This window comes from Schistocerca piceifrons, chromosome 5 (assembly GCF_021461385.2).
Source record: "Schistocerca piceifrons isolate TAMUIC-IGC-003096 chromosome 5, iqSchPice1.1, whole genome shotgun sequence".
Taxonomy (NCBI): Eukaryota; Metazoa; Arthropoda; class Insecta; order Orthoptera; family Acrididae; genus Schistocerca; species Schistocerca piceifrons.
Genome location: NC_060142.1, coordinates 531487427 through 531559515, shown reverse-complemented (window position 1 = coordinate 531559515; position 72089 = coordinate 531487427).

The window sequence follows — 72089 nt, the reverse complement described above, 5'->3', positions numbered from 1 at the left end:
GCGGTGTGTATTACAATACACCATCCCATATCGACAGTCTTTCCCATTCATCCACTGGTACGCTGTTGCTTAGTGCTTCCTTAGCAGAACACTGGACATTTACTACTTGTTGCTGTGGAGGGTGGGATGAAATGTAGAGGTCATAGCTTTGACAGTTGTTTGGAAGCATTTCTGAATGATGCAGACTCACTCTATTTCCATATGCTCTGATGCCCTTCACATGTTTCTATTTTTCTCCCACAAGTAAGATAAGAGTACTTCTTTTATTTTCTACCACTTCACACGTGTCATGAACAGCAGCTTTTGGCGATGGTAAACACTGGAACAGTAATCACATACAAAACTCCAAAATGGGGAAACAATGCTCGTGGAAACGAAACTCGGAGACGTCTGCTACCCCGTTGCTGTGGAAGAAGTGATTAACCGTATGGGTCATCACATTTGGATAGCTGTAGGAAACGATCTACAGTGCGCTCTCTCTTCTAGTTTCCATATGTTGAGGTATCTTCCGCATTTTTGTCAATGATAAATACCGCATAAGTTTTTTATTTCTGCTGACCTGTGTGTTACGTGAGCTGCGTAATTAGAACATGTGGTTTTCAGCTCTGAGCACCCAATACTGAAACCTGACACAGACCTTAGTCAAGGTAGGGAAAATGTAGTCATACATTGCTTGGATGTGTTGCAGTCGAAATCAACAATGTATTAAACTGTTTATGAAGAAATACAGGAACCCTCTCTTGTGATTGATAGTCAGCTGGATATGGTCATCCTCCAAAACTTTACGCAGATCTATGCTAGCTACTTCAAGCACTGGCCATGTACCACAGTGGGGCCATACACATACATGTAATATTGTCGAGATAAACACACAGACGGTATTTGTTTATTCCATGCATCTGAAAAGAAAGATGCTGTGGAATCCTACAGGAGGTTCATTACAAGACAGGCTCTCACAATTTGTTTCGTAAACGCCAGTGTGACATAGCTTCACGTTGGTAAAATGGTACTTGCATAGTGTACAAAACAGCAACATTCCCTTCAACTATAGCTTGTTATCGAGCGTAAAAATGATTTTTTCCAACATGTGAACCAATGGCATGAAAGACAATACTGTCCAGCGTTATTTAACATGTCTGAAATGTTTTTAATACACACATGTGGACAGTTTATTTAGATATGCGTATTTGAACACAAGAGACGCTCTTTAAGGTCGTGTAATTTGCACATAAAGCTCAAACAATATAGCTTAACTTAGATGTTTCTTCTTCAGAGTTTAAATTGTCACTTTTCTATACTATAACTGTTCCAAAATAACATTCTGCAGTGATCGGTAATTTTCGTTGGAAAACAGTGGAAGATTTTTCCCAATTTTATGCAGGGTGGAAGTGTGTAGGCCTTTGATCATATTAAGTCGGATGCGGTGCACTTTGCTGGATGTCGCAAAATAATGAAGTGCGAATTGTATCTTGCATACTTACATAGATTTTGTTCATCAAACTAAAAGTGGACTGTGCCTATTTTTTGAGGAAACAGAGCATATATTATCATCGTGATTATGCTCTGCTTTTTAATACACGCTCGGTTAAGGGATGAACTGACGTTAAATAACTGTTCCCCATCGCTAGAGTGGTGACGGTTTGGGGGCTTCCCAGCTGTGCGGTTCCACTAAATTCGCCTTTTGTGTTGGTGAAGGGCAGTCACTTCAAGCAGACGACGAACTCCTGCCACATCCTGGGGCCACAGCTGACGAAGAATCTGCTCTCAGGTAGGACGGAGGTTTTGGTCGTTTTTGGCAGAGGTCTTCCTGTTTCCTGATTAGTGGACGTTTGAAAAAGCGATCTGTATAGTTCTCTCGAATTCCGTTGTTGCTCCAGAGTGGCCGAGTGTTTCTGAGAAACATTTTACAGATTGTGGGAAGTTTTCTTCTTGACTTTACCTGCGATTGATTTCCGCAGGCTGGAGACAGTATATCAATGCCACCAGAAGAATCTCTTTGTGGACCACCAGCAGCATGATAGAGGAGGCTTCTATCCCTACCTAAGGTGAAGAGAGGGGGAGACGGAGGGAGAGAGGGAGGGAGGAAGAGGGGTAGGACTGCGTCCAGGTTGGTTAGTTCATGGGTGCCCATCAAGGAGAAAGCACATTAAACTTCCAACCCCCAGTTGCATTATGACCCATTCATAACGAGTGCTGGTATTTACATGGCAATTTCGATGCGTCATTAGAACAGTGATCCATTTTCCATCAATCGTGGTAATGTGTATTGGCTTAGATTACCTGGGCTGCAAGGTGATAGTCAAGCAGGCGTTCGTAGTGAACTCTGGCTTCATACAGTGATACATGAGGTCCTCAGCTGTGTGCTTATAAGTAATACTTCTCAAACTTCTCTCTGTCCAACACCAGCATCTCATTAGTTTAATGTACCTCCCGACAAAATAATAAATTAGTACCTTGCACCCAAGCCTTCCTCTGCCAGCTTGCAGGTACGGGGTAAGGTTTGAGTGTGTCTGCCACTAGCTTCGAATCGAATTGTGAAACTTTTTCGCAACAGGATAACACCAGTTGTACAGCATCGTCAATTTTTGAGCTATGTTGCGATTTTAGGCAGTATTTATGTAGCTCTATTCATATAGTTCTGTAATGAGGTCGGATCTTTATTACTAATCACGTAATTAGGACGAATCTTCACTTTCCCAACCAAGATAAATAAAATAACCGTCCTCTTCGGCATCTGGGCAGTTCATATGTATTGGATGTGCAGTTCGGCTTTTCATCCAGAAGATGAGCATTAGAGTCCCGTAAAGAGCACAATTATTTTTAATTTCCCGCCTATTCTCGGGAAGGGGGTGGAGTGGGACACAGAAATAACCATCAAAATTAAAAATTCCCACCAATAGGGTAGGTGTTGGAGATGGAGGCGAAGGGGGGAAGGTGTGGGGATCCACGAGCTGGCTGAGAGAAACACCTGACGTCATCTAGCGGTGAGGGGTTCGTTTTGGGCGTGTCTCAGGTTGGGAATTAATTTATCAATTTGATTAATTATGCAATTAAGTTTGATACCATAACTGGGTTCGTACCAACATTACACTATTACTCCCAACATGCTCCCTTAGGCCTCCTCAGTCACCAGTACTGCCCTGAATCGAGCACGTATGGGCCATTATTGGAAAACTCAAACATCATCCACAAATAGCATTTACCGATCATGTAGTGTTCGACCATATGGAACAGGCATGGAAATACATCCCACAACACAGTGACAGCATGTTGGCAAACTTGCTTTAAACATTCTGGCAGTTATCCACGTTGTTCATGTAGTAACGTTTCAAATTTGCAATGGTTTACCTTACAGATCGATAAAGGACCTCACAAGATTTCTAAAAAGGTTCAAAGCAAACATCAAAAGGAGACAAACTACATTGTTATAGGCAGTGGTATAGTTGGTAAAGTGAATTTAACAACGAAGTGTTTGTGATGCAAATAAACTTCCTGACATTCTGATATCAGTACGTAGCCGCAAAATGAAACAGTGATTACATACACATGCCAGAAAGACAAAATGAGATTACATGCAACTATGCCTGTCCTCCTAGTCAGTGAATTTTGCAGGAATGGTAGGAAACACTTGTTCCACTCTAACCAGCCGATGCTGCTAGATATTCTCCTGCTGAGTGTTGAAAACTGATATGATCCGCAAGTGAACTCCGTTCCTGGAAGGTGTTTGTAACCGGAGCGGCGTCGGGGTGAAGTCTCCTGTCGGAGGGAAGTCTAGTACCAGAAAGCTGCTACAACGAGGGCGCCAACACTCGTTGCTGTGCTTCACTAGCTCAGACCCCTTCGAAAAAACTCAATCGCCAATGAGCACAAAGTTCGCTGGGCGCTAGCCAGTAGTGTCATTGTTTGTTAAATTCTCCGGCTCTGCATTGCGTAAAAGTCATCTTCCACTCGTGCGATCTGCTTGCACAATTCCAAGCATCACGGAGAACTAAGCTGACGTCAGAGCCTCGTGACTAATTGGCAATTCACGGCCTTCTCCCAAAACAAAATTTTCGACAGTCGTCAATGACCTCCATTAAACTCTTTTATAACACCAGAGTCGTAGCTTTCGCGACTGTGCTATGGGAAAGCTTTGCTTCATTCTATTTACCTACAGCGAACTTGTCGGCCAACGCACAATGTCTTTCGCCAAAAGCGTACGGCCAGAAAACATACATCGTAAAACGACTGTTATTGTGGGAGACATGCCTCCAAGTCTTTTTTCCTAGCGTATTCTCTGCGTTTTCATGTTCATTGCTTTCCAAATTTCTCGAAAGAAGGCTGGATCATCCGCCAACACTGCGCTCGGGGGACAGTGCAGTTCTAACGAGGGAACCTCCCCATCGCACCCCCCTCAGATTTAGTTATAAGTTGGCACAGTGGATAGGGCTTGAAAAACTGAACACAGATCAATCAAGAAAACAGGAAGATGTGTGGAACTATGAAAAATATAAGCAAACTAGACAAACTGAGTAGTCCACGCGCAACATAGGCAATATCAAGGATAGTGTAGGCACAAGGTCGCTGTGGTCCCGTGGTTAGCGTGAGTAGCTGTCAAACAAGAGGTCCTTGGTTCAAGTCTTCCCTCGAGTGAAAAGTTTAATTTTTATTTTCAGACAATTATCTGTCCGTCATAACTTTTGGCAGTGATTATGACATCCACACGAAAACCTAAATCGGGCAAAGTAGAAAAATCTTTTTACCCATTCGCTAAGTGTACAAGTTAGGTGCGTCGACAACATATTCCTGTCATGTGACGGACATGCCGTCACCAGTACCGTATAGAATATATCATACGTGTTTTCCTGTGGAGGAATCGGTGGACCTATGACCTTGCGATCAAATGTTTTGGATTCCCATTGGAGGGGCACGTCCTTCAGTCTACTAATGACACGGTTTTGCGGTGCGGTCGCAAAACATAGATACTAAACTTATTACAGTGAACAGAGAAGTCAATGAACGAACGGACAGATCATAACTTTGCGAAAATAATGTAAACTTTTCACCCGAGGGAAGACGTGAACCAAGGACCTCTCATTCCGCAGCTACTCGCTCTAGCCACAGGCCACTGCGAGCTTCTGCCTACACTATCCTTGATGTTGCCTATGTTGCGCGTGGACTAGTCAGTTTGTATATTTTGCTTATTTTTTCATAGTTCCACACAACTTCTACCTGTTTCCTTGATTGATCTGTGTTCAGTTTTTCAAGGCCTATCCACTGTGCCAACTTACAACTAAATCTGAGGGGGATGCGATGGGGAGGTTCCCTTGTAAGTTCGTTGGGTGGCCAGAACGGCGTCCGCTGTCGCTCTGCCTGTAAAGTTGTCCCAAGGCTCCACTGGTGGTGGAGGGAGGGGGGGGGGGCGGTGGCGGCAGCACTGTAGTCAGTGCCAGTCACTGGCCCCTCGAGTCCTGTCGTTCGCTATTTACGCCCTCAACTAGTAAAAAAGACCACGTCAATCCTTTATCAGTTAGCAGAGAGAAAAGAGATGAATAAAGATTGACCTAGACAATCGGAGGCCGCGGCATCTGAATCAAAAATGAGTTGATGAACCTACAAATGACTTAAATTGGTGTCAGGCCGGATTTATACATCAGGGAAATGAACTGTCAGGCTGGGAATGGCCCGACGCTTCTCACATTCAACAACGAGAATATGACCCAATCGGAAGCCCGACGGTTGGCCAGATCGTTCAGACTGAAGAAAGATGATCGTATCTGATTCGCCCCAAGTCATAGAACTCAAACATAGAAAAGCACGGATAGATGTGCTGAAAGTATCTGTTATCGTCTGGGAACTCAAAGTTATAATCCTTGAGCATAGGGAAGTGACCTATCTGTAAAATCCAGTAATTGTAGCACAAACATGGCGGATACGCTTTTGTTTTTCCCAAAAAGTTTGGCGTGTGAACATATTCACGGTCTCTTTAATATGCAACTCACCACACTCCCACAATTGTAACTCGCTCACTCACACTGGTCCATCGCTGTAAGTCTCTTGTGGCCATCCACCCCCAATTCACCATTCTCATTCACTCATTGGGCCCAGATAAGTCATTCTCATTAAGGACCTCCCACGTTCACTATCTCCTGTATCAGTCAGTCTCCCTCGTCATGTTCCATTACTCCTGTCTCCACTCACTGTCTCTCCCGTCTCCCGTCTCCCGTCTCCCGTCTCCCGTCTCCCGTCTCCCGTCTCCCGTCTCCCGTCTCCCGTCTCCCGTCTCCCGTCTCCCGTCTCCCGTCTCCCGTCTCCCGTCTCCCGTCTCCCGTCTCCCGTCTCCCGTCTCCCGTCTCCCGTCTCCCGTCTCCCGTCTCCCGTCTCCCGTCTCCCGTCTCCCGTCTCCCGTCTCCCGTCTCCCGTCTCCCGTCTCCCGTCTCCCGTCTCCCGTCTCCCGTCTCCCGTCTCCCGTCTCCCGTCTCCCGTCTCCCGTCTCCCGTCTCCCGTCTCCCGTCTCCCGTCTCCCGTCTCCCGTCTCCCGTCTCCCGTCTCCCGTCTCCCGTCTCCCGTCTCCCGTCTCCCGTCTCCCGTCTCCCGTCTCCCGTCTCCCGTCTCCCGTCTCCCGTCTCCCGTCTCCCGTCTCCCGTCTCCCGTCTCCCGTCTCCCGTCTCCCGTCTCCCGTCTCCCGTCTCCCGTCTCCCGTCTCCCGTCTCCCGTCTCCCGTCTCCCGTCTCCCGTCTCCCGTCTCCCGTCTCCCGTCTCCCGTCTCCCGTCTCCCGTCTCCCGTCTCCCGTCTCCCGTCTCCCGTCTCCCGTCTCCCGTCTCCCGTCTCCCGTCTCCCGTCTCCCGTCTCCCGTCTCCCGTCTCCCGTCTCCCGTCTCCCATTCCCACTGTTCCTGTCTCTTCTGTCACTACTTCCTGTCCCATTGCCACTACCTCCTCCTCTCTCAGTATAAAAATCGCGATTCTGTTTGCAAGCCTAAATTTTTGGGAAGAATTTTAAAGTTGCTGAGGAATGAGGCAGCTGGTACCACAATTTCCAGTCTCTCTTTTAAACAAAAGCGGCATCTTTGTGCTACGCTTTCTGGATTTTACAGATGGGTCACTTCCCTATGCTCAAGGATTATAACTTGGAGTTCTCAGACGATAACTGAGATACTTTCAGCACCTCTCTCCGTGCTACGTCGCTTTATAAACTAAGATTCTGGCTCACACCGGGTTGTACGTGCATATTTCACGTGTACAAGTACAGTTACTTCGGACATCTGTATCTCGGAAACAGATAAAAATATAAAGAAAACAGTCGACATTGTCCCAGATTCGGATCTTCGGTATAAATCGTATAAATTTGTCACTTGCTGTACAAAACCTACTTGGCTTTGATACATAAGTCATGTTTTTTGGCTTAAAACTGGATGATGCTATTTCTAGGTAAGACTAGAGACCGTTAAAAAAGGAGCAATTTACTATGGTCAGGTTCTTAGATGTCCACAGCTAACGGCGAAAATACGCTGAATACCCATAAACTAACCTGTGCCTCCATAAGCCACTTATGGTGCACTGTAGAGCACATATAATGTAAAAAGTACCAACCAATTTTCTCTATTTTCCTAGGCTGGAGGAAGTAAGTAATAATCGAAAGTACCATGGGACAGTTCCAGTAAAACGTTACTTCTGTTGGTACAAAAATTGTCCCAACCACAAAGGCTACCCAAAACACTTCACCCTTCCTTCCTTTCCTTTATAGAACCAGAGGTACGATCCCTGGAAAAATTTTAGGAACATATTGGTAGAGCATGCTGTTGCTTGTGTATCCATTAAGTGTGCCATCAGCCCGTAATACTTCAAAGGTAGAGCGCGGCAATGTTAATCTCTAACAGATAAACAGATGAACGTTGAGTTACATCGCGATCAAAAATAGGTTAGCTTTATATACATACCAGTTCTTAACTCATCTGATAACCTCGTTGCAAAGCATGTAACTCACAACGAGCTCTTCTTTACTCATGATTCCACTGTATCAAACGACAAGCAAGGACATGTAACGCATACAGAAATAATTTACCTTCTGCTCTCATTTGCAATTCACTAGTTGAGACTGTAGACACTTCTGTCAAATTTAAATTACTGTTATTCCTACTTACCTCACATAGTGTCGCTCTATAAGGGGCTGACAAATGAAAAGTGAGGTGGATGGAAAAAGTGAACTGTTCGTAATTTAAAAGGTAACCGCCATAATTGTTTACGTCTATACCACTGCGAGAAAGACAGTCAGTGCCTTCATGGAAGAATGGCTGCAGTTGGCTACGTAACAGTAATTATACACAGGTGTCCAAAGCAAATTGACAGCCAAGAATATCTTTGAGGGCTGCAAAAGTACGAAATCTCGTTGCCGAAAGAGGGATTGTGTAGAGGATATGCAAGGGATTCCCAACGAAACTTCTAGAGGATAGCCGAAAAATTCTTGGCAACATGTGGTCAGGACATGTGTAGGATAATGACTGGTTGTTCATAGCGACATCATAGTATATTCTTACGGATTATTCTCAAGTGCTGTAGGGAATGTAATTTTTTCTGCATCTCAGCCACACAAGGTATGTAACACTCTGAAGTTGAGAAGTTGAGTGCTACGATTTTGTGAAACTGCAAATAGCTAACGAAATGTATTGCCCCAAAATATGTCAGATATGCACTGAAGAGCCAAAGAAACTGGTACACCTGCCTGCTATCGTGTAGGGCCCCAGCGAGCACGAAGTGCCGCAACACGACGTGGTAGTATCGGGTACACAGGGTATAAAATGGCAGCACATGGCGGCGCTGTCATTAGAACTCAGATGATTCAAGTGAAAAAGTTTCAGGCGCGGTTATGGCCGCACGACTGGACTTTAGACTTCCAACGTGGAATGATAGTTGCAGCTAGAGGCATGGGAAATCGTTAAGGAATTCGATACTCAGATGTACATTGTGAAGGAGCGTTACCCCCACTATGGACAACATAGTGATCCAAGGCTCTCACTTAATGACAGAGCAGCGGCGTTTGTGTGGAGTTGTCAGTGCTAACAGTCAAGCACCACTGCGTGAAATAACTGCGGAAAGCGATGTGGGGCGTACGATGAACGTTTCCATGGGGACAGTGCGACGTAACTTGGCGTTAATGGGCTATTGTAGCCGACGACCGGCAGACGGGAGTGCCCGCCTGTAGTGCTCGTCTTGGGCTGGTGACCATGACGGTTGGACCCCAGGCTACTGGAAAACCTTGGCCTGCTGAATAGATTTCGGTAAGAGATGATGGTGGGGTCAGAGTATGGTGCAGAACAAACGAAGCAATGGTCTCAAGTCTTCAACAAGGCACTGTGCAAGCTGGTGGTGGCTACATAAGTGTTCGCTGTGTTTACATGGAATGGACTGTCATCTGGTCCAGCGGAAGCTGTCACTGAAATGGTTTCGTTCAGCTAGCTGGAGACCATTTGCAGTCATTCAATGATGGAATTTATTTGGATGGCAGTACGCCATGTCACCAGGCCTCAATGTCGCGATTCATCTGAAGAACATTCTGGACAAGTGGAGCTAATGATTTGGCCACACAGATCTCCTGACTTGTATCGTATCGAACCTACACGGTACACAATCGAGAAGTCAGTTCGTACATTAAGTCCTGCACCGACAACACTTCAGCAGTTGCGGACGGCTATAGAGGCAGCATGGACTACAGGGACTTCGAACGACTTGAGTCCATGCCACGTAAAGTTACTGCACTACGTAGGGCCAAATGAAGTCAGACAGGGTTTAGGAGGTATCTGATTAGTTTTGTCACCTGAGCGTATGTTGCAGCAGTCAGGGAGAGTTTGAGAGGCTTCTGTAGAATAGACTATCATGGAGAGCTCTGGACTGTAGGCCACAACCACCACAGCAGCAAGTCAAGCTCATAGCAAGTGTTCATAGTGACGTTAGGCACACACAGCACCAGCAAAGCAATACTGCATAATACTTCCCAGGGATTTTTAAATTCCTCTACTGTCTGTTGTCCACTGAGATATGCAAAAGAGATAGAAACCTTCCAGCTCCCCTTCACTTCCTGCAGTCATTCCGCACGTCAGTGTGTCGATGCAGAGCGAAAGGAAAGTGTAATGTGCATCGTCACATTATGAATTCTGAACCATAAAATTAGTGTTAAGTGTTCTACAACCGTCTCTGGGTAACGTGACGACAGATAAATTGTATTACGTCCAGTGGATTGAGAGCAGACGTAATTTCACTCCAGCTGTTTCCTGTGGCTACAGCAAATGCTCTAACTCCTGTAACATTTTTCTACTTTTTGCAGGTTGTCGACAAAGTGATGGATGCGACGGCAATTATTGCGACTGGTGCGTTTCTCGTCAGTATGTTCACCCCTCTGGGTCCAATTATGGCAGCAGCTTCTGGTGCTGCTGCTGTTAGCGGCGCGTACTCTGCACTAACCAGTATTGCGACTCTGGTCGACCGAGGTGTTCGCGGCCAGTCAGTCAATCCTTTCCGTGATACTCAGGTAATGTGTACATCAAATCCTAAGCTTGTCTGTTTTCGGAGGAGAAAAGCCTTGCGATTTTTCTCATACACACACACACCTACATACATACATATGTACGTACGTAAAATTCAGTTGTTGTTACAAGGCGAAACTATTTTCGTCCCCCCCCTCCCCCCACCCCCCCAGGGGGTCCACAACTCTTTTGTGGATACGTGCGTGGCGAGCACGGGGCCCCGAGCTAGTGCAGTTCTCCTTCCTTTCCAGGCTGCCCTACCCCTCTTCCCCATCCCTCCTCGCACCCAATCCTCCCTCCCCCCTCCCTACCCCCTCCTTACCTCCCCTTCACACTCCCTCTTCTTGGGAGTAATGTATCGAGCCTTCATCCAGAGATGGACGTTTGAAAACTCCAGGATCCTGTTTCCTTTGTTTTTCTTCTTCCTCGCACTTTCTTCCTCTATTGGTTTTTCCCTACGTTCACTCTTCTCCTTGCTTTCGTGCCCTGACTTCTCTCTCTGCCTCGTTCTCCTTGTATTCTTTCCTGTGTCTTATTCTCCGCTTCGGCGTTCTCTCTCTCTCTCTCTCTCTCTCTCTCTCTCTCTCTCTCTCTCTCTCTCTCTCTCTCTCTCTCTCCCCCCCCCCCTCACTTCTTGTTCCTCCCTGTGCGTGTCTGAAGGCCGACCCACGCGTTCACACGCGTAGCCGGTAACGCGCAATTCCCCGCCCTGGGGGACAAGTAAGGCATGCACGTACCCCTTGGTAAAGGCCAGGTCCAGGGAGGGGTGATTGCCTGAGCTGCTACCTTTAGAACGTGCCGATTGGTCCCTCCGTCTGTTTCTTTGGAGGTGTGACCTGAGGTATGCACAATCACCTAGGGCGGGAGTGCCGAGCCCCCACAAGGAAGGAGCTCGCCATCGGAGCCGCTGGCAATCATGGGGATTCGTGTGCACTGGATTTCTTTTTCCCTGTCTTCTGCGTAAAAAAGAGCTAGATAAAACTCGTGTTTCGAAAATTCTACCACCAGTACCGAAGTTTCTTGTTGTCACAAGATCTGACGGTCACTATTTCTCAATAGTCAACCCTCTCGTCATTCAGAAGGGTGTAGATGCGATTGCAGGACCAGTGAAATCTTGTACTCGGTTGCGCAACGGTACCTTGCTGTTGGAGACAGAGTGGTTCCCAGGCCCAAAATTACTTAAAGCCACTCACACCCATTTCCTGTATGGGTGGAGGCCCACCGCACCTTGAATTCGTCGAGTGGCGTGGTGTATACCAGGTCACTCGACGGACTAACGGATGAGGAGATACTGTCTTTCCTCTCTGGTTCAGGGAGTGACGGCCGTCCATCGGGTCATGAAAAGGGTCGACAAGGACCTCATACCGACCTGAACCATATTCCTGACATTTGACAATGTGCAACTGCCTTCACGAATTAAAGCGGGTTAAGAGATCATTTCTGTTCGGCCCATCCCTACAAGGTGTTACCAATGTCAGCGGTTTAACCATACACGGCAGTCTTGTTAAAGTGCAGCTAAATGCGTTACCTGTTGCAGGGACTCCCATGAGGGTGACTGTCCACCTGTCCCCTCGTTGGATTAACTGCATGGGCGACCATGCTGCCACTTCTCGCGACTGCCCCGTCTACAAAGATGAGAAAAGTATACAGTAAATCCGAATGAAAGAGGTGTCGACCTCGGCTGCTCGCAAAGTATTCAATAGCAGAAAGCCCACTGTGCTTCCGGCAGGTCAATACAGTACCGTTCACGCCTCTCCTCGGCCTACCAGGGAGGTAGCTACACAGACATGCGATCTAATATTTAGCGATTCGGTCGTCAGATCGGCGAGTGCTAAGATCGCCCGATCAACGTCTCCTCTTCCTCCCACCAACCCTAAGGCTCAAACATCATCTGCTACTGTTAAGACGAGGACCTCTAAGTCAGATGCTCGGACCTTCAAAAAGAACAGACACCCGAAGATACCTTGTGTACATAAACTTCAGCCATCAACTGTTACTTCGACAAAACGTAATTCATCAAAAAAGGCTCCTAGAAAGAAGAGTTCTCCATCTCCGCCGAGGCGCGTTTCTTGTCCTGCGCCACCCAGCGGTTGCCGTCCCCGGCCATCTTCAGTTAAGCCAGGCCGCAACGCTGGTAGTCGATCATCTGGCCTTCCACCGGCGGAGGAAGCTGCCCCTCCTGACCAACTCGGGAAGGTGGCAGATGGAACTGTTGAGTTGATGGGCCATTACTCACCACCTATAGATTGCAGCAGCTGTGCTCCCTCCAAGCCAGGCCCTCAGCGGCCATCGAGGTGACCCTTTCTTGTTTCTTTTTTTCTTTTCGTTTTCATAATGTCACTTCTTCAATGGAATATTTGCGACATTCGGTCCAACCGAGAGGAACTAAAATTGCTCCTTCGAATGCACTGCCCACTTGTTGTAGGTCTCCAAGAAACGAAGTTACGCCCATGCGATCGTATTGACATGGCACTCAGTACCTCTGTGCGTTTTGACCTACCACCTGTGACAGGTATTTCGGCTCATGGAGGGTCATGTTGCTGGTTCGGGATGATGTCTACCACGATCCAATCACATTGCACACAGATCTACAGGCAGTTGCCGTCCGAATTACTCTCCCCACTTTCACATTTTCCATTTGTACTGTTTACACTCCATCGTCTGCCTTTACTAGCGCAGACATGATACAACTGATTGCTCAGCTTCCTACACCATTTTTGTTGATTGGACACTTTAATGCCCACCATCCCCTTTGGGGATCTCCAGCATCCTGCCCGAGAGGCTGCTCCTTGGCAGACCTTTTGAACCACCTCAATCTAGGCTGTTTAAATACTGGTGCACCTATCTTCCTTTCGGACGCAACGCATACCTATTCCCACTTGCACCTCTCAATATCCACTATCCAACTTGCACATCCCTTCGAGTGGTATGCTCCGTCTGACACATACTCGAGCGGCCATTTCCCCTGCGTAATCCATCTCCTGCATCACAGCCCTTCTCCACGTTCCACTAGCTGGAACAGCTCCAAAGCCGACTGGGGGCTTTTCACTTTCCTGGCGATCTTCCATGATCAAATCTTCTCCAGCTGTGATAGTCAGGTCGCATACCTCACGGACGTTATTCTCACTGCTTCTGAATATTCCATCCCTCGTACTTCCTCTTCTCCACGTCGAGTTCCAGTCTCCTGGTGGACTACAGCATGCAGCGATGCTCTTCGTGCTCGGCGACGTGCTTTACGAAACTTACAACGCCACCCTACGATGGCGAACTATCATTTACAGACGGCTCCGTGCATAATGTCGTGTTATCACAGAAAGCAAACACGCTTGCTGGGTGGCTTCCACCAGCTCATTCAACAGTTTGACTCCTTCAGTTGTCTGGGGTGGCCTGCACCGGCTATCTGTCACCAAGGTCCACTCCCCGATTTCTGGCCCGACTGTAGCGAATGAAGTCCTTGTGGAACCTGAGGATGTCTCAAATGCCTTCGACCGCTTTTTCGCTGAGGTTTCGAGCTCTATTACCACCCTGTCTTCCTCCCCCGAAAACAAGCAGAGGAGCCGCGGACACCTTCTTTCCAGTCTTCGAATCGTGAAAGTTACAATGCCATCTTCACCGTGCGGGAACTCGAAAGTGCACTCGCTCGGTCCCGATCCTCTGCTCCGGGGCCCGATGGTATCCATATTCAGATACTGAAGAACCTTTCTCCTGCAGGTAAAGGCTTTCTTCTTCGCGCCTATAATCGCATCTGGACTGAAGGTCACATTCCCACACACACTGACGTGAAGCAATTGTTGTTCCCATACACAAACCAGGAAAGGACAAACACCTTCCTTCCAGTTATTGCCCATCTCCCTTACCAGCTGCGTCTGCAAGATGATGAAGCGCATGGTAAATTCTCGATTGGTTTGGCTCCTTGAATCTCGACGCTGCCTCACCAATGTCCAATATGGCTTTCGTAGGCGCCACTCTGCTGTAGACAACCTAGTTACCCCGTCGACCTTCAGTATGAACAACTTTTTGCGTAAGCGCCAGACGGTGGCTGTGTTCTTTGATTTGGAGAAGGCTTACGACACCTGTTGGAGGGTGGGCATTCTCAGCACCATGCACACTTGGGGCCCTCGCGGTCGCCTCCCTCTTTTTATTAATGCATTTTTAATGGATCGATGTTCAGGGTACGTGTGGGTTCTGGTTTGTCCGATGCCTTTCGCCATGAAAATAGGATGCCCCAGGGCTCTGTTTTGAGCTTGGCCCTTTTTGCAATAGCTATCAATCCAACAATGGATTGCCTTCCATCTGATGTTTCAGACTCCTTTTTCGTGGACGACTTTACGATCTACTACAGCGCTCAGCGAACATGTCTCCTGGAGCGCTGTCTTCAGCGTTGTCTGGACCGTCTATATTCCTGGAGTGTCGCTAATGGTTTCCGTTTTTCTGGTGAGAAAACGGTCTGTGCGAGCTTCTGGCGTTACAATTTCTTCCATCATCCATACATTTCGGTCCAGTTGCTCTCCCATTCGTGGAAACAACAATTTTTAGGTAATCTATTTGCCAGAAAACTTTGCTGGTCTCCACATGTCTTTGTCTGCTCGTTGTACCCATTCCCTAAATGTCGTCGGTGTTCTCAGCGGTACGTCATGGGGAGCAGATCGAATGGTCCTGCTAGGCTTATATCGGTCCGTCGTCCAATCAAAGCTGAATTATGGGAACTTCGTCTACTCTTCTGTCCGGCCGTCCATTTTACCCCGTTTAAACTCTATCCACCATCAGAGGTTACGTCTGGCGACTGGAGCGTTCTACACCAGCCATGGTGAGTCTGTATGCCGAAGCTGCCGCATTACTGCTAAAATACCTGCGCGATATTTTGCTTTGTCGGTACGCCTGCCGATTGGTGGCAATACCTGACCACCCGTCATATTTCTCCTTTTTTGACGACTCTCTCGACCGCCGACACGGGCTGTATGTTTCTGCCCTGTTACCTCCTGGAGTTTGCTTTCGTCGCCTGCTTCAGCAACTTGATTTTACCCTCCCTACGACTTGTCGAGTGGGTGAGAGCCCGACGCCATCTTGGCTCCAGGCTCAGGTTACCTTACACTCGGCTCGCTCCCAAAGGAGAGGACCGCGGTTGCGATATACCGCTCGAGGTTTGTCGAACTTCGTTCGAGGCTCGCTAATAACGTCTTTATTTACACTGCTGGCGTCGGATGTGCCTTTGTCGTTGGTGATGGTACCTTTCAATACCGGCTTCTTGACCAGTGTTCAAGCTTCACGGCAGAGCTTTATGCTCTCTATCAGGGTGTTCAGTATATCCGCCGCCATCGTCATTCTCCCTAAGCCATCTGCTCTGATTCTTCGAGCGCCATTCAATCTCCGTGACCCATATTCGAACCACCTTCTCGTACAACGAATTCACTGGTCCCTTCAGTCACTAGCTGATACGGGCACTCGTGTCTTTTTTTGTGGATTCCTGGCCACGTTGGTGTGCCTGGGAACGAAGCAGCTGATGCTGCAGCCAAGGCTGCTGTGCTGCCTCGGACAGCTTCCTTTTGTGTCCCATCAACTGATGTTAGTGGGGTTCTTAGTCAGCGCATTTCATCGTTGTGGCCTGAGGCTTGGTCCTCTCTCCATGAAAATAAGCTTATGGCCATCAAACCGATCCCGATGGCTTGGACGACCTCCTCACCCACTTCCTGGCGAGAGATCATTTGGGCATTGTCGGTTTAGCCACCACTACTTGTTGTCCGGTGACCCCACCCCAGTGTCCCTGTGGTCATCCATTGATGGTGTGCCATGTTTTATTGTCCTGTCCCCGTTTTCTCCACTCTCGTGTTGTCTTGTCTGCCGTCTACCTTACAGGATTTTTCAGCTGATGACGCTCAAGCAGCTGCTCGTGTCCTTAGTTTTATTACATTGACGGACTTGTTGGCCCCTCCCCCTGGGGTCCACAACTCTTTCGTGGATACGTGTGTGGCGAGCACGGGGCCCCAAGCTATTGTAGCCTTCTTCCTCTCCAGGGCTGCATTTCCTTCCCTTTCCCCTCCTTGCTCTTTTCTCGTCGCCCTCTCCTCTCCCTCTGTTGGTGTCCTTGCTTAAGTTGGCCCCTGTTATCCTCCTGGTTCTGTTGGTTTTACAATCCGGCTTTGTTGCGTAATTGTCTCCTCGTTTTGGCATTCCTCGGTCCCCCTCTGGGGTTTGACCTCCATTACAAAATTTCTCCTCCGTAGTGTGAGCCATTTGGGGAAGAGCACCTTACCTAGTGTCTCCGACTTGCGCCCTCCTAGTACATTCCACCTTTTCTTTCACATCGTTGTCTGATGCTAGGGTGCATAGCCAGCATGGTAGCCAGCCCGTGTGGTGGGGTCGCTATGTACCCTTTTTGTTGAGCCCCTTGAACACACAAGGATCACACTTCTGATACCTGAACTGTGACCACCTCATGCATGCCTTGGAGTGGTTGCTCGTCATCCTGGAACATCGGAACTCCCGGCAATGGCAGCCGTGCCAGATAGCCCTTGCTGTGGCTGGGTGGCCCCTGTGAGGAGAGCCCCTGATCAGAGTGGGTGGTGTCAGGGCGGACGCGATGCAAATGAAACACATACGGGTCCAGAACTCTGGCCATTCTTCTGCGGCAGTCTCTGTGTGGAACTGATTCTTCAAGCGCTTCTCCTCTTGCCCCTATGGCCTTCCCTTCCATGGCTACCCCCTGGGAAGAGGGTCAGTCCTGTCGGCTAGGGGCGAAACCTTTCCCCCGTTATCTAGTTTGCACCAGGACTGATGGAGATACTTTCACCAATATCAAACCTTTATTCTTTGTGGAACACATTGAAGACAAGTTTGGCGAAGTGGACTCTCTGAGCAAGATGTGGTCAGGTTTGTTGCTGATAAAAACTGCTTCAGCTGCCCAAATTGCGGCCCTTCGTGCCTGTACCCATCTTGGCACAATTCCTGTGTCCATTACCCCCACCAGTCTCTAAATATGGTACAAGGTGTGATTTTTCACAGGGACCTCATCCTTCAAACTGATGAACTTTGGGACAATCTCGGACGGCGGGGTGTTCACTTTATTTGGCGAGTCCAGAAGGGTCCTAAAGACAATCGCATTGATACTGGTGCCTTTATCCTCGCCTTTGAAGGGGATACCCTCCCTGAGAAAGTCAAGATTATGGTTTATCGATGTGATGTGAAGCCATACATCCCACCTCCTATGCGGTGTTTTAAGTGCTTCCGTTTCGGACACATGTCTTGCCTCTGTTCACAGGCCCCTCTCTGTGGTGACTGTGGATGTCCACTCCATGAGGGGAGTCCCTATGTTCCCCCTCCTGTGGTAGTCATTCTCCACATTCACCAGATTGCCCAGTATATAAGAAGGAAAAGAAGATACAGGAGTATAAGTCCCTCGATCGTTTAACCTACACAGAGGCCTGTAAGAAATATACACGTCTTCACCCTGTGTCCATGACATCTAGTTACGCCTTGGTTACATCTTCACCCATTCCTCCCCCTTCCTTACCCCCATCCCGGACCCCTCTTTTCCCTCCCCTCCCCTGCGGCTCCCACAACTTCACCTTTGGGCGCTGCTCCCCCTCGCCAGCCGGGGAAGTGTCGCACTCCTTCGGCTTCTGCCGGTTAAGGGCGCCTCTCCCGGGATGCCCCTTCCCGGCCCCTTCCCGGGATGCCCCTTCCCGGGATGCCCCTTCCCGGGATGCCCCTTCCCGGGATGCCCCTTCCCGGGATGCCCCTTCCCGGGATGCCCCTTCCCGGGATGCCCCTTCCCGGGATGCCCCTTCCCGGCCCCTTCCCGGCCCCTTCCCGGCCCCTTCCCGGCCCCTTCCCGGCCCCTTCCCGGCCCCTTCCCGGCCCCTTCCCGGCCCCTTCCCGGCCCCTTCCCGGCCCCTTCCCGGCCCCTTCCCGGCCCCTTCCCGGCCCCTTCCCGGCCCCTTCCCGGCCCCTTCCCGGCCCCTTCCCGGCCCCTTCCCGGCCCCTTCCCGGCCCCTTCCCGGCCCCTTCCCGGCCCCTTCCCGGCCCCTTCCCGGCCCCTTCCCGGCCCCTTCCCGGCCCCTTCCCGGCCCCTTCCCGGCCCCTTCCCGGCCCCTTCCCGGCCCCTTCCCGGCCCCTTCCCGGCCCCTTCCCGGCCCCTTCCCGGCCCCTTCCCGGCCCCTTCCCGGCCCCTTCCCGGCCCCTTCCCGGCCCCTTCCCGGCCCCTTCCCGGCCCCTTCCCGGCCCCTTCCCGGCCCCTTCCCGGCCCCTTCCCGGCCCCTTCCCGGCCCCTTCCCGGCCCCTTCCCGGCCCCTTCCCGGCCCCTTCCCGGCCCCTTCCCGGCCCCTTCCCGGCCCCTTCCCGGCCCCTTCCCGGCCCCTTCCCGGCCCCTTCCCGGCCCCTTCCCGGCCCCTTCCCGGCCCCTTCCCGGCCCCTTCCCGGCCCCTTCCCGGCCCCTTCCCGGCCCCTTCCCGGCCCCTTCCCGGCCCCTTCCCGGCCCCTTCCCGGCCCCTTCCCGGCCCCTTCCCGGCCCCTTCCCGGCCCCTTCCCGGCCCCTTCCCGGCCCCTTCCCGGCCCCTTCCCGGCCCCTTCCCGGCCCCTTCCCGGCCCCTTCCCGGCCCCTTCCCGGCCCCTTCCCGGCCCCTTCCCGGCCCCTTCCCGGCCCCTTCCCGGCCCCTTCCCGGCCCCTTCCCGGCCCCTTCCCGGCCCCTTCCCGGCCCCTTCCCGGCCCCTTCCCGGCCCCTTCCCGGCCCCTTCCCGGCCCCTTCCCGGCCCCTTCCATGCCAAAAGTCTGCTGCCGCGCGACGACCACGAGAGCCGCGGTCTGTCGGCCTCCAGGTCGCCCAGTCTTTCTGTTCCTGATCTTGCTGCAGCTGGCTCTTTTATGCCACACAACCCTCCTCGATCTCAGCCTGAAAAGAAGAAGAAACATAAGTCCCGGGACAAAGAGCCTCTGGTGTCACCGGAGGTCCCTTCCCCGACTACGCAACCGAATACTGACCTGTCGTACGTGGATGTCACACCCTCCTTCCCCCCTGCGGGTCCGGGGTAAGAATAGGCCCGAGGTATTCCTACCTGTCGTAAGAGGCGACTATAAGGAGTTTCAACCGTTTCGGCCTTCCATGTGATGGTCCCCCTTGGGGTTTGACCTCCATTTTTCAAAATTCTACAGAAGTACGAGCCTTTTGGGGAAGGACGCCTTACGTGGTGTACCACTGGTCCTCAGTGCACTAAGACCTTGGCACTCAGCATTGTACTGGCGTTGTAACCATACCTACTATTCCTCACATTGGGCCTAAATGCCTGATGGGTTGTACAAGTTACACCCATAGTGCATCCCCATCTGCACCTACGATCATGGACTTTCCATGGCACCAGAAATCCAGCACGGTAGCGAGCCCGTTGTGGTGGGGTCGTCATGTACCCTCTAGGTTGTAGCCCCTGACAACACAGGGATAATACTGCCGATACCTGAGCTGCACCCTCCCCACGTCGGCCAAGGAGTAGATGCCCGTCTCCTTGGGGCATCAGGACTCCCGGCAATGGTCATCCTGCCAGGTGGACCTTACTGAGGCTGGATGGCGCCTGTGGGGAGAGCTCCTGGTCGGAGTGGGTGGTATCGGGGCGGACGTTTCGCAGATGAAACGTCAACATGTATCAGGTCGCTCTGCGGCCGAGTCTTTCAAAAAGAAAATTACTGCCTCTGGTTCTGGTTCTCCTGCCCTTTCCCCCTTGGCCACTCCCTGGGAGGAGGGACAGGCCCGCCGGCTTGGGGCGAAGTACTTCCTCCGCTATTTGGTCTGTTCTCGAACCGATGGGGGGGGGACGTTCGCCACCTCCAAGCCCATGTTATTCGTTCAGCACATTGAGGACATCTTCGGGGAAATCGAGGCTCTCAGTAAGATGCGTTCGGGGTCCGTTCTTATAAAGACCACCTCCGCCACACAGTCGGCGGCGCTCCAGGCGTGCGACCGCCTAGGGGACATCCCAGTATCCATTGTCCCACATCTGGCACTAAATAGGACGCAGGGGGTAATTTTTCATTGGGACCTCCTGCTGCAATCTGATCAGGAGCTCAGGGCCAACCTGGAGCGCCGAGGCGTGCATTTCGTCGGGCGAGTCAAGTGCAGCCCCGAAGACCGTCGCATCGACACCGGGGCCTTTATCCTCGCCTTCGAGGGGGACGTTCTCCCGAAGACGGTAACGGTGATGTGCTACCGGTGCGACGTGCGACCTTACGTCCCGCCTCCTGTGCGCTGTTTTCGGTGTTTGCGCTTTGGGCACATGTCGTCATGGTGTGAGGCTGAGCCACTTTGTGGCGATTGCGGCCGTCCTCTTCATGAGGAACATACATGCACCCCACCACCTCGGTGCATTAATTGTCCTGGCATCCACTCGCCTAGATCCTCAGACTGCCCCCAATATCAGAAGGAGAAGCAGATACAAGAACTCAAAACTTGGGATTGGCTCTCTTATTCTGAGGCCAGGAAGAAGTATGACCGCCTCTATCCTGTGCCGTTGACCACTTCGTTTGCCTCAGTTGTGTCCACTCCTTCCGCAGTATCCTCACCCCTATCCTGTCCCCCCTCTGCCTCCTTCCCCCATCTGGGGTCTCTGCCTCCGCCTCCCAAATCCTCCTCCCCCATGGCCCCCACCCCCTCTGCCCCAGGGGCCACCCTCCTCCTCCTCCTCCTCCTCCTCCTCCTCCTCCTCCTCCTCCTCCTCCCCTCTTCTCAGGCGTCCATCGGCGAAACGTTCTGGACCCCGGCATCCGAGGTCCGGCGTTCCAAAACGGACCCCGCGCGTGAGGACCTTCTTCGGGTCCAGCCCACCATCCCTGTACCTCCTTGGACTTCCAAGAAGGCCTCCAACAAAAATTCTATATCCCCCTCTCCACCCCGGCGCTTTTTGTCACACTCCATTCGTGAGTCGCTGCTCCCGGCCGTCTTCAGTTTCGCTGGGATGCTCTGCTGCCAGGCGCTCAGCTGGCCTCTCGTCGGAAAATGATGCTGCCCCTCCTTGACAACCAGGGACAGCGGCTGCAGCTGGCGACGACTCGATGGAACCGGATCCGCCTCCCGCCGGTTGTAGCGTTGTTCCCATGCAACCTGGCCTTCTGCGGCCGTCGAAGTGACCAGCGCTTCCCCCGTCTCGTTCCCCCTTTTGACTAGCGATGGCCTTGTTACATTGGAACATAAGAGGTATTCGATCTAATTGGGAGGAATTAAAACTGCTCCTCCGCCTGCACTGTCCGCTCGTCCTTGGTCTCCAGGAAACCAAGTTGCGCCCGACTGACCGTATTGCCTTTCCCCACTACACCTCGAAGTGGTCTGACCTCACTCCTGTGGATGGTATCCCAGCTCATGGTGGAGTCATGTTGCTCGTTCGGGATGATGTCTATTACCATCCCATCCCATTGACCACCCCACTCCAAGCAATAGCTGTCTGTATTACTCTTCCTGCTTTTACTCTTTCAGTTTGTACCATCTACACTCCATCATCTGCTGTTAGTCAGGCTGACATGATGCGCCTGAACGTTCAGCTTCCTCCGCCGTTTTTATTGTTTGGCGACTTCAATGCCCATCATCCTCTTTGGGGCTCCCCTGCATCCTGTCAAAGAGGCTCACTCTTGGCGGATGTCTTCAACCATCTCAATCTTGTCTGCCTCAATACTGGCGCCCTAACTTTCCTCTCGGACTCTACTCATACCTACTCCCACTTGGACCTCTCGATCTGTTCTACCACTCTTGCCCGTCGGTTCGAGTGGTATGTCCTTTCTGACACCTATTCGAGCGAGCACTTCCCCTGTGTCGTTCGTCTCCTGCACCACACCCCATCCCCACGTCCTTCGAGCTGGAACATACCGAAAGCTGACTGGGGACTTTACTCCTCCCTGGCGACCTTTCCGGACCACGATTTTCTCAGCTGTGAGTCAGGTCGAGTACCTCATGGCTGTTATCATCAATGCTGCCGAACGTTCCATTCCTCGTAATACCTCTTCCTCACGTCGCGTTTCCGTCCCCTGGTGGAACGAGGCTTGTAGGGACGCTATCCATGCTCGACGACGTGCTTTACGCACCTTTCGCCGCCATCCTACGTTGGTGAATTGTATTGGATACAAACGACTCCGAGCGCAATGCCGTAGAGTCATCAAAGACAGCAAAATAGCTTGTTGGGCCTCTTTAACCAGCTCCTTTAACAGTTTTACTCCCTCTTCCGTCGTTTGGGGTGGCCTGCGCCGGCTGCCGGGCATTTAGGCCCACTCCTCGGTACCTGGCCTGACGACAGGTAATGAGGTCCTCGTTGATCCTGTGGCTGTCTCCAACGCCTTCGTCCGGTTTTTCGCGGAGGTTTCAAGCTCCGTCCATTACAACCCTGCCTTCCTTCCCAGGAAAGAGGCAGAAGAGGCTCGGCGACCTTCCTTCCATTCGCTGTATCTGGAAACTTATAATGCCCCCTTTACTATGCGGGAACTCGAACGTGCGCTTGCACTATCCCAGTCCTCTGCTCCGGGGCCAGATGCCATTCACGTTCAGATGCTGGCACACCTTTCTCCGGCGCGCAAAAGCTTCCTTCTTCGTACCTACAATCGCATCTGGACTGAAGGTCAGGTCCCCATGCGTTGGCGTGACGCCGTCGTTGTTCCTATACCCAAACCCGGGAGGGATAGACACCTTCTTTCTAGTTACCGCCCCATTTCTCTTACAAGCTGTGTCTGTAAGGTGATGGAGCGCATGGTTCATGCTCGGTTGGTCTGGATTCTTGAATCTCGACGGCTACTTACCAATGTCCAATGCGGCTTTCGTCGCCGCCGCTCCGCTGTTGACCACCTTGTGACCTTGTCGACATTCATCATGAACAACATCTTGCGAAGGCGCCAAACGGTAGCCGTGTTCTTCGACTCGGGGAAGGCTTATGATACCTGTTGGAGAGGAGGTATCCTCCGCACTATGCACAGGTGGGGCCTACGCGGTCGTCTGCCCCTTTTTATTGATTCCTTTCTAACGGATCGAAAGTTTAGGGTACGTGTGGGTTCCGTATTGTCCGACGTCTTCCTCCAGGAGAACGGAGTACCTCAGGGTTCCGTCTTGAGCGTAGCCCTTTTTGCCATCGCGATCAATCCAATTACGGATTGCATTCCACCTAATGTCTCGGGCTCTCTCTTTGTCGATGACTTCGCGATCTACTGCAGTGCCCAGAGAACATGCCTCATGGAGCGCTGCCTTCAGCGTTGTCTAGACAGCCTCTACTCATGGAGTGTGGCAAATGGCTTCCGGTTCTCTGAAGAGAAGACGGTTTGTATCAACTTTTGGCGATATAAAGCGTTCCTTCCGCCATCCTTACATCTCGGTCCCATTGTTCTCCCATTCGTGGAAACGACTAAGTTTCTAGGGCTCACGTTGGACAGGAAACTTTATTGGTCTCCGCACATCTCTTATTTGGCGGCCCATTGTACACGTTCCCTTAATGTCCTCTGTGTTCTTAGTGGTTCATCTTGGGGAGCGGATCGCACTGTCCTGCTTCACTTGTATCGGTCCATAGTCCGATCGAAGCTGGATTATGGGAGCTTCTACTCGTCTGCTCCGCCATCCCTCTTACGCCGTCTCAACTCCATCCACCATCGGGTGTTACGTCTTGCGACCGGAGCCTTCTACACCAGTCCGTCTAGAGTCTTCATGCTGAAGCTGCCAAATTACCATTGACCTACCGGCGCGACGTGTTGCTGTGTCGGTATGCTTGCCGGCTGTTGTCTATGCCCGACCACCCCTCTTACCAGTCCTCCTTCGCCGATTCTCTCAACCGTCAGTATGGGTTGTATGTGTCTGCCCTGCTGCCCCCCTGGAGTCCGCTTTCGTCGCCTGCTTCGACAATTGGATTTTGCCCTCCCTACCACCTTCAGAGAGGGTGAGAGCCCGACACCACCTTGGCTCCAGGCTCCGGTTCATATTTATCTCGACCTCAGCTCACTCCCGAAGGAGGGTACTCCGGCTGCAGTGAATTGCTCACGGTATGTTGAACTTCATGCTCGACTTGCCAGTCACACCTTTATTTACACCAATGGCTCCAAAACTGACGATGGTGTTGGCTGTGCCTTTGTCGTCGGGGCCGCCACCTTTAAATACCGGCTCCTCGACCAATGTTCCAGCTTTACGGCCGAGCTTTTTGCTCTCCATCAGGCCGTTCAGTATGCCCGCCGCCACCGCCATTCATCGTATGTACTCTGCTCTGACTCACTCGGTGCTCTTCAGAGCCTTGGAGCTCCCTATCCGGTCCATCCCTTGGTGCAACGGATACAGCAGTCCCTCCATTCTTTCGCTGATAATGGTTCTCCTGTCAGCTTTCTGTGGGTTCCCGGACATGTAGGAGTGCCTGGGAATGGGGCTGCGGATTCTGCAGCCAAGGCTGCAGTCCTCCTGCCTCGGCCAGCCTCCCGTTGTGTCCCGTCATTTGACGTTCGTGGGGATGTTTGTAAGAGGCTTGTGTCGTTGTGGTGGGATGCTTGGTCATCCCTCCAAGGAAACAAGCTCCGGGCAGTAAAACTGCTTGGACAACCTCCTCCCGACCATCTCGGCGAGAGGAGGTGCTTCTGACCACATTGCGGATTGGGCATTGCCGGTTTAGCCAACGCTACCTGCTCTCTGGTGACCTAGCCCCGCAGTGCCCTTGTGGTCAGGCATCAACAGTGCGCCATGTTTTATTGTCGTGTCCCCGCTTTAGTCAATCTCGTGTTGTCCTGTCCCTGCCATCTACTTTACCGGATGTTTTAGCTGATGACGCCCGAGCAGCTGCTCGTGTTCTGCGTTTTATAACTTTGACTGGCTTGTCCAAAGACATCTAACCTTTTTACTTATTTTATATGCATCTTTGTCAGGTCATTCTGGTGTCCCCCCTCCCCTTTAGTTTTACTAGATTCCATGTGCTCTAACAACAGTGACTGGGCGCTAATGACCTCAGTAGTTGAGTGCCCTTAAACCCCACCAAAAAAGATTCCCGAATGGTCTCTCTGGTTCTCGGTTTTTCTCCGGGAAAGTGGTTTTTATTCTCAGTTTTAAGGTTTTTAATCTCTGTGGTATTGGGGCAGGGCAGTGAGTGTGTGTTTGGGTGTCTAACACTGTAAGCAGTGTTTGGAGATTTCCGATTCAACTCCCTGACCGAAATCCTATTTTCTTCCCCTTTTACTTTGTTTTTACCCTTTTTCTAAGGCTTGGTTAGTCTCCTTTTCCCATACATACTTTCTACATTCTAGCGGTTGTACCTTTTAAATTACAGGTAGTTTTGCCTATGCTGCTTCAGCATAGCGTTGGTTTCGTTCTCTTGCTGACTTCCCACGTTTTGTTTTTACCATTGACGACATGACTGCCCCTTTACGTTTTTAGCCTTTTTCCTTTTATTGTTCTGACTTTCCTGAGATGTCACATTAGCGGAATGGACCACATGTGAAACAAGAGACTGTTGACTGATGCTGTTTGGTCCCTCAAACCTCAAACAACCAACCAACGGACTTGTTCAGAGATCTAACTTTTATTTTGTTTATCCTCGTCTTTGTAAGTACTTTCTGGTGTTGCCTCCTTGCGTTTTTCTACGCTATTAGTGCACTAACGTTTGTGACTGGGTGCTAATGACCTTACTAATTGAGCGCCCTAAACAAAAAACTTTTCTTCAGGCCACAACTGTGACCAGTTTGATTGCCCTGGGAGAAGGTTCATAATACTAGAACACATGAAATATTAGTACCCTTTATTACATTAATCAAACGATTTACTGCACATGGACGCACATTTTTCCACACAAGTACTGGATAATTAGCAACTGTCATGCTCTAACAAAGCATCACTTGATGCACTAACGAGCAAACTGTTCCTTTGCGATAGAATGTCCAATAGTAAGAGCACTTAAAGTTCATCTGAAACCTCATCTGTCGCTGTACTAAACGATGATGCTGAGTGCTCAACCTGAGGTTTCGAACGGGGGATGAACTTGTAACCTTCCCCTTCCTAATTCGCCTACTGGGTTGATTTAACCGACCATGATCACATATGCCTAATGAAATTTTACAGTGAGTAAGGCTACCGTTACCGAAGGAAAATAACACCTGTTGGCTGGAGGAAACTGTAAAACACTCATCTAAAGGAACAGTCTCTTGTAGATTTAAGCTAAATACTGATTTTGAAATGCGTGGAGTATACTGCAATCGCTCACTAACTAGAAAAGGGGGAAAAGGGTACCACGTAATATATATTGCAAAAATCATTGATAAAACAAAGAAAAACTTATCAGCTAAAAGACCGCTACGGCGATGAATCTCCAGAATCTTGAAGGCAATGGCAAAAAAATTTAACCAAATAATCACTGGAATGCCAACACACGGTTGTCACACTTTTCCACAGCATAGCCGTTCACGAGAAAATAAATGAATGAGAGCACTAATTTTGCAGTTACTTGTTCTGAAATACTAAGTACTGAAAGTAAAATTAAAGACTGTAGTTAAATAAATTACCGGCTCAACTTAAATTACTTTATGTAAAAATAATAAATTGCAGTAACCTCAGGGTAAAGTAATGTAAAATTTAGAAAAAGAAAATGAAAACACTTTCGATTATTGAAAGAGCAAATGAAATTGCGAACACTTCATTTTCTCTGAACCTTTAGTTGCTAGTTCCGGTAGTGAAATTGCACTTCAGGTAGCCTCTGTTACGCTGTACAAGAATGAACAGTAACTGTGACAGAAAATGTAGACTGAAACTGGATTTTAAACAATAACTGGCGGTAAATAGTTAATCATTTGTCATATGCTTAGGACACTCGCTGATTGCATGGAAAGGAAAAGGGACCCTGTGTGGTAATAATGCCTGAGGTCAATTACAACAAGGGTGGCCTACAAGTTTAACTATTTATTCACACTTCTTGAAAGGAAGGTTGCTGGGCAAAGCCTCTATATTACTATACTTGCCAGTTAACAGCCTTACGATGTTGCGGCTGTGCGCACGACGAAGAGTGTAGCGACGACAGTGCTGAGCTGCCGTTGTTGGTGCTGTTCGATAAAAAAAAAAAAAAACCCGAGACGTCTCCAGAGTCACGGACAGTTATGGGACAGGCTGCATTTGGAATTGCAGCTTCCTCCATCTTTCCACTCCTACCGTTCTCTCAATATTCGCGGATTAGCAAATCAGACGTCTACATTTGTGCGATCATAGGTGCCCATCGTGTAGGCGGGAGCGCCCAACAAGCACTTCCGCACTCTTTAACTCGAGCTTCTCTGCCCCCTCACTGCTCACAACGCTGAAGACACACTCCATATGCAGAGATAAACAACGACACAGGTACCACCATTTTGTCGTTGGTGTCGATAAATTTCAGTTAAGTTCCCTTGGCTATTACCTAGCAATTTACACTATTTTCTTTACAATTACAATCAATTATATACAGTCAAAAGTATATACACTAGCAAGTAGATTACGTATTATAGTTTCTGTAATACAGCTTGCTGCTACAGAATCAAAAGTACAGTGCAAATTACCAACGGATATCAAACGGCGAAAATTTTTGGGTAGTGAGGAAGGTGTTCTATCTGCATTTTCGGTGTTACAAGCTCTTGAATGCTGAACACTATAGTGACCTCAGTTCAATGGCACTGCAGTTCGTTGTAGGAAGTCGTGGTCTTCTCATGCGCCTCCCATACGTCGCTGCGGATTGAAGCGAGTCCTCGCATATATCTATGGTATCGTTTCGCGTTGATGAATTTGCTGTGACACCCAGATCTCTGGAATATACCACAGATATCACCGCACAAGCATGTCTTGCGCGTAAGGTCAAAAAGTACGGAGTGAGAATTATTGAAAGTTATAAAAAACGTAAGTTACAAACAACGGAGTGTGTATGTAACTACAGGTGTCCGGATTTAGGTTGACACGTTCGATATACCTACCATCATTGACGATGACGTAGGCAGACGAATAGCGAATTTCTGCATGACCTGCTGAAATGTTGGAACATAGATGCTGTCGATGACCTGTTGAATGGCTGTTGTCAGAAAAGCAATGGTTTTGGGTTATTGCTGTACACCTTGTCTTTAATAGAACCTCATAAAGAAAAGTCGCATGTACTCAGATTTGGAGAGTATGTCGACCAATCAAGGCCCATGTCAGTGGCCTCTGGGTACCCTAGAGCCAGAAAGCGATCCCCAAAGAGCTCCTCAAGGACATCACTCTCCTGCTTCGTTGGGTCAAGATCCGTCTTGCATGAACCACTTATTGTCGAAATCAGGGTCACTGTGGACAATGAGGATGAAATCATCTCCCAAAATCTTCACGTACCGTTCGGTAGTCACCACGCCAATATCACTACGATAATTCGTGACTGGATATTGCACACCACACAGTCATTCGTTGAGGGTGAAGAGACCTCTCGATCGCTAAATGTAGATTCTTAGTCTCCCAAATGCACCAATTTTCCTTATTGACGAACCGATCCAAATGAAAGTGGGCTGTGTCACTAAACAAAACCATGCATGCCCATACTAATTTCCATCATTCCCCGCGAGCAACCGTGCAGTTCAAACGTCCTAACTCTAACCGTTCAGAAGTTAAGATTTTATTTCATATAATTCAATAATGAATGCACCTGTGGGCTAGGGGTAGCATCTTTGATTAGTTACCATAAACATGATCTGTTCCGCTTTCGAAACACGCAACCGCTTAAATTTTGATTAATAATCAGCATTGGTGGCCGAACACTTCCAGCATAAGAAGTCACCCTCATTCTGCCAACGGCCTTGTCATAGAGGGAGGAGGAGCGGACAGAGGTTCAGAGCACTCTGACGTTGGGACGGGAAACTGCTCCTAAAGGCGGAAGAATAGGCGGCTTGAGGATGCAGAAGGCAATGGAAATCACTGCATGAAAGACGCAAGAGTATATCCACAGGACATATGGCTTGTAATAGAAAAAAGTGCCATAATGATCTCAATTGGCCAAAGATTACGGAATAGTCACCCATTCGGATCTCCGGGAGGGGATTGCCGAAGGGCAGGTGACCATGAGAAAAAGATTGACCAATCAACGAAAGATTAACGTTGTGCAAGAAGAGGCGTGGAATGTCAGAAGCTTCAATGTCGTAGGGAAGCTAGAAAATCTGAAAAGGTAAATGCAAAGGCTCATAGTAGGGATCAGTGAAGTGAATAGCAAATAAGACGAAGATTTCTGGGCAGATAAGTATAGGTAATATCAACAGTAGCAAAACCTGGTATAACGGAAGTAAGGTTCGTCATGAAGAGAAAGGTAGGGCAGAGAGTGTTACTGCGAATTGCTCAGTGACATCGTTGTTCTTATCAGTATCGACAGCAGACAGACAACGATAGTTCAGGTATAAATTCCGACTTCGCAAACTGAAGATAAAGGGCTAATAAAATTGAGGGTACTGAAGGGTAACACAGTATGTAAAGGGACACGAAGAAATCTAATACTGATGTGGGACTGGAATGTAGTTCTAGGGAAAAGAGTAGAACAAAAATTTACTGGAGAATGTGGGGTTGGGACAAGGAATGAGAGGGGGAAAGACTATTTGATTTCGGTAATAAATTTTAGATAGTAGTAGCGAATACTCTGTTAAAGAATCACCAGAGGAGGTGATATACTTAGGCTAGGTCAGATGTTATGGGAAGATTTCAGTTAATTACATCATAGTTAAACAGATTCGGAATTCAGATACTGGATTGTAAGGCGTACCCAAGAGCAGATACAGACTCAGATCACAATGTAATAGTGATGAAGAGTATGCTGAGATTGAAGAGATTAGACAGGAACAATCAGTACGCAAAGTAATGGAATACGGAAGAATTAAGAAATGTCGACACGCCTGAAGTTCTGTAAGGCTATAGATAGAGCAATAAGGAATAGGAGTAGAATTACAGTTAAAGAGTAATTGATATCTCTTAAAAAGTCAATACCAGAAGTTGGAAGGGAAAACATAGGTGCAAAGAAGGTAACGGTGAAGAAACCGTGGGAAACTGAAGAAATACATCAGCTGATCGATGAAAAGAGAAAGTACAAAAATGATACGGGAAACTCAGGAATACAGAAACACCGTCGCTGAGGAATGAAATAAATAGAAAGTGCGATGAAACTAAGGCAAAATGGCTGTATGAAAAAGTGAAGAAATCGAAAAATAGGTGATTGTAGGAAGGACTTACTCGGCATACAGGAAAGCTAAAACAACCTTTCATGACGTCAAAAGAAAGCAATGGTGGTAACATTAAGAGCGCAACGGGAATTCTACTGTTAGATGCAGAACAGAGAGCTGATAGGTGGAAAGAGTACATTGAAGGCCTCTGGAGGGGACAATTTGTCTGATGTGATGAAAGAAGAAACAAGAGTCGATTTAGAAGAGATAGGGCTCCGGTATTAGAATTATAATTGAAGAGAGCCTTGGGAAGACTAAAAATAAGGACAAGGGATCGAGAACATACCATCAGATTTTCCAAAATCATGGGGGGAAATGGCAACAAAAAGACTCCTCACGATGGTGACAGAATTTGAGTCTGGCGACTTTCGGAAAAATACCCACACAATTACGGAGACTGCAAGAGCTGACAAGTGCGAGAATTATAGCGCAATCAGCTTAACAGCTCATGCATCCAAGTTGCTAACAAGGATAATGTACAGAGGAGTGAGAAAGAAAACTTAGGATGTGCTAAGTGACGACCAGTTTGGTTTTAGAAAAGGTAAAGGCATCCGAGAGGCAATTCTGACGTTGCGGTTGACAGTGAAAGCAAGACTGAAGAAAAATACACTCGTTCATTAGATTAGCCGACCTGGAAAAAGTTTTCGACAATGTAAAATGGCAATACGTTCGAAACTGAGAAAAGTAGGTGTAAGCTACAGATAGAAGGTTGTAATACACAATACGTACAAGACCCAAGAGGGAATAATAAGAGTGGACGATCAAGGACGAAGCGTTTGGCTTAAAAAGGGTGTAAGGCAGGGATACATTCTTTTTCCCCTACTGATCAATCTGTACATGGAAGAAGCAATGATGGAAATAAAAGAAAGGTTGTGGAATGGAATTACAGTTAAAGGTGAAACTATATCGGTAAGATGCGCTTGGTGACGTTGCTTTCCCGAGTGAAATGGCATGAACAGTCTAATGAGTACAGGATATGGATTGAAAGTAAATCGAAGAAACAAGAAAGTAATAAGTATCAGAAATGAGAACAGCGAGAAACTTAACATCAATATTGATGGCCCCAAAGTTGACGAAGTTGAGGGTTTCTGTTACCTAGGCAGTGAAACTTCCTGGCGGATCAAAACTGTGCCGGACAGACTCGAACTCAGGACCTTTACCTTTCGCGCGCAAGTGCTCTACCAACTGAGGTGCCCAAGTAAGACTCACGAACCGTACTCAAAGCTTTAATTCCGCCAGTACTTCGCCTCCTACCTTCCAGACTTCGCAGAAGCCCTCCTGCTTACCTTGCAGAACTAGCACTCCTGGAAGAAAGGATACTGCGGAGACATGGCTTAGCCACAGCGTAGGGGATGTTTCCAGAATGAAATTTTCTCTCTGCAGCGGAGTGTGCGCTGATATAAAACTTCTGCAAGGTATGCAGGAGAGCTTCTGCAAAGTTTGTAAGGTAGGAGTCGAGGTACTGGTGGAATTAACTCAGTGAGGACGGGTCATGAGTCGTGCTTGGGTAGCTCAGTTGCAAGAGCACTTGCCCATGAATAGCAAAGGTCCTGAGTTCGAGTCTCGGTCCGGCACACAGTTTTAATCCGCCAGGAAAAATCAGCGCACACTCCGCTGCAGAGTGAAAATTTCATTCTGACCTAGGCAGTGAAATAACCATTGACGGACGGGGTAAGGATGATACCAAAAGCAGACTAGCACTGGCAAAAAGAGTATTCCTGGCCTGAAGAAATTTACTAATCAAACATAGGCCTTCATTTGAAGAAGAAATTTCTGAGAATGTAAGACTGGCATAAAGCGTTGTATGTTAGTGAAATATTGTCTGTGAAGAGAAGAGAACCGAAGCATTTGAGATGTGGTGCTACAGGCGTATGTTGAAAATTAGGTGGACTGATACGGTAAGGAATGAGGTGGTTCTGCGCAGAATCAAAGAGGAATGGAACATGTGTAACACACTGAAAAAGGGAAGGGACAGAATGATACATCTGTTGAGGTCGTAGGTCGCAAGTGCTACTCAGAGATGAAGAGGTTGGTACAAGAGAGGAATTCGTGGTGGGCCGCATCAAACGAGGCGCATGACAGATAGTCGAAAAAAAAGTTCAGTAATTGTTACCATACTTATGATCAGCACTAGGTCGCAACCGCCCCCCCTCCCTCCCTCCCTCAAATCCTCTGAAAGTTAAACAGATAGTTGAAAGCCAAGTGAAGGTGTTAAGTACTACACGCTATACGCTTTATAGTGGCTAGCTGTGAAATACCTCGTGTTGCAGCTCTTCTTGCTAACCTAATGCAGCTCTTCTTTTTAACCGGTATTCATAACTGCAACTACCTACATCCAGTTAAACCTACTTACTGTAGTCACGTCTTGATCCCCCTCCGAAGCTGTTACCCTGAGACTTCTTTCCAGCACCAAATTAACATATCCTTAATTATGCCCCAGGTTGCGCCCAGACAACCGGTCTTCCATTGAGTCGGGTTTGTTCCATACTGTTTCTCCAGTTCGGTTTAGCGTCTTCGCATTAAAAACTCGATCTATGCATCTAATCTTCAGCAGCCACCACAGGAACACACATCAAAAGCTCCTGGTCTCTTACTGTCTGAATTGTTAACCGTGCCCGTTTCACTCACATTCAAGACTACACTCCAGCAAAATACCAACAAACAATATTACCTGACAGATTGTGTCTTCCAAATCGGGTCTGCGAGGTGGCGCAGTGGTTGTCACACTGGACTCGCATTCGGGAGGACGACAGTTCAATCTCGCGTCTGGCAATCCTGATTCAGGTTTTCCATGAATTCTCTAATCACTCCAGGCAAATGTTGGGATGATTCCTTTGCAATGGCACGGTCGACTTCCTTCCCGGTCCTAATCCGATGAGACTGAGGACTTCGCTGTTTGGTCTCTTTCCCCCAAACAACCCAACCCAAATCGGGTCTCGACTCTGTTACCCTTCACCTTTCGGTGGTTCCAGTTCGAGTTCAGGCTCTGCCAGGAAGTTTCATATCACCACACGCCCCACTGCAAAACGAGTGACATGGATTCGATATAAGCCATAGCAGCAATTATAATTCATACGGAACCTCAGACAGACGTTCACTGTATTACATGCCCTGAACATAATTGCATCGCATCTCGATCACCTTCCTCATGCAGATGGAAGGCGTCTTACACAGTCAGCGCGTCCCTCTCCGTCTACCTCTCGGGGACCGCAATGGGACAGAGATGTCCTCTTATTGTGCTATGGCGTGCCACGACGAGGTTCCTTCAGTTTGTAGAACAGGCCATAATCACACATGCGTATCTAGTGAAACAGTGGGTGTCCCAGTACCTCCCAGCACCACGTACGCAAGAGCTCCTGTACAGGATTCGCTGTGTGGCATCGTGTAATTGTTAAGATGATGGGATGCAGTGCCAGAAGGTTCCATTACTTTCTTCTTATTTCGGGACGAAGGTGATGTCGCAAGAAAATGCAATAGTAGGCTGCAGTGACTGACTGCCTCTGGTACAACGTGATCCAGAATTAGCCGATAGGTACCGTAAGCCGCAATAACAGTCACTGTTACGTGGTGGTCCATGGCAGACGTTCTGCAAGAGAGGAGAATCAGGGCGCTACCATTCATTGGTCGTACGAGTAACGATTAAAGCGCCAATCCAAGTCCAGGTTTCGTTCATGGCGACGATTCTTCCATAAGTCTTTATCCTACTTGCGGTTGCGATTAAGCAGTCCCTCTGCAATTCATCATTCTTGTGGCAGCGACTGAGCAGTTCCTCTGCATATTCATGTCGATAGCGCTGTTGCACCTCGGTCGTTCTATGCAGTACCCAACGTGAGAGGTCGTCATTCTTGCTGTTGGGCGGTCCTTGCGACACACCGACAGAGCTGTACGTTGCCTGCCACCCGCGTTAGGGAAGATAATACAGATGCGGAGTGATTACACACATGTAATACGATGAACGCCTGTCAATGAAGTGTAGCACGAATTGTATCAGTATTGCAATTTTTTATGCAACCCATTTACATTCAATCTTAAATCTTTTTTTAAAAAAAATTCTAGGGGTTTCTTCCATATGCTCTCTGCTTTGGCCGTATCCACTTCCAGTGAACACAGCAATGCTTTGCAGTTAATAAATGTTTACTGGAATTGGATGTAAATCGCATTCTGGGGTACCTCTGGGAGCTGTCAGTAAGCAAAATTCGGCTCCTCGTTGAGATTTCTTCCACCCTGAGGATATGGAACTCGGACATTACAGTAAATCATAGACACGGTGAGTCACGTAAGACGTAACGCCCCATTTCATTCCGTGAATGGTTACACATACCGAAACCCCCCCTGTGGGTCCGGGGTAAGAATAGGCCCGAGGTATTCCTGCCTGTCGTAAGAGGCGACTATAAGGAGTTTCAACTGTTTCGGCCTTCCATGTGATGGTCCCCCTTGGGGTTTGACCTCCATTTTTCAAAATTCTACAGAAGTACGAGCCTTTTGGGGAAGGACGCCTTACGTGGTGTACCACTGGTCCTCAGTGCACTAAGACCTAGGCACTCAGCATTGTAACAGCGTTGTAACCACACCCACTACTCCTCAAATTGGGCCTAAACGCCTGATGGGTTGCACAAGTTATGCCCATAGTGCGTCCCCATCTGCACCTACGTTCATGGACTTTCCATGGCACCTGAAATCCAGCACGGTAGCCATCCCGTTGTGGTGGAGTCATGTACCTTCTAGGATGTAGTCCCCTGACAACACAGGGGTCGCACTGCCGATAACTGAGCTGCACCCTCCCCACATCGGCCACGGAGTAGATGCCTGTCTCCTTGGGGCATCAGGACTCCCGGCAACAGTCATCCTGCCAGGTGGCCCTTGCTGAGGCTGGGTGGCGCCCGTGAGGAGACCCCTGGTCGGAGTGGGTGGTATTGGGGCGGACGTTTCGCAGATGAAACGTCAACACGTATCAGGTCGCTCTGTGGCCAAGTCTTTTAAAAAGAAAGGTACTGTCCCTGGTTATGGTTCTCCTGCCCTTTCCCCCTTGGCCACTCCTTGGGAGGAAGGACAGACCCGCCGGCTTGGGGCGAAGTATTTCCCCCACTATTTAGTCTGTTCTCGGACTAATGGGGGGGATGTTCGCCACCTCCAAGCCCATGTTCTTTGTCCAGCACATTGAGGACATCTTCGGGAAAATAGAGGCTCTCGGTAAAATGCGTTCGGGGTCCGTTCTTATAAAGACTACCTCCGCCACACAGTCGGCGGCGCTCCAGGCGTGCGGCCGACTAGGGGACATCCCAGTGTCTATTGTCCCGCGTCTGGCACTGAACAGGACGCAGGGGGTTATTTTTCATCGGGACCTCCTGCTGCAATCTGATGAGGAGCTCAGGGCCAATCTGGAGCGCCAAGGCGTGCATTTCGTCCGGCGAGTTCAGCATGGCCCTAAAGACCGTCGTATCAACACCGAAGCATTTATCCTCGCCTTCGAGGGGGACGTATTCCCGGAGAAGGTAAAGGTGATGTGCTACTGGTGCGACGTGCGACCTTACGTCCCGCCTCCTGTGCGCTGTTTTCGATGTTTGCACTTTGGACACAAGACGTCACGGTGTGAGGCTGAGCCCCTTTGTGGCGATTGTGGACGTCCTCTTCGTGAGGAACATATATGCACCCCACCACCTCGGTGCGTCAGTTGTCCTGGCAGCCACTCTCCTAGATCTTTAGACTGCCCCTCGTATCAGAAGGAGAAGAAGATTCAAGAATTAAAAACTTCGGATCGTCTCTCTTATTCTGAGACCAGGAAGAAGTATGACCGCCTCCATCCTGTGACGTTGACTACTTCGTTTGCCTCAGTCATGTCCACTCCTTCCACAGTATCCTCACCCATATCCTGTCCCCCCCTCCACCTCCTCACCCCATCTGGGGTCTATGCCTCCGACTCCCAAATCCCTCCCTTCCAAATCCCTCCCTTCCAAATCCTCCTCCCTTGCGGCCCTTGCCCCCTCTGCCCCAGGGGCCACCCCTCCTCCACCTCCCCCTTCGCCGCCTGAGTAGCGATCCTCTTCTCAGGCTTCCATCGGGGAAATGTTCTGGACCCCGGCTTGCGAGGTCCGGCGTTCCAAATCGGACCCCGCGCATTAGGACCTTCTTCGGGTCCACCCCACCATCCCCGTGCCTCATCGAACATCCAAGAAGGCCTCCAATAAGAAGTCTTTATCCCCCTCTCCACCCCGGCGCGTTTCGTCTGATGCTCCATCCGAGAGTCGCTGCTCCCGGCCGTCCTCAGTTTCGCCGGGACGCTCTGCTGCCAGGTGCTCAGCTGGCATCTCGTCGGCGAATGATGCAGCCCCTCCTACGCAACCCGGGAAAGCGGCCGCCGCTGGCGACGACTCGATGGAACAGGATCCGCCTGCCGCCGGTTGTAGCGTTGTTCATTCGAAACCTGGCCCTCCGCGTCCGTCGAGGTGACCAGCTCTTCACCTGTTTCGTTCCCCCTTCTTCTGACTAGCGATGGCTTTGTTACATTGGAACATAAGAGGTATTCGATCTAATCGGGAGGAATTACAACTTCTCCTCCGCCTGCAATGTCCGTTCGTCCTTGGTCTCCAGGAAACCAAGTTGCGCCCAACTGACCGTATTGCTTTTACCCACTATACCTTGGAGCGGTCTGACCTCAACCCTGCGGTCTGTATTCCAGCCCATGGTGGGGTCAAGTTGCTCGTTCGGACGATGTCTATTACCATCCCATCCCATTGACCACCCCACTCCAAGCAATAGCTGTCCGTGTTACTCTTTCTGCCTTTACCTTTTCTGTTTGTACCGTCTACACTCCATCGTCATCCACAGTTAGTCGGGCTGACATGATGCACCTGATTGTTCACCTTCCTCCGCCGTTTTTATTGTTTGGCGACTTCAATGCCCATCATCCCCTTGGGGATTCTCCTGCATCTTGTCAGAGAGGCTCCATCTTGGTGGATGCTTTCAACCATCTCAATCTTGTCTGCCTCAATACTGGCGCCCTAACTTTCCTCTCGGACTCTACTCATACCTACTCCCACTTGGACCTCTCGATCTGTTCTACCACTCTTGCCCGTCAGTTCGAGTGGTATGTCCTTCCTGACACCTATTAGAGCGACCACTTCCCCTGTGTCGTTCGTCTCCTGCACCACAACCCATCCCCATGTCCTTCTAGCTTGAACATGCCGAAAGATGACTGGGGACTTCACTCCTCCCTGGCGACCTTTCCGGACCACGTTTTTCTCAGTTGTGACAGTCAGGTCGAATACCTCACGGCTGTTATCATCAATGCTGCCGAACGTTCCATTCCTCGTACTGCCTCTTCTTCACGTCGCGTTTCCGTCCCCTGGTGGAATAAGGCTTGTCGAGACGCTATCCGTGGTCGACGACGTGCTTTACGCACCTTTTGCCGCCATCCTACGTTGGCGATTTGTATTGGATACAAAAGACTCGCAGTGCAATGCCATAGAGTAATCAAAGACAGCAAAAAAGCTTGTTTGGCCGTTTTCACCAGCTCCTTTAACAGTTTTACTCCCTCTTCCGTCGTTTGGGGTGGCCTGCGCCGGCTGTCTGGCATTAAGGCCTACTCCTCGGTACCTGGCCTGACTTCAGGTGATCAGGTCCTTGTGGACCCAGTGGATGTCTCCAACGCCTTCGGCCGGTTTTTCGCGGAGGTTTCAAGCTCCGCCCATTACCACTCTGCCTTCCATCCCAGGAAAGAGGCAGAAGAGGCTCGGCGACCTTCCTTCCACTCGCTGAATCTGGAAACTTATAATGCCCCCTTTACTATGCAGGAACTCGAACGTGCACTTGCACTGTCCCGGTCCTCTGCTCCGGGGCCAGATGCCATTCACGTTCAGATGCTGGCACACCTTTCTCCGGCAGGCAAAAGCTTCCTTCTTCGTACCTACAATCGCGTCTGGACTGAAGGTAAAGTCCCCATGCGTTGGCGTGACGGCGTCGTTGTTAGTATACCCAAACCCGGGAAGGATACACCCCTTCCTTCTAGTTACTGCCCCATTTCTCTTACAAGCTGTGTGTGTAAGGTGATAAAGCGCATGGTAAACGCTCGGTTAGTTTGGATTCTTGACTCTCGACGGCTACTTACCAATGTTCAATGCGGCTTTCGTCGCCGCCGCTCCGCTGTTGACCACCTTGTGACCTTCACATTCATCATGAACAACTTTTTGCGAAAGCGCCAAACGGTCGCCGTGTTCTTCGATTTGGAGAAGGCTTATGGTACCTGTTGGAGGGGAGGTGTCCTTCGCACTATGCACAGGTGGGGCCTACGCGGTCGCCTGCCCCTTTTTATTGATTCCTTTTTAACGGATCGAAAGTTTAGGGTACGTGTGGGTTCCGTATTGTCCGACGTGTTCCTCCAGGAGAACGGAGTGCCTCAGGGCTCCGTCTTGAGCGTAACCCTTTTTGCCATAGCGATCAATCTAATTATGGATTGCATTCCACCTAATGTCTCAGGCTCTCTTTTTGTCGATGACTTCGCGATCTGCTGCAGTGCCCAGCGAACATGTCTCCTGGAGCGCTGCCTTCAGCGTTGTCTAGACAGCCTATACTCGTGGAGTGTGGCAAATGGCTTCCAGTTCTCTGAAGAGAAGACGGTTTGCATCAACTTCTGGCGATATAAAGCGTTCCTTCCGCCATCCTTACATCTCGGTCCCATTGTTCTCCCATTCGTGGAAACGACTAAGTTTCTAGGGCTCACGTTGGACAGGAAACTTTGTTGGTCTCCGCACATCTCTTATTTGGCGGCCCATTGTACACGTTCCCTTAATGTCCTCTGTGTTCTTAGTGGTCCATCTTGGGGAGCGGATCGCACTGTCCTGCTTCGCTTGTATTGGTCCATAATCCGATCAAAGCTGGATTACGGGAGCCTCGTCTGCTCGGCCGTCCCTCCTACGCCATCTCAACTCCATCCACCATAGGGGGTTACGTCTTGCGACCAGAGCTTTCTACTCTAGTCCTGTCGAGAGTCTTAATGCTGAAGCTGCCGAATCCCCATTGACTTACCGGCGCGACGTACTGCTTTGTCGGTATGCCTGCTGGCTGTTGTCAATGCCCGACCACTCCTCTTATCAGTCCTCCTTCGCCGATTCTCTCAACCGTCAGTATGGGTTGTATGTGTCTGCCCTGCTGCCCCCTGGAGTCCGCTTTCGTCGCCTGCTTCGACAATTGGATTTTGCCCTCCCTACCACCTTCAGAGAGGGTGAGAGCCCGACACCACCTTGGCTCCAGGCTCCGCTTCATGTTTATCTCGACCTCAGCTCGCTCCCGAAGGAGGGTACTCCGGCTGCAGTGTATTGCTCACGGTTTGTCGAACTTCGTGCGCGACTTGGCAGTCACACCTTTATTTACACTGATGGCTCCAAAACTGACGATGGTGTCGGCTGTGCCTTTGTCGTCGGGGCCGTCACATTTAAATACCGGCTCCTCGACCAGTGTTCCAGCTTTACAGCCAAGCTTTTTGCTCTCCATCAGGCCGTTCAGTATGCCCGCCGCCACCGCCATTCATCGTATGTACTCTGCTCTGATTCACTCAGTGCTCTTTAGAGCCTTGGAGGTCCATATCCGGTCGATCCCTTGGTGCAACGGATTCAGCAGTCCCTCCATTCTTTTGCTGAGGGTAGCTCTCCTGTCAGCTTTCTGTGGGTTCCCAGCCATGTAGGAGTGCCTGGGAACGAGGCTGCTGATGCTGCAGCCAAGGCTGCAGTCCTCCTCCTTGGCCAGCCTCCCATTGTGTCCCGTCATCTGACGTTAGTGGGGTTGTTTGTAAGAGGCTTGTGTCCTTGTGGTGGGATACTTGGTCCTCACTTCAAGGAAACAAGCTCCGGGCAGTAAAACCGTTCCCAACTGCTTGGACAACCTCCTCCCGACCATCTCGGCGAGAAGAGGTCCTTCTGACCAGGTTGCGGATTGGGCATTGCCGGTTTAGCCACCGCTACCTGTTCTCCGGTGACCCAGCCCTGCAGTGCCCTTGTGGTCATGCATTAACAGTGTGCCATGTTTTATTGTCGTGTCCCTGTTTTAGTCAATCTCGTGTTGTCCTGTCTCTGCCATCTACTTTACAGGATATTTTAGCGGATGACGCTCGAGCAGCTGCTCGTGTTCTTCGTTTCATTACTTTGACTGGATTGTCCAAAGACATCTAACTCTTTCACTTATTTTATGTGCATCTTTGTAAGACCTTTCTGGTGTCTCCCCCCCACCCCCCCCTTGAGTTTTACTAGATTCTATGTGCTCTAACAATTGTGACTGGGCGCTAATGACCTCAGTAGTTGAGCGCCCTTAAACCCCAAACAAAAAAAAACACATACCGAAATGGGGGTTTCGGCAAATGTTAAAACGTCTAGGAGCATGAATTTTTTGTGTGGGCAATTATTTCAGCACTGATACCAACGGAAACAAAGAAGAAACTTTTATGGAACCGTATACTTTTTATAGCTGCATTCGATAGTTCTCAAGACAATTACGGTGATACAGAGTTCGTTGACGTTGAAAGGTAACGTGAAAAAACTCGAGATATGTCCCAGAATTTGAGAGCATGGCGGCTGGAATCGGCGGAGCTCTCGAGCTACGCTGTCGGATTGTCGACATACTTGCCGGTTCACTTGTCTACACTGCAGACGCTCATATCTGTTTAGACATTCGTTGCATGCATACATGCACACAAACGACGATGAGTTGGATATATACTACATCTATATGGTGAATGTAAAAGAAGCACTGTAAAAACAGTCAGCTGCATAGGACTATCTATCTGGATCGCCAGTGTCCGACGCGTCAGGCAATTGCAGGAATTGTTACGACGTTAGTGCGGACAGGCTGCTTGAACGTCAAAAAGAGTAAAAGAAAGAAGACTGCAACTGACGGAACAGGAAGATGATGTTCTGGCTGCGACGCAAATGAATCCGAGCGGCGATAAGACACACATCGCCAAGAAATGTGTAATCAGCCAGAAGAGTGTCAATCGCATCATGCATCGACAGAATTCCCATCCCTATCCTCTTCCACCACATCAGGCGCTCGACAACTGTGATTTCGAATGTCGTACAGAATTTTGTTGGTATGCGACTAAGACAACCCCACGTTTTTCCAACGTGCGCTCTCTACCGACGAAGTAACGTTTACTAACAATAACGTAAGTTTGCCTAATATGCACTACTGGGCAACCTAAAATACACACTGCATTCATCAGGTTCTACATCAACGGCTGCCCCCCCCCCCCTTGCGGGTCCGGGGGTTAGAATAGGCCCGAGGTATTCCTGCCTGTCGTAAGAGGCGACTAAAAGGAGTCCATCCCCCTCAAGGGGGTAGTTAGTGCCTGCGTCCGGAGATGGACGGTTCCACAACCTATATTTGTGGTCTTTTTGGTTTTTCACTTCTCGTTTCTTCCTTCCTTTGGTTGGTTCCTTTCTTTGTTCTTCTCCATCTCACTGTCTTCCTTACTCTTTCCCTTGCCTCCTTCTCCTTGCCTCCTTCTCCTTGCCTCCTTCTCCTTGCCTCCTTCTCCTTGCCTCCTTCTCCTTGCCTCCTTCTCCTTGCCTCCTTCTCCTTGCCTCCTTCTCCTTGCCTCCTTCTCCTTGCCTCCTTCTCCTTGCCTCCTTCTCCTTGCCTCCTTCTCCTTGCCTCCTTCTCCTTGCCTCCTTCTCCTTGCCTCCTTCTCCTTGCCTCCTCCTCCTTGCCTCCTCCTCCTTGCCTCCTTCTCCTTGCCTCCTTCTCCTTGCCTCCTTCTCCTTGCCTCCTTCTCCTTGCCTCCTTCTCCTTGCCTCCTTCTCCTTGCCTCCTTCTCCTTGCCTCCTTCTCCTTGCCTCCTTCGCCTTGCCTCCTTCGCCTTGCCTCCTTCGCCTTGCCTCCTTCGCCTTGCCTCCTTCGCCTTGCCTCCTTCGCCTTGCCTCCTTCGCCTTGCCTCCTTCGCCTTGCCTCCTTCGCCTTGCCTCCATCTCCTTGCCTCCACCTCGGCGTTTGAGACAGTCTGTCCTCTCTCTCTTCCTTTTCCTCTTCTTCCTTCCTCCCTGTGCGCGCCTGAAGGCCGACCCACGCGTTCGCATGCGTAGCTGGTGACGGGGTAACGCGTAATTCCCCACCTGGGTAGACAAGTAAGGCCCGCACGTACCCCCTGGTAAAGACCAGGCCCCTGGGAGGGGTGATTGCCTGAGCTGATACCTTCTGACCGTGCCGATTGGTCCCTCCGTCTGTTTCTCGGGAGGTGTGACCTGAGGTGTAAACATTCACCTAAGGCGGGAGTGCCCTCTGAGAGGGTCCCCATAAGGAAGGAGCGCGCCATCGGAGACGCTGTCAATCATGGGGGATTCCTCCGCAATGGATTTCTCTTCTTCTCTCTAGACTTCTGCCCACAAACGGAAACTTGACCAGCCACCAGTGACAAAAGTACTACCGCCTGGCTCACAGTTCCTCATAGTTCCTTGATCTGAGGACGGCAAGGATTTTTCCTCTGTCAACCCTTTCGTTATCCAGAAGGGCGTAGATGCCATATCCGGATCTGTCAAGTCGTGTACCAGGTTGCGTAATGGTACCTTGTTACTAGAAACTAAGAGCGCCTTTCAGGCACAGAAACTGCTTCGAACCACACTCCTGTACACGTTCCCTGTCCGGGTGGAGGCTCACCGAACTTTGAATTCGTCTCGTGGTGTGGTCTATACTAGATCACTCGACGGATGACTGACGAGGAGATTCAGTCCTTCCTCGCTGAGCAGGGCGTGACGGCTGTCCATAGGGTCATGAAAAAGGTCAACAATGAGCTTGTACCGACCCGGACACTTTTCTTGACCTTTAATAGTGTTAAGCTGCCATCGCGCATCAAAACGGGCTACGAGGTTATTTCTGTTCGCCCCTATGTCCCGACACCTACGCGCTGCTACCAGTGTCAGCGTTTTAATCACACTCGCCAGTCTTGTTCCAATGCGGCTAAATGAGTCACTTGTGGCAGGGATGCCCATGAGGGTGACTGTCCACCTCCGTTTCCTCGTTTTGTGCACTGTCAGGGTGACCATGCAGCGTCCTCCCGCGAATGTCCCGTCTATTAGGAAGAACGCTGTATCCAAGAAACTCGGGTCAAAGAGAAAGTGTCCACCTCGGCTGCTCGCAAGCTATTAGCTAGTAGGAAGCCCACGCTGCTCCCAGCGGGGAAATACAGTACTGTCCACGCCTCTCCTCGGACTACCAGCGAGGTGGCAATCCAGACATGGGATCTGACCTTCAGCACCACGGTCGTCCGTTCGGCCAGTGCTAAGATCGCGCGGTCGACGTCTCCTCTTCCTCCCATCACCCCACAGACACAAGCCCCTTCATCAGCTTCTGTTAAGACGAAGACCGAGTCAGATGCATGGGCCTTCAAGAAGGAACCGTCCCGCGCAGACTTCCTACATACCTCGACCTCCCAGCCATCGACCAGTACTTCCACCAAATGACCTTCCAAGAAGACTCATAGGAAGCACAGTTCTCCTTCTCTGCCACGGCGCTTTTCTTCTCCTGCGCCATCCAGCGGTTGCCGCCCCAGGCCGTCATCCGTTTCGCCTGGCCGCACCGTTGGTAGCCGAACATCTGGCCGTTCACTGGTGGAGGAAGCTCCCCCTCCCGGCCATCTTACCAAGATGGCCGGTGAACCTATAGAACCAATGAACGATGACTGTCCGCCTACTGATAGCGGCGGCAGTGCTCACTCGAAGCCAGGCCTTCAGTGGCCTTCGAGGTGACCCCTTCTTTCATCTTCATTTTCTTCTTACGATGGCACTTATTCACTGGAATATTCGCAGCATTCGCTCCAACCGAGAGGACTTGAAGTTGCTGCTCCGCTTGCACCGTCCGCTCGTCGTAGCCCTCCAGGAAACTAAGCTACGCCCATGCGATCAAATTGCCTTGGCACACTACACCTCTGTGCGTTTTGACCTACCCCCTGTGGTTGGTATTCCGGCTCATGGAGGGGTTATGTTGCTGGTCCGGGATGATATTTACTACGATCCCATCACGTTGCACACCGGCCTGCAGGCAGTTGCCATCCGAATTACTCTCCCCACTTTTACATTTTCCATTTGTACCGTTTACACTCCATCGTCGTCTGCCGTTACCAGGGCAGACATGATGCAAATTATTGCTCGGCTAATAGCACCATTTTTGTTAACTGGAGACTTCAATGCCCACCATCCCCTTTGGGGCTCTCCAGCATCCTGCCCGAGGGGTTCCCTGTTAGCAGACCTTTTCAACCAGCTCAATCTTGTCTGCTTCAATACTGGCGCTCCTACTTTTCTTTCGGACACATCTCACACCTATTCCCATTTAGACCTCTCAATATGGTCTACCCAACTTGCACGCCGGTTTGAGTGGTATGCACTTGCTGATACATATTCGAGCGACCACTTCCCGTGTGTTATCCATCTCCTGCAGTATACCCCCTCTCCGTGCTCATCTAGTTGGACAATCTCCAAAGCAGACTGGGGGCTATTCTCTTCCAGGGCGACCTTTCAGGATCAAACCTTCACAAGCTGCGATCGTCAGGTCGCACACCTCACGAAAGTCATTCTCACTGCTGCTGAATTTTCCATCCCTCACGGCTACTTCTTCTCCACTTCGCGTACCGGTCCCCTGGTGGACCGCAGCATGTAGAGACGCTTTACGTGCTCGTCGACGTGCTTTACGCACCTTTAAACGCCACCCTACAGTGGCGAATTGTATCAATTGTAAACGATTACGTGCACAGTGTCGTCGTATTATTAAAGAAAGCAAGAAAGCCAGCTGGGCTGCTTTCACAAGCACCTTCAACAGTTTCACTCCTTCTGTTGTCTGGGGTAGCCTGCGCCGGCTATCTGGCACTGAGGTCCACTCACCAGTTTCTGGCTTGACGGTCGCGAATGACGTCCTTGTGGCCCCTGAGGATGTCTCCAATGCCTTCGGCCGCTTTTTTGCAGAGGTTTCGAGCTTCACTCATTATCACCCTGCCTTCCTCCCCCGCAAACAGGCAGAGGAGGCTAGGCCACCTAACTTCCGCTCCTCGAATCGTGAAAGTTATAATGCCCCATTCACCATGTGGGAACTCGGAAACGCACTTTCCCGGTCACGATCCTCCGCTCCAGGGCCAGATTCTATTCGTATTCAGATGCTGAAGAACCTTTCTCTTGCGGGTAAAGGTTTTCTTCTTCGTACTTACAATCGCATCTGGGTTGAGGGACATGTTCCCGCATGCTGGCGCAAGTCTATTGTTGCCCTGATTCCTAAGCCGGGGAAGGACAAGCACTTGCCTTCCATTTATCGACCCATCTCGCTTACCAGCTGTGTCTGTAAAGTGATGGAGTGAATGGTTAACTCCGGTTTCGTTTGGCTGCTCGAGTCTCGACGCCTACTTGCCAATGTACAATGTGGATTTCGTAGGCGCCGCTCTGCTGTTGACCATCTGGTTACCTTGTCGACCTTCGTTATGAATAACTTCTTGCGGAAGCGCCCGACCGCGGCTGTGTTCTTTGATTTGGAGAAGGCTTACGACACCTGTTGGAGGGCGGGCATTCTCCGCACCATGCATACATGGGGCCTTCGCGGTCGCCTCCCTCTTTTTATTCGTTCCTTTTTAATGGATCGACAGTTGAGGGTAAGTTTGGGTTCTGTCCTGTCAGACACCTTTCGCCAGGAGAATGGGGTGCCACAGGGCTCAGTTTTGAGCGTCGCTCTCTTCGCCATAGCGATCAATCCAATAATGGATTGCCTCCCAGCTGATGTATCAGGCTCCCTTTTCGTGGACGATTTTACCATCTATTGCAGCGCGCAGTGTACACGTGTCCTGGAGCGCTGTCTTCAGCGTTCTCTTGACCGTCTTTACTCCTGGAGTGTCGCCAATGGCTTCCGTTTTTCTGCCGAGAAGACGGTCTGTATTAACTTCTGGCGCTACAAAGAGTTTCTCCCACCGTCCTTACGACTCGGTCCCATTGCCCTCCCATTCGTGGAGACAACAAAATTTTTAGGTCTTACGTTTGACAGGAAACTTAGCTGGTCTTCACATGTCATATTTGGCTGCCCGTTGTACCCGTTCTCTAAATGTCCTCCGTGTTCTCAGTGGTATGTCGTAGGGCGCGGATCGAACCGTCCTACTTCGTCTCTATCGGTCGATCGTCCGCTCCAAGTTGGATTATGGGAGCTTCGTGTACTCCTCTGCACGGCCATCCATCTTACGCCGCCTCAACTCCATACAACATCAGGGTTTACGACTTGCGATCGGAGCGTTTTATACTAGTCCCGTCGAGAGTCTTCATGCTGACGCCGGTGAATTGCCACTCACCTACCGGCGCGATATACTGCTTTGTCGGTATGCCTGTCGGCTGCTGTCAATGCCCAACCACCCGTCTTATCGTTCCTTTTTTGACGACTCTCTCGACCGCCAATACAGGTTGTATGTCTCGGCCCTGCTACCCCTGGAGTTCGCTTTCGTCGCCTCCTTCAACACCTTAATTTTTCACTCCCTGCAACCTTTCGAGTGGGCGAGAGCCACACGCCACCTTGGCTCCAGGCTCAGGTTCGCGTTCACCTTGACCTCAGCTCGCTCGCAAAGGAGGTTACCCCCAGTTCGGTCTACCACTCCCGTTTTGTCGAACTTCGTTCGAAGTTCATTAATATGACCTTCATTTATACAGATGGCTCTAAGACCAATGACGGGGTCGGGTGTTCTTTTATTGTCGGGGCACAAAGTTTCAAATACCGGCTCCATGGCCATTGTTCGGTCTTCACAGCTGAGCTCTTTGCCCTCTACCAGGCTGTTCTTTACATCTGTCGCCACCGGCATTCTGCTTATGTCATTTGCTCCGATTCCCTGAGCGCCATCCAGAGCCTCAGTGATCCGTATCCGGTTCACCATTTCGTGCACTAGATCCAACGCTCTCTTCAGCAGCTGGTGGACGTTGGTTCTCCGGTTAGCTTTATGTGGGTTCCTGGCCATGTCGGTATCCTTGGGATCGAAGCTGCAGATACCACGGCCAAGGCTGCGGTCCTCCCGCCTCGGACAGCTTCTTGTTGTGACCCTTCGTCAAATTGTAGCAGGGTCATTTGTCGGCGCATTTTATCGCTGTGGCATGCCGATTGGGCTGCACTTACGGACAACAAGCTTCGGGCCTTGAAACCTCTTCCCGCGGCTTGGACGTCCTCCTCCCGCCCTTCTCGACGGGAGGAGGTCGTTTTGGCCCGGTTACGAATTGGACACTGCCGGTTCAGCCATCGCCATCTGCTGAAGGCTGCGCCGGCGCCGTTCTGCCCATGTGGGCAATTGCTGACGGTCAGCCACATTTTAACGTCCTGTCCGGATTTTAACACACTGCGTCTTGAAATTGGGCTGCCATGTACTATAGATGCCATTTTAGCGGGTGACACACGAGCAGCTGCTCGCGTTCAAGTTTTATCAAGTTGACAAACCTCTCTAAGGACATTTGATTATGCGATTTTTTTCATCCTATGCCTGTCAGTCTGTCTTTTATCGTGTTTTCCCTTTTAGTTGCTGTTTTAAACTTGTGCCTCGCGGTGCCTTCCTAACGTAGTCTGGGCGCTAATGACCATTGAAGTTGTGCGCCCTAAAACCACAAAAAAAATCTACAGCTGTGAGGCGTAGGGGTATGGTGCGGCATTTTAGAAAATTAGATTTTGCGACGTTACTTCATCTCAGGCGTTCTAACTGGATATCAGTACGCAGATTTTGACTGACATCCCGCCGGTTGTTCCAGAAGTGTATCTGGCTGCAACTTTAGGACTGTCGAGCTTACTCGTCCCGCGTTGCAAGGCAAATAGTGAATGAGAATTTTGCTGTGGTTGGATAGGATGAAGTTGTTGCCAAATGTCCTGCGAGGTCCCCTGATTTAACTCCTTTTCATTTCTTCCTTCGGGGAGCACTCACATGCAGACTATGACGTAGCCCAATGTAAGACTAGACAATATGTGTCGTCGAATAGCCGGTGTATGCTCTACCATATCATCCACTGTAATCACGTCCGTTCATCATTCTTTCGAACGGCGATTGCAAATGTGCCTTTTAGTCCATGGTCAACAGGCAGAACCCATGATAAAATGAAGGGTAAAGTTACTTACCTGCTACACAAAAGTGTTACACGATTTTGGTGATTACCAAATCATCGTTAGTAAATTATTCCATTTACGCGCGAAATACCACTGCAATATCAAATAAGTCGACTGCGTGTAATGCACGTACCTGGTAACACTGTCATTACGCGTTCACGTTCAGCATGAAACGACGTTTCGTTAAAAAGATTATTTTGCGGTCTGCAACTGGTCCCCAAACAATTTTTAATACACTGTTTAATTCAGTAAGGCTCGCTCGGTTCCTTTCTCCCTCCGTGACGAGTTACGGCAGGAGCTTCAACGCCTGGAGGATGAGTACATCCTCAGCCCCGTTTCCCGTAGCCGTTGGGCTACCCCCATCGTTGTTTAGAGCAGTGTAGACAGACATTTGTCCCACAGCATGTATGTTACCTCAAAGACGCACACAGCCACGTACAGGAAAAGATAGGCCAAATCTTCCTTCTAACGCTTAAATACTTAATACAGAATTGCTTTCTGCAGCGTATAAGACATCTTCATTTTTGACGAACGACCACTTGATTTCTGTTTCAGCTCACATAAATCTGGGAGGATGCACGAATCTGGAATACTTTTCCTAAGCCCTTTGTGATTCGTTAGATTCTAGTCTCTCTTACTTCCTTATACAAAATTCGTAGGTGAACCTCCATACATGTCGTAAGTTGGTTCAAGGGGAGATAAAGCTTTATTCTCGTAACGCAGGCCTACCTTACGGTGTAAAACTACGCAGCCTGACCGAGACGGCTGCTTAGAAGTGTTTGCACCGCAAATGCCTTTTTTTAATGAAATGTTTCGACGTCAGCTTAAACGCTGGTACAGGCCATCCCCAAAGAGGGGTGATTGCCTGAGCTGCAAGCTTCTCAAATTGCCGATTGGTCCCTCTGTCACATGTTCGGCAGGTGTGAATTGTGGAGTGAGCAATTACCTAATGCGGGTGCGCCCCCCCCCCCCACCCACAGTTGCAACGATTGCGCCATCGGAGATGCTGGAATTCATGGGGGTTTTCTCGCAATGAGTCACTCATCTTCAGTCAAAGACTACAAAACGTAAACGTAATGAGGCTAATAACTGAAAGACCTTTCCTGCTGCACCACGGCTCTTCGTGCTCTCATGTACTGAAGATGGTCAGTCCTTCACAATGGTAAATCCGTTTATTATTGGGAAAGGTGTTGATGCAATTGCTGGCCGTGTGAAATCCTGCTGTCGTTTACGGAAAGGCACTTTGCTTTTGGAGACTACTTCTGATTAGCAAGTAAAACTACTGCTTGCTGCCTCACTTCTCCATGGCTTCCTTGTTTGTGTCGAGGCCTATAGAACTTAGAATTCTTTCCATGGTGTTATGTACACTAGGCTGCCCGACGGTCTAACCGAGGCCGAAATCCAATCTTACCTCTCTGATCAGGGTCACTGCCATCCACCGTCTAATGGAAAAGGGAGATTCCTCCTCAATGCCCATCAGTACTTTCCTCACCTTTCGTAGAGTGGTTCTTCCGTCCTAGATAAAAGCAGACTATGAAATTATCACAGGGTCAGGTGGTACATTCTGAACCCGATGCTCTGCTACCAGTGTCAGCATTTCAACAACGCTAGTTGGCACATAGCAAAATGTGTAACCTGTGGTAGGGATTTGTATGAGGGCAATTGTCTGCCACTTCGACCCTGCTGTATCAACTACAAGGGCGGCCATGCGGCCCCCTCTCGGGATTTTCCCGTATACCTTGATGAGTGGGCTGTCCAAGAGATCAGGGTAAAAGAGAAAGTGCCTTACCCAGTCGCCCGCAAGTTACTGGCTAGTCGAAAACCCTGCGTTCTCCCGTCTGGCACCTGCAGTTCTGCTTTTGTTACCTTCGCTATATGAAGGACATGACCATGCAGTCATGAGACCCCCAATTCAGGACTGAGGTTCTGAAATCGCCCAGTGTCAAGGTAGCATCACCATGTCCCCGTCCACCTGTGCAACACCCCATAAAACTCAAGGGGCGAGGCAGCCAGATACACAACCAGTAGGCTGGAAACGACTCGAGGAGTACTCCCATGAGGAATTACTACGTACCTCCGACCAAACACCACCCGAATCTTACTCTAACCGGAAAGACTCGAAGAAGTCCATCAAAGGCAAATAGCCTTCTCCACCGCAGATGCTCTTAGTGTGTCGCCATGTGGTACCGTAGCCTGGCAGCCTCCGTGACGCTGGTGCGCACCGCCAACCGTTCTTCAGCGTTGGACTCCACAGACCGACTGCACAAGGACGCCCATGCTTCTGTGGACCCCATGGAGCAGGATCCTTCTGCTTCTGTACCCTTTAGTAGCGACTCTCCACAGGCTGTCACTTAGCAACCGCCAAGGTGAGACCTTTACATCTCTTCATCATGACTCTCCTCCAATCGAACTCCCCCCCTGCGGGTCCGGGGATTAGAATAGGCCCGCGGTATTCCTGCCTGTCGTAAGAGGCGACTAAAAGGAGTCCATCCCCCTCACGGGGGTAGTTAGCGCCTGCGTCCGGAGACGGACGGTTCCACGACCTATCATCGTGGTCTTTTTGGGTTTTCACTTCTCGTTTCTTCCTTCCTTTTGTTGGTTCCTTTCTTTGCTCTTCTCCACCTCACTGTCTTCCTTACTCTTACCCTTGACTTCTCCTTGCCTTCTCATTGCCTTTTTCTCCTTGCCTTCTCATTGCCTTTTTCTCCTTGCTTTCTCATTGCCTCCTTCTCCTTGCCTTCTCTGGTCTCCGCCTCGGCGTTTGAGACAGTCTGTCCTCTTTCTCCCTCTTCTTTTTCCTCTTCTTCCTTCCTCCCTGTGCGTGCCTGAAGGCCGACCCACGCGTTCGCACGCGTAGCCGGTGACGGGGTAACGCGTAAGTTCCCGCCCTGGGTAGACATGTAAGGCACCCGCGTACCCCCTGGTAAAGGCCAGGCTCGGGGAGGGGTGATAGCCTGAGCTGATACCTTCTGACCATGCCGATTGGTCCCTCCGTCTGTTTCTCGGGAGGTGTGACCTGAGGTGTAAACATTCACCTAAGGCGGGAGTGCCCTCTGAGAGGGTCCCCACAAGGAAGGAGCGCGCCATCGGAGACGCTGGCAATCATGGGGGATTCCTCCGCAATGGATTCTACTCCATCTCTTTCGACTTAGACCCAAAAACGGAAACGTGACCAGCCAACAGTGACAAAAGTACTACCGCCTGCCCCACAGTTCCTGGTAGTTCCTCGATCTGAGGACGGAATGGATTTTTCCTCTGTCAACCCTTTCGTTATTCAGAAGGGCGTAGATGCCATAGCCGGATCTGTCAAATCTTGTACCAGGTTGCGTAACGGCACCTTATTACTAGAAACTGTGAGTGCCTTTCAGGCACAAAAACTGCTTTGGGCCACCCTCCTGTACACGTTCCCTGTCCGGGTGGAGGCCCACCGAACTTTGAATTCGTCTTGTGGTGTAGTCTATACTAGCTCCCTCGACGGATTGACTGACGAGGAGCTTCAATCATTCCTCGCTGAGCAGGGCGTGACGGCTGTCCATAGGGTCATGAAAAAGGTCAACAATGACCTTGTACCGACCCGGACAATTTTCTTGACCTTCGATAGTGTTAAGCTGCCATCGCGCATCAAGGCGGGCTACGAGGTTATTTCTGTTCGCCCCAATGTCCCGACACCTACGCGCTGCTACCAGTGTCAGCGTTTCCATCACACTCGACAGTCTTGTTCCAATGCGGCTAAATGTGTCACTTGCGGCAGGGATGCCCATGAGGGTGACTGTCCACCTCCGTCTCCTCGTTGTGTGAACTGTCAGGGTGACCATGCCGCATCCTCCCGCGACTGTCCTGTCTATAAGGAAGAACGCTGTATCCAAGAAATTCGGGTCAAAGAGAAAGTGTCCACCTCGGCTGCTCGCAAGCTGTTGGCTAGTAGGAAGCCCACGCTGCTCCCAGCGGGGAAATACAGTACTGTCCTCGTCTCTCCTCGGACTACCCGGGAGGTAGCAACCCAGACGTGCGATCTGACCTTCAGCACCACGGTCGTCCGTTCGGCCAGTGCTAAGATCGCGCGGTCGACGTCTCCTCTTCCTCCCATCACCCCACAGACACGAGCACCTTCCTCAGCTTCTGCTAAGGCGAAGACATCGAAGTCAGATGCACGGGCCTTCAAGAAGGAACCATCCCGTGCAGACTTCCTCCGTACCTCGACCTCCCAGCCTTCGACCGGTACTTCCACTACACGTCCTTCCAAAAAGGCGCATAGGAAGCACAGTTCTCTTTCTCCGCCACGGCGCATTTCTTCTCCTGCGCCACCCAGCGGTTGCCGCCCCAGGTCGTCATCCGTTTCGCCTGGCCGCACCGGTGGTAGCCGTACATCTGGCCGTTCACTGGCGGAGGAAGCTCCCCCTCCCGGCCATCCTCCCGAGATGGCCGATGACCCTATAGACCCAATGGACGATGACTGTCCGCCTACTGATAGCGGCGGCAGTGCTCGCTCGAAGCCAGGCCCTAAGCGGCCTTCGAGGTGACCACTTCTCTCATCTTCCTTTTCTTACGATGGCACTTATTCACTGGAATATTCGCAGCATTCGCTCCAACCGAGAGGACTTGAAGTTGCTGCTCCGCTTGCACCGTCCGCTCGTCGTAGCCCTCCAGGAAACGAAGCTACGCCCATGCGATCAAATTGCCTTGGCACACTACACCTCTGTGCGTTTTGACCTACCCCCTGTGGTAGGTATCCCAGCTCATGGAGGGGTTACGTTGCTGGTCCGGGATGATATTTACTACGATCCCATCACGTTGCACACCGGCCTGCAGGCAGTTGCCATCCGCATTACTCTCCCCACTTTTACGTTTTCCTTTTGTACCGTTTACACTCCATCGTCATCTGCCGTTACCATGGCAGACGTGATGCAACTTATTGCTCAGCTACCTGCACCATTTTTGTTAACTGGAGACTTCAATGCCCACCATCCCCTTTGGGGCTCTCCAGCATCCTGCCCGAGGGTCTCCTTGTTAGCAGATCTTTTCAACCAGCTCGATCTTGTCTGCCTCAATACTGGCGCCCCTACTTTTCTTTCGGACACATCTCACACCTATTCCCATTTAGACCTCTCTATATGTACTCCCCAACTTGCACGCCGGTTTGAGTGGTATGCACTTTCTGATACATATTCGAGCGACCACTTCCCGTGTGTTATCCATCTCCTGCAGCATACCCCCTCTCCGTGCTTCTCTAATTGGACCATCTCCAAGGCAGACTGGGGGCTCTTCTCTTCCAGGGCGACCTTTCAGGATCAAACCTTTACAAGCTGCGATCGTCAGGTCGCACACCTCACGGAAGTCATTCTCGCTGCTGCTGAATATTCCATCCCTCACCCTCCTTCTCCACGTCGCGTACCGGTCCCCTGGTGGACCGCAGCATGTAGAGACGCTTTACGTGCTCGTCGACGTGCTTTACGCACATTTAAACGCCACCCTACAGTGGCGAATTGTATCAATTATAAACGATTACGTGCTCAGTGTCGTCGTATTATCAAAGAAAGCAAGAAAGCCAGCTGGGCTGCTTTCACAAGCACCTTCAACAGTCTTACTCCTTCTGTTGTCTGGGGTAGCCTGCGCCGGCTATCTGGCTCTGAGGTCCACTCACCAGTTTCTGGCTTGACGGTCGCGAATGACGTCCTTGTGGCCCCTGAGGATGTCTCCAATGCCTTCGGCCGCTTTTTTGCCGAGGTTTCGAGCTTCACTCATTATCACCCTGCCTTCCTCCCCCGCAAACAGGCAGAGGAGGCTAGGCCACCTAACTTCCGCTCCTCGAATCGTGAAAGTTATAATGCCCCATTCACCATGCGGGAACTCGAAAACGCACTTGGCCGATCACGGTCCTCTGCTCCAGGGCCAGATTCTATTATATTCAGATGCTGAAGAACCTTTCTCCTGCGGGTAAAGGTTTTCTTCTTCGTACATACAATCGCATCTGGATTGAGGGACATGTTCCCGCATGCTGGCGCGAGTCTATTGTTGTCCCGATTCCTAAGCCGGGGAAGGACAAGCACTTGCCTTCCAGTTATCGACCTATCTCGCTTACCAGCTGTGTCTGTAAAGTGATGGAACGAATGGTTAACTCTCGATTGGTTTGGCTGCTCGACTCTCGACGCCTACTTACCAATGTACAATGTGGATTTCGTAGGCGCCGCTCTGCTGTTGACCATCTGGTTACCTTGTCGACCTTCATTATGAATAACTTCTTGCGGAAGCCGACCGCGGCTGTGTTCTTTGATTTGGAGAAGGCTTACGACACCTGTTGGAGGGCGGGCATTCTCCGCACCATGCATACATGGGGCCTTCGCGGTCGCCTCCCTCTTTTTATTCGTTCCTTTTTAATGGATCGACAGTTCAGGGTACGTGTGGGTTCTGTCCTGTCACACCTTTCGCCAGGAGAATGGGGTGCCACAGGGCTCAGTTTTGAGCGTCGCTCTCTTCGCCATCGCGATCAATCCAATAATGGATTGCCTCCCAGCTGATGTATCAGGCTCCCTTTTCGTGGACGATTTTACCATCTATTGCAGCGCGCAGTGTACACGTGTCCTGGAGCGCTGTCTTCAGCGTTCTCTTGACCGTCTTTACTCCTGGAGTGTCGCCAATGGCTTCCGTTTTTCTGCCGAGAAGACGGTCTGTATTAACTTCTGGCGCTACAAAGAGTTTCTCCCACCGTCCTTACGACTCGGTCCCGTTGCTCTCCCAATCGTGGAGACAACCAAATTTTTAGGCCTTGCATTTGACAGGAAACTTAGCTGGTCTCCACATGTGTCATATTTGGCCGCCCGTTGTACCCGTTCTTTAAATGTCCTCCGTGTTCTCAGTGGTCTGTCGTGGGGAGCGGATCGAACCGTCCTACTTCGTCTCTATCGGTCGATCGTCCGCTCCAAGCTGGATTATGGGAGCCTCGTATACTCCTCTGCACGGCCATCCATCTTACGCCGCCTCAACTCCATACAACATCGGGGTTTACGACTTGCGATCGGAGCATTTTATACCAGTCCCGTAGAGAGTCTTCATGCTGACGCTGGCGAATTGCCACTCACCTACCGGCGCGATATACTGCTACTGTCAATGCCCGACCATCCGTCTTATCGTTCCTTTTTTGACGACTCTCTTGACCGTCAATACGGGTTGTATGTCTCTGCCCTGCTACCCCCTGGAGTTCGCTTTCGTCGCCTCCTTCAACACCTTAATTTTTCACTCCCTGCAACCTTTCGAGTGGGCGAGAGCCGCACGCCACCTTGGCTCCAGGCTCAGGTCCGCGTTCACCTTGACCTCAGCTCGCTCCCAAAAGAGGTCACCCCCGGTTCGGTCTACCACTCCCGTTTTTTGGAACTTCGTTCGAAGTTCATCGACATGACTTTCATTTATACAGATGGCTCTAAGACCAATGGCGGGGTCGGGTGTTCCTTTATTGTCGAGGCACAAAGTTTCAAATACCGGCTCCATGGCCATTGTTCGGTCTTCACAGCTGAGCTCTTTGCCCTCTACCACCGACATTCTGCTTATGTCATCTGCTCAGATTCCCTGAGCGCCATCCAGAGCCTCAGTGATCCGTACCCGGTTCACCCTTTCGTACAGCGGATCCAACGCTCTCTTCAGCAGCTGGTGGACGTCGGTTCTCCAGTTAGCTTTGTGGGTTCCTGGCCATGTCGGTATCCCTGGGAACGAAGCTGCAGATGCCGCGGCCAAGGCTGCGGTCCTCCAGCCTCGGACAGCTTCTTGTTGCGTCCCTTCGTCCGATTTTAGCAGGGTGATTTGTCGGCGCATCTTATCTCTGTGGCATGCCGATTGGGCTGCACTTACCGACAACAAGCTTCGGGCCTTAAAACCTCTTCCCGTTGCTTGGACGTCCTCCTCACGCCCTTCTCGGCGGGAGGAGGTCGTTTTAGCCCGGTTAAGAATTGGACACTGCCGGTTCAGCCACCGCCATCTGCTGACGGCTGCGCCGGCGCCGTTCTGCCCATGTGGGCACTTGCTGACGGTTAGACACATTTTAATGTCCTGTCCAGATCTTAACACACTGCGCCTCGATCTTAACCTGCCAAATACTTTCGATGCCATTTTAGCGGATGACCCACGAGCAGCTGCTCGTGTTCTTCGTTTTATCAATTTGACAAACCTCGCTAAGGACATTTGATGATGCTGTTTTTTAATCCTATGCCTGTCAGTCTTTTATCGTGTTTTCCCTTTTAGTTGTTGTGGTCCACTTGTGCCTTGCGGTGCATTCTTAGAGTACTCAGGGCGCTAATGACCATTGAAGTTGTGCGCCCTAAAACCACAAAAAAAAAAAAAACCAATCGAACTCTCATGGCCTTCGGTCCCACAAACATGATGTATGGCTGCTTTTAGCATTGAACCATCCCCATTCTGCCTTCCGGAAACGAAATAGCGTCCTCACGACCGCTTTGAGCTTCCACAATTTTTACTGGTTCATTTTGACCTTCCCTCAGAGATCAGCATTCCATCTCGTAGGGTGTAATGCTGTTAATGCAGGATGACATTCATAGTCAACCCATCTGACTAACCCTCTTTCATCTGTTGGCGTTCGCGTTGTCCTTCCCCACTTTTTTCCCCTCTGTACCATTTACGTCCCGTCATTTGTTACCAGGGCTGACTTCCTTCAAGTAACTGGGCAGCTACCTCCCCCATTTTTGCTACTCGGTGCCTTTAATGCACATCATCCCCTCTAGGGTTGTTCTAGCACCTATCTGAGAGGTGCCCTCTTGGCTGACCATCTTAACCAATGTAACCTCTGGGACACTCACTTCCCTTTCTGACTCCTCGCACACCTATTCCTATTTGGATCTATCCTTCTGCCCTGCCCTGCCCAGCTTGCCCATTGACTTAAGTGGTCCGTTCTTTCTGACTCCTACTCGAGCGGCCATTTCCCGTGTGCTATCAGTTTGCTGAATCTTACCCCATCTGTGTACACACCAAAATGGCAGCTTCCTAAGGCTGACTGGCAACTTCACAGTTGTAATGGCCAGGTGGAATATCTCACAAACGTTATCCTTACTGCTGCAGAACGTTCCATTCCTCGCTCTTCCTTCCTACCACCTCGTGTCCCAGTCCCTCGGTGGACTGAGGCATGCTGCGACGCAATTCGCTCATGGAGACGTGCTCTCCGCATTTTTAACGCTCATCCTAAGATGACAAACTGCATTCATTATAAACAGATTAGTGCAAAGTGTCGTTGAGTACTTTGGAGTAGCTGACTTCATTCACTAGCTCTTTTAACAATTCCGCCCCTTCCTCTGTCGTGTGGGCCAGTACCTGACAGCTATCTGGGACCAAGATCCAGTCTCCAATTTCCTACATGACAGTAACTGACGATGACATCGTGTTGCTGTCTCCAGTACCTTGGGCAGCCGTTTTGTGGAAGTTTCGAGCTCTTCCCAGTGTGTCACTACCTTCCTCCATCTGAAACGAGTGGAGGCGGCTCCGGTGTTACCCTTCTCTTCTCCGAATCGAGAGTGCTACAATGCCGCCTTTACTATGAGGGCGCTCTCAGTTCATCCCGATCCTCCACCCCCAGTCACACCATCCACATTCAGATGTTACAGCACCTTTCTCTTGAGGGTACGCACTGTCTCCTTAACATGCACAACTGCATCTGAACAGAGGGTACGTTTCCCGGACGCTGCCGTGAAGCAACCGTCATACCCAATAACTAAGCTGGTAAGGACAAAAACCTTCCTTCTAGCTACCGACCCATCTCTCATCAGCTGCGTTTGCAAGGTGATGGAACATGTGATTCATGCCCGGGTGGTATGGTGCCTTGAGTCTCACAATTTGCTGACGAATGCACGGTGTAGATTTAGAGTGTGGTGTTCTGCAGTTAACCATCTCGTTACATTGTCCACCAACGTCATGAATGGCGTTCTGCGGAAATCACTGTCACCGTGTTTTTAGATCTGAAGAAGGCCTACGACTTCTGTGGAGAACTGGTGTCCTTAGTATGCTTTACAGGTGGAGATTCCGTGGCCGCCTGCCCTGTTCTCTAAACACTTTCGTGTACAAAATTATTGAGCAGTTTTTTTAATGAATGGAAAGCAGATACTAGTTAACAGATAGGCATATTTATCATACGGAATATCGAATTCGCTCGAACTGTGAAACTGAGGTCACACAACAAGGTGGGAAGTATTCTTCCCACTGCCCTTCCTTTGAGTTAAATGACAAAAACAACTTTATCAATATATGTCATATTTATTTGATAAATTTACTTGTCTTGTTAAAATGATGGTTCACAATTACTTGCCATGATATTTTCTGAAACATGGGTCTATGCAGAGTGGTATTTGACAATATATACAAACACAGCAAGTGGTACTTTCCGCAGCTTTGGTACCACAATGACGGCACCTCCAGTAGGTTTCTCCTAAAATGGGTTGATGCTCCCCTGCTGCCACATGACGAAAATCTTCAGGTACTTTACCCCTTTTTGCCAGAAAGATAGGTTTTTGTCTATGCCTTTTTGGGATGAGAAGCCAGCGATCAATTGTCTGGCTAGATGGATCCTGTATGTGAGCTGATCACGCTGTCCACTTCCTCTTTTACTTTTTTCCACAGGATAAAACTATTCACTGCAGCAACGTCCACAAAGAAATAAAATACTCTGTGCCCCCATTTTACAGAATGTCTGCCAATAGAATACCTTTCTCGTAATTGATCAAACTTATCGACACCACCCAATATTTTGTTGTATTCTGCCACACCTTCAGGACAAGAAATCTCTGTACTAGTACCATCCTTGTTTCTCCTTTTCACAGTGCCTGTTTCTCATGGGTCATGAATTCAGGACAGGAAAGTGACTGGACGGTTATCCATCCATTTTACTGGAGAAGTGGCTCCTTTCGTTTCAAACTGGAATTCTTCTCGTTCCAATTTTACGTTTTCTTTCTTAAATTTGGGTAAATCAAAAGTATTTACCTCTTACTATAGCTTTGAGGAAAAAGTCACAAAATGTCACGCAAACAGCACTGAAAGTCTGCTCTACAGAGCAACACTAAGCTATACAAAGCCTCTGCGTTAAGGTACAGCAAAAACGGGGGAACTTCCTATTGGAAGTAGTATCCTATACTGTTCACTAGGTGGTAACACCGTACCTAGATGGGAGCACTGAATCCCACGGGACTAGGAGCGAGTTCATTGTAGTGGGAAGCATGTTTCCCACGGCTCATGAAATGGTTTAGGAATTTTTAGAAGACAGAATTTTGAAGGTGCATGTGTATTTTGCCTTTTCGGACGCCTTTATCCAGGAAAAAAGTGTGCTTCAGCGGTCTGTGCTGAGCGTCAACCTCTTTGCTATCGCCATTAACCCTATAATGGCCTGTCTCCTGCCGGGCTCCTCCGGCTCCCTTTCTGTTAACTATCTACCCGTCTGTTGCAGTTCTTTATTGACCTGTCTCACTGAGTGGCGTCTTCAGCGATGTCCTGATGGTCTTTAATTCTGGAGCATCGACAATGGCTTCCGTTTCTCCACTGACAATCGTCTGTATGAATTTCTGGAGGCGCAAATAGTTTCTTCCACCATCTTTACATCTTGGGCCAGTCGCTCTTAAGTTTGTCGAAAGTATATAATTCCTGGGGCTCAAGCTCGATAGGAAAAACTCTCGGTCATCTCGTGTGTGTTACATGGCAACCTACTGTACGTGATTCTTGAAGTCCTTCGTGTCCTCAATGGTACTTGCTGGGGGTGCCGATCTAACCACCCTCCTTTACTTGTACCGGTCCCTTGTCCATTCGAAACGAACCTCCGGGTGTTTCGTTTATGTATCTCACGACCATCCCTCTTACGCCTTCTCAATAGTATCCACTATTACGGCATCCGTTTATCCACTGGCGCCTTTTACACTATCCTGGTTGAGTGTCGGTTTGCTGAAGCTGCTGAACTACCACTGTCCTATCACTGTGACTTTCTCCTCAGCAGGTATGCATGCTGTTTGTCTGCCATGCGTGGCCACCTATCCTATGCCTCCTTCATGTTTTCTTTGATGGGCAGTACGGGTCGTGTCCCTCTTCTCTATTACCATCTGGAATCCGCTTTCGGCACTTGCTATGGCGGCTTAACTTCACACTTCCTGCAACTTTCCCAGTGGGTGTGAAGCCTTCTCAAGCTTGGTTTCGTGAAGTGGCCCATTTTAACTTCCCCCTTCATTCGTTTGCTAAGGACACTACTTCATCTTCGCTCTATGGCCTTAAGTTTCACGACCTTAGCATGGAACTTCGCGATAGTACCTCCGTATGCACTGATGAACCCGACTGTTGGGTCGGGTGTGCCATCATCATTGGCACCCGTGTCTTTCTATATTGGCTTCCGGCACACTGCTCAGTGTTTACAGCCGAGCTCTTCGCCTTGTATCAGGCCACAGAGTACATCTATCGACACTGCCTTTTCAATAGGGTCCTCTGCTCAGACTCGCTCCACGCTCTTCAAAGTCTGTGCGCTGTACTCCGCCCATCCCTTAGTGCAGTGGGTCCAGCAAAACTGTCACTTGCTCACTTCTGGTGGAGCCAGTGTGATGTTTCTGTGGGCTCTTGGTCATGTCAGTCTGCCAGGAAACGTGGCTGCTGAGGCTGCTGCCAAGGCTGCAGCCCTTGTACCTCACCCAATGGATCCTATATTCCCTCTGAAGTTCTTTTTGTTGCTCTCTCTCAGGAGGCATCACCAATGGTCCTTCCTTCACGGGAGTAAGCTCTGGCTTATTACGCCTCTCCCAGCGGCTCTCGGACGTCCCGTCGTGCTGCGTATTGGCACTGCCTTTCTAGCCATCGTAGTTCTATAAGCGACTCTACCTCACGAAATTGTACACATGGCGCCCAAGTTTTAACTGACCGCCACTTTCTACACATGGCGCCCAAGTTTTAACTGACCGCCACTTTCTACACATGGCGCCCAAGTTTTAACTGACCGCCACTTTCTACACATGGCGCCCAAGTTTTAACTGACCGCCACTTTCTACACATGGCGCCCAAGTTTTAACTGACCGCCACTTTCTACACATGGCGCCCAAGTTTTAACTGACCGCCACTTTCTACACATGGCGCCCAAGTTTTAACTGACCGCCACTTTCTACACATGGCGCCCAAGTTTTAACTGACCGCCACTTTCTACACATGGCGCCCAAGTTTTAACTGACCGCCACTTTCTACACATGGCGCCCAAGTTTTAACTGACCGCCACTTTCTACACATGGCGCCCAAGTTTTAACTGACCGCCACTTTCTACACATGGCGCCCAAGTTTTAAGTGACAGCCACTTTCTGCTGAAATGCACAGTTTTTAACCATTTACGTTCCCGCTTAGGTTTGCCGTCTGAGATATTGCCCGTTTTGCAAATTATACACAGGCTGTTAACCTCGTTTTACTTTCTATCCGCCAAAGCAATATGGCAAAGGCCATATAATTTTTTAGTTCTGGGCCTCCGTTTTTGTATGCTGTGTTTTTTGGCCCTTTCTCCACGTGCTTGTTTTTAGCTGTCTTCTCTTACGTCAGTTGGGACTGACATAATCGTTTTTAACTCTTCTGTCTTCGTGTTCTATAGTTTTTACTTTGGCGCCTATGGGCCCAGTTGTTTTTTGCGCCCTAAAGCAAGCAAAACAAAACAACAAACTTGGTCTAAGTGAAAGGGACTTAAGTTGGTGAACAATGTTCAAAATGCAGTAATAAATACTTTCTGTATACATGAGGTGAGGGTAGAATAAGTTACTTAAATGTTTCATGGATCGTGGCAACCGAATGTTCCACAAAGTAATTTATGTCGAACGATTCACCTTTGCAATTATGTGGCACTGTAAGTCCTTTAATTTAAAATGATTGCAATGATTAATATGTAATCTTAAAACTACGTGTCCCCCCCCCCCCCCTATATAATCTCCTTCCCTCCCCCCTCAGTGAAGTTGTCAAACAACTTCTTTATGAGGTTTTCTTTACGTTTTAAATTTTTACATCAATTACAATTACTGCTTTTTATGGTTGGTTGACTGCCCAACTTCGTGCGATGGACAACGAGATAATTATTACAAGGGGGGGGGGGGAAGCTTAAGATTGGCTGTTCTGAACTTAATGTGCGCTTTAAATTTGCAGTTGACAAACTTTGATCTCGTTTTCTGATTAACAGGCGTTAAAATCCTGGATGTCAGTGACGGGCAGCGTGGTCGGCGTAGCAGCCGGAGCAGCCACGATCCGAGCAGGAGTTCTGGCGAGCAAGGGCCAGGTGTTAAGTAGAATGGCCGAAGTAACTCGCAATGCCCTTACTGTGACGTCAGCTGCCGCTACAGCCACCGGTGCTGCTATCGGCACCTCCAGCACTGACCAATGCGTCACGGAGAGGGAGCCAACTGCTCTAGATGTGTTACAGTTCAGTGCTTCGGTGCTGTTTCTGGCTCACGCAACAATAAGTTCCCACACAGTTTCGCAGGTGATTAATGAAATTCAGAATGGAGTAATGGAGAATTTCGAGAACAGTCTGAGAAGCAACAGACACAGGAAACAGTTCAAGAAATCTGCGAGGAACGCAGCAGCTACTGCTGACAATGCGGTGGGCAGTAATGCAAAAGTTATTAAGGGCTTCCGCAGCATTGATAACAAGGACGATTTCCTTGCTGGCACTGTGAGAACGAGGAAAGACTTCAGTGGCAACAAAGCCATTTTTTCTGAAAATGGAAACATTGTTGTGAACGGTGGTGCAGAAGTACATCCAATGCAGCTGTGTGAGGTGAGAAAACCCAAGAGGAGGAATCTCCTCTCACTGGCTGAACAAGCATTCCAGGGCAAAGTATCCTATGCCATTTTCAGAAGTCGTCTTGACACACTGCTCAGCACCAACACTGTGAGCTCGTCTGGAACAAACACGTCTCAGGACAGTGATGCAGCAGAGGCAGTGAATACACTGGTATCACAGGTGCAGCAGGGAGTAAAAGGGATAACCATAGGCAGAAATGAGGTAATGTTTATGCTGACAGTTGTGGATGAACTCACTGTTTTGGTGTGCTCGAAGAGAGACAATAAATACAGGAAATGGTGGCGCCTTATTTGGCACCATGCGAATATTCTTGTTAAGGAAATGTGCGATACATATGATGAAGCTCTACATCTTGAAAATCTGAAACACAACTTTGTAGATAAACGCAGTTTCAATATGATAAACGGTATACAAATGACAAATGTCTTCATGCATTTTGTTTGTAGTATTTATAAGAAGTATAAAGATCACATTGAGGAACTTTTAAATGATACAGAGATACTGAAGACAAATTACATATTTTGTGGAAGATGTAAAAATGCCATGTGATAGATAAAAATAGCATACTTTGTGAATATCATACTGAAACAGGAAAATACGAAGTATTCTTTTGTTGCAACTGTGTAAATCAACGAATTGTTTTAAAATAATTGTGAAATGTTCGATTATTGCAGTGTACTCAAATTTTATATTGGGCTACTGTATTGATTAGTTCCATTTTTACCCTAGGTATAAGTTTACATCAATTCTGTGCAGCGGTTTCTCTGTTCAACATAGTTTTTAGCCAGGTTTTGTTCCTTGTTATTTAATACTTCTGCTCACTTTGAAAGCCGCTTTTGTAAACCAAGCACTACAGTTTTATTAATACATGATTTTGATTGTATGTCATAAGTTGCCCCACAATATGAAAATCTTAGTCTGACTTTTTTCATTTCTATGTATTAATATTATTATTTATGTTTTTGTACTGGTTGCTTCTGCTTACTTTGTATGTTTGAGTTAATTATGTCATTTGTAATTTACAGCAATAAAAATCATTAATTTTTTGATGTGTTTAAATGACGGCGAAGGAAATGAACAGATATGGTCTCTGAGACGACGAGGAAGAGGAGACTCGTACCGCTTTTTCTACGAAAAAGCAATGAATTTTTAGTGCTGTTTCGCAAAGCAAGGTTTATCGACCATACTTTTTTTGAGGAAGAAACCGTAACCCTACAGCCATATCTTGAAATGCTACGGAACCGATCATACCCACAACTTGACTCTGACAATTTCATCTATCAGAAAGATTGAGCACCACTGCACTGGTACAACGTGCGCAGTTTCCTCCATGCCAGCGTGCCTCAACGTTACATAGGGCGTACAGGACAGCGAGATCAGGCCTTACACTCTTGGCCTCCTAGATCCCCTGACTTAATACAAAGTGATTTCTTCCTGTGGGGATACGTTAAACAATGTTTGTTCCTCCATTACTTCGTAACACTGATGAACTAAAACCCAGAATATCAGCTGCTGTAGCTTCAGTGACACACCTTACGCTCGTGCAGCCAATAGAGGAGACATCGAACATTTGATGGATTTTTATAAACTTCTGTCATTTGAGTAATTTAGTATAAAATTTGCTGGTGTTAAGCCCTTCTTCCTAAAAAATGTCTATTTAAAATCGGGTCATTCTTTTTGGGACACCCTGTATAGTTTCACCTGAGTGCATCGGTAGTTTGGTTTTTTGCATCTCTGCGTATTAATCGGATTTATTAGACACAGTTCCTTCGTTTTCGTCAGGGTCTACAGCAGAGTTCCACAGCACGTGGCGATAGTCGGATTATGTGGGTCTTTAGTATGTATAGAGAATGTGATAGTCACGTGCGGATGCGAGTAGAGTTAGTGACACTTCGCCCTCAGCTTCAGGCTGCGATGGCTTCGGTTACACAGCTTGAGGCTGCAGTAGATGGGCACAACGGTTGTGGGCTGGCCGTGGGATCCAACGGACGTCCAACACGTCAGTCCTCAGATCGGTCCTCACCGGTGGCCAGCCCAGTTACTGCTCGCACTGAGGATGACCCCTCACCTGTAGTCCATTAGGAGGTCGCCCTAGGGCATAGCAGCTGCCGAAAGACTTACTGGTGGCCGCACGTAAGGCCTCCCCAGTAAGACTGACAAACAGGTTCCAGGTGCTGTCTGTGACGCTCGCTGATCCACATTCTGATGCCTGTTCTGTTTCAGAGGAAACATCTCAGCTTGCAAGATCCGGGCAATCACAGGAGGTGGGATTATTGATAATTAGGAGCTCCAACATTAGGCCCCTTAAGGACATGGCTGCGAAGAATCGAAAGAATTCCGTGGTGTACTCCTTGCGCATACCGGATGGAGTCACTCCAGACGTGGAACAGGTCCTTCCGGATGCCGTGAAGAGCACAGGGTGCAGCCAACTGCAGATGGTTGCTCACGTCGGTACCAATGGTTTGTGTCAGTCTGGATTAGGAGAGATGCTCTCTGGTTTAATGGCTAAGAAAAGTGGTAAAGGCTGCCAGTCTTGCTCGCTAGAGGAAAGCAGAGCTGACCATTTGCAGCATAGTCGACGGGACCTGTTGCGGTCCTCTGGTACAGAGCGAAGAGAAGGATTTCAGAGGCTGACGGTTCTGCGATCGTGTGGGCTGCAGACTGCTCGACTTGCACCATATGGTGGTTGGGTTTCGGGTTCCACTGAATGTCACGGGTCCACTATACGCAGGAGGCGGCTACACGAGTAGCAGTGCCTGTGTGGCGTGGACTGAGCGTGTTTTTAGGTTAGAGGGTCTCGGGGAAACAGAGGGTTTCTCACAAAGGGTGCAGGGCGAAAACACGAAAAACGTAGACGAAAGAACCATCGGTATAAGGCTTCCAAATTATCGTAGCTGTGATGGGAAAGTACCAATACTCCAAGCGTAAATAGAAAGCACTGATGCTCAAATCGTTATAGGCACTGAAAGCTGAATAAAGCCGGAAATAGTCTCAGCCGAAGTTTTTGTGAAGAACCTGTTTCGAAATGATAGGCTGATCACCATTGGTGGTGGCGTGTATGTGGCTGTTCGTACTTATCAGTATGGGCAGAGGTCATTGTTGTCAACCGGAATAAAACAATTGAATCCTTTTACCGACCTCCCAATTCAGACGATAAAATTGCTCAAAGGTTCAAAGAAAACATGCACATCAATACTCCGCAAGCCACCTGACGGTGTGTGGTGGAGGGTACCTTGAGTACCTCTATCGGTTCTCCCTTCTATTCCAGTCTCGTATTGTTCGTGTTCTGTGTGGGCTCTAATCTCTGACTTTCTCCTCATCGTCTTTTCGCGAGATATACGTAGGAGGGAGCAACATACTGCTTGACTCTCCGGTGAAGGTATGTTCTCGAAACTTTAAAAAAAGCTCGTACTGAGCTACTGAGCGTCTCTCCTGCAGTCTTCCACTGGAGTTTAACATGTCTGTAACGCTTTCGCAATTACTAAATAATCCTGTAACGAAGCGCGCTGCTCTCCGTTGGATCTTCTCTCTCTCTTCTATCAATCCTATTTGGTACGTATCCCACACTGCTGAGCAGTACTCAAGCAGTGGGCTAACAAGCGTACTGTAACCTACTTCCTTTGTTTTCGGATTGCATTTCCTTAGGATTCTTCCAATGAATCTGTCTGGCAGCTGTTTTACCGACGATCAACTTTATATGATCATTCCATTTTAAATCACTCCTAATGCATACTCCCAGATAATTTATGGAATTAACTGCTTCCAGTTGCTGACCTGCTATTTTGTAGCTAAATGATAAGGGATCATTCTTTCTATGTATTCGCAGCACATTACACTTGTCGACATTGAGATTCAATTGCCATTCCCTGCATCATGCATCAATTCGCTGCAGATCCTCCTGCATTTCAGTACAATTTTCGAATGTTAAAACCTGTCTATATACCACAGCACCATACGTAAAAAGCCTCGGTGAACTTCCGATGTCATCCACAAGGTCATTTATGTATATTGTGAATAGCAACGGTCCTACGACACTCCCCTGCGCACACTTGAAACCGTTCTTACTCCATAATTGAGAATGATATGCTGCGTTCTGTTATCTAGGACTTCAATCCAATCACACAATTGCCCTGATAGTCCATATGCTCTTACTTTGTTCATTAAACGACGGTGTGGAACTATCCAACGCCTTGCGGAAGTCAAGAAACGCGGCATCTACCTGGGAACCCGAGTCTATAGCCCTCTGAGTCTCGTAGACGAATAGCGCGAGCTGGGTTTCACAGGACCGTCTTTCCCAAAACCCATGCTGATTCCTACAGAGTAGATTCCTAGTCTCCAGAAAAGTCATCATACTCAAACATAATACGTGTTCCAAAATTCTACAAATGATCGACGTTAGAGATACAGGTCTATAGTTCTGCAAATATATTCGACGTCCCTCCTTGAAAACGGGGATAACCTGTGCCCTTTTCCCATCCTTACGAACGCTACGCTCTTCTAGAGACCTACTGTACAACGCTGCAAGAAGGGACAAGTTCCTCAGAGTACTCTGTGTAAAATGGAACTGGTATCCCATCAGGTCCAGCGGCCTTTTCTCTTTTGAGCGATTTTAATTGTTTTTCTATCCCTCTGTCGTCTATTTCGATATCTACCATTTTGTCATCTGTGCGACAATCTAGAAAAGGAACTACAGTGCAGTCTTCCTCTGTGAAACAGCTTTGGTAAGAGACATTTAGTATTTCGGCCTTTAGTCTGTCATCCTCTGTTTCAGAACCATTTTGGTCAGTGTCTGGACATTTTGTTTTGATCCACCTACCGCTTCGACATAAGACCAAACTTTCTCAGGATTTTCTACCAAGTCAGTACATAAACTTTACTTTCGAATTCATTGAACGCCTCTCGCATAGCCCTCCTCACACTAAATTTCACTTCACGTAATTTTGTTTGTCAGCAAGGCTTTGGCTACGTTTATGTTTGCTGTGAAGTTCTCTTTGCTTCCGCAGCAGTTTTCTAACTAGGTTGTTGTACCACGGTGGCTCTTCTCCATCTCTTACGATCTTGCTTGGCACATACTCATCTAACGCATATTGTACGATGGCTTTGAACTTTGTCCACTGATCGTCAACACTATCTCTACTTGAGACATAACTTATGTGTTGAGCTGTCAGGTACTCTGTAATCTGCTTTTTGTCACTTTCGCTAAACAGAAAAATCTTCCTACATTTTTTAATAATTACATTTACGGCTGAAATCGATTCAATAACCGCTTTATAATCGCTGATTCCCTGGTCTGCGTTAACTGTTTAAAGTAGTTCGGGTCTGTTTGTTACCAGAAGGTCCAATATGTTATCGCCACGAGTCCGTTCTCTGTTTAACTGCTCAAGGTAGTATTCAGATGAAGCACTTAAAACAATTTCACTGGATTCTTTGTCCCTGCCACCCGTTATGAACGTTTGAGTCTCCCAGTCTATATCCGGCAAATTAAAATCTCCACCCTGACCTATTACATGGTGAGGAAATCTACTCCAAATACTGTCCAAATTATCCTTCAGGTGCTCAGCCACAACAGCTGCTGAGCCAGGGGGCCTATAGACATCCAGTTACCATGTCTGAGCCTGCTTTAACCGTGACCTTCACCCAAATTATTTCAAATTTCAGATCTCCATCAATTTCCTTCGATACTACTGCACTTCTTATCGCTGTAAACACGCCTCCCCCTTCACTGTCCAGCCTGTCTCTGCGGTATACATTCCAATCTGAGCTTAGGATTTCATTACTGTTTGTCTGGTTTCAGCCACCTTTCTGTCCCTTATACTGTATGGGCATTGTGACCGTTTATTAATGAGAGCAGTTCTGGGACCTTTCTATAGACCTCCTGCAGTTTACTATTAACACATTAATACTGTTATTCCCTGTTGCATTTTGCCTACTCCTACCTTGCCGCGCCTCAGGAGGCGTCTTGTCGGGCCTAAGGAGGGAATTCTTTAACCTAAAATCCCACATGTGCACTCCACACGTACTCCGCTACCCTTATAGCCGCTTCCGGCGTGTAGTGCATTCCTGACCTATTCAGGGGATGTCTGCAGACTCGTCTGAGCCTCTGGTTTAAGCGTTCTACTCAGCTCCAAACCAGAGGAACTCGATTGGTTCTGTGAACGATACTACAAATAGTGAGCTCAGATTCCACTCCGCAAGTGAGGCTTTCTGCCTTGGCCGATTCGGCCTTGGCCTGAGTCATTGGTGCCGACATGAGCAACAATTTGCAGTTGGGTGCACCCAGTGCTCTCTATCGCCGCTGGCAGGGCCTCCTCCACATATCGGATGAGACCCCCCCCCCCGCCGGCAAGCAGACAGAGTGAATACTGGCCTTCTTCCCCGACTTTTCCGCTATTTCCCTAAGGGGCTCCATCACCCGCCTAACGTTGGAGCTGCCAATAACTAATAAACCCCCTCCCGTGTGCCTGCTCGGACCTCGCTGAAGGAGCGGCCACATGTCCACTCACAGGCAGAGCGGGCGATGCCACATGGCCAACCTCCACATTGACCCTACGCCGCGAACCCCTTTGGGGAGAGGGTGGCACAACCGCGCCCGGTACCTGCGAAGATGTCTTGACATCAGGGACAGTGGGTGAAGCATGTAACACCAGCGATGTACCGTGTGATGCACCAGACTCCCCACTGCCGCTACACTCTGAGGCAGCAGCCTGAAGACGGGTGACCACGGCCATCAACACGTTCAGGTGTTCGTGAACAGTGGCCAGCTCCTGCGTCCGTACACAGCAGTCACACATTCTATCCATCCTAAGAAATCAATTTACTGTAGAGAGTTAATCAACTTTTAAGTAGACTGCTAATTCACTAAAGGCGGCTGATTGTTGACTAAACTGTGATTGCTAGCCACTTCTTGTAGAATACAATGAAAATAGCACTACCTGTCTCTGGACTGTATTGAAAATACACAAACACACACTAGCACTACTGGCACTGTGGTTGACTAAAGGGACTCTCTCCCCCTGTATTCAAAACACGAAATCTATGGAACCTATTACCAGCACTCGACAATTAAAGCTTCCTAAAAGCAACAATACACTGAAGTGACAAGTAAGGAAAATACAGGTAATACTTAAATTAAGGTAGCTCGCTGCACAGCAGACGTGAAGCAGACGGCAGTTACGACGACTTGTTTGATTTCAAACATGTACCCGACCCACAGAATTATAGTTGCGGGTGACTTTAATTTACGCTCGATATGTTGGTGAAAATCATGTTTAATTCAGGAGGTACGCATAAAACCTCATCCGAGAACGCATTCTCCGAAAATTATTTCGAGCACCTAATTCATGAGCCCAGGCGAATAGTAAACGGTTTGAAAACACACTTGACCTCTTAGCAATAAATAATCCTGAGTTAATAACGAGAACCAAAACGGTTACATGTATTAGGGAACACAGGGTTGTCGTAACTAGATTGAGTACTGTAACCTCAATCCTCGAAAACGAAAAATGTACCTATTCCAAAAATCAGATACAAATTCACCAGATGCCTTCCTGAGAGACAATCTCGACTCCCTGCAATTTAACAATACAATTGTAGACGATATGACATTAATTCAAAGAAATACGGCAGGAATTGAGATTTGTACGAAATAAATTACACGACGGAGCTGATCCTCTTTGGTACTCAAAATAGGTTAGAACACCGTTGCAGAAACAACGAAAAACAGATGCCAAATTTAAACACACACAGTCTCAAAGTTTGGCGATCTGTTGCTAAAGCTCGAAATGTAGGGCGGACTTAAATGCGAGATGCTTATAATAGTTTCCACAACAAAACTTTGTCTCGAAACCTAGGCAGAAAATCCAGAGAGATTCTGGTCGTATGTGAAGTATATCCCCGGTGTAGTTAATCAACTTCGATCACTAAACAAAAGTAAGTCTTCCACTCCAGGCAGTATACCAATTAGGTTCCTCCCAGAGTATGCTCATGCAATAGCTCCATGCTTCAGGTATATACAACCGTTCGCTCTACGAAATCCAGCTAATTACTAGCCCGTTTTATTAACGTCGATATGCAGCAGGCTTTTGGAACGTACATTGTGTTCGAACATTATGAATTACCTCGAAGAGAACGTTCTATTGTCACAAAGTCGACGCGGATTTAGAAAACATCTTTCTTGTGAAACACAACTACCTCTCTGCTCGCACGAATTGTTGAGTGATATTGACAATGGATTCTGTATTTCTGGATTTCCAGAAGGCTTTTGACATTTTGCCACACGAGGGGCTTACAGTGAAATTGCCTTCTTATGGAATATCGTCTGTTATGTGACTGGATTCGTGATTTCCTGTCAAAGAGGTCAGTTCTTAGTAATTGACGGAAAGTCTTACAGTAAGACAGAAGTGATTTCTGGCGCTCCCGAAGGTAGTTTATAGGCCCTTTGCTGTTTCTTATATATAAACATTTTGGGACACAATCTTAGCAGCCGTCTTACGTTGTTTGCAGATGACGCTGTCGCTTATCGACTAATAAAGTCATCAGAAGATCAAAACAAATTGCAAAACGACATTGAAAAGATGTCTGATTGGTGCGA